The sequence below is a fragment of the Populus nigra genome, chromosome 17 (genome assembly GCF_951802175.1).
Source record: "Populus nigra chromosome 17, ddPopNigr1.1, whole genome shotgun sequence".
NCBI classification, from domain to species: Eukaryota; Viridiplantae; Streptophyta; class Magnoliopsida; order Malpighiales; family Salicaceae; genus Populus; species Populus nigra.
The window spans coordinates 13230574-13294518 of NC_084868.1; the positions used below are offsets into that span (position 1 = coordinate 13230574).

The 63945-nt window shown below is 31.1% G+C and overlaps 9 protein-coding genes, 1 long non-coding RNA gene and 2 pseudogenes across 11 annotated transcripts; 4 read left to right on the top strand and 8 right to left on the bottom strand.

Moving 5' to 3' along the window:
- Positions 1-3451: 3451 nt before the first annotated feature.
- On the top strand, positions 3452-4643 carry LOC133677074 (VQ motif-containing protein 22-like). The gene has a single exon (XM_062098912.1). The coding sequence runs from the start codon at positions 3566-3568 to the stop codon at positions 4304-4306; it is 741 nt and encodes a 246-aa protein (XP_061954896.1). The 5' UTR covers positions 3452-3565; the 3' UTR covers positions 4307-4643.
- Positions 4644-8222: 3579 nt separating this feature from the next.
- On the bottom strand, positions 8223-10307 carry LOC133677059 (uncharacterized). The gene is made up of 2 exons (XR_009835684.1): positions 10069-10307; positions 8223-9431 (listed from the first exon to the last, which is right to left on the bottom strand). It is a non-coding gene; the product is annotated as an uncharacterized LOC133677059 (long non-coding RNA).
- A 1182-nt stretch (positions 10308-11489) lies between these two features.
- On the top strand, positions 11490-13968 carry LOC133677686 (probable pectinesterase 8). Of its 2 annotated transcripts, none has more exons than XM_062099808.1 (5): positions 11490-11919; positions 12161-12332; positions 12414-12620; positions 13414-13673; positions 13785-13968. In XM_062099808.1, exons 1-5 carry the CDS (start codon positions 11522-11524, stop codon positions 13942-13944), a joined length of 1197 nt encoding a protein of 398 aa, XP_061955792.1. In that variant the 5' UTR covers positions 11490-11521; the 3' UTR covers positions 13945-13968. The 2 variants fall into 2 exon arrangements, with proteins under 2 accessions (XP_061955792.1, XP_061955793.1); XM_062099809.1 differs by having other exon boundaries at positions 13414-13567.
- A 1816-nt stretch (positions 13969-15784) lies between these two features.
- On the top strand, positions 15785-17026 carry LOC133676999 (heavy metal-associated isoprenylated plant protein 8). Its single transcript, XM_062098821.1, has 5 exons — positions 15785-15793; positions 15898-16093; positions 16182-16360; positions 16463-16550; positions 16752-17026. Exons 1-5 carry the CDS (start codon positions 15785-15787, stop codon positions 17024-17026), a joined length of 747 nt encoding a protein of 248 aa, XP_061954805.1.
- Positions 17027-19394: 2368 nt separating this feature from the next.
- Positions 19395-22679, top strand: LOC133677665 (choline-phosphate cytidylyltransferase 1-like). Its single transcript, XM_062099781.1, has 8 exons — positions 19395-19667; positions 20231-20344; positions 20519-20614; positions 20915-20957; positions 21042-21197; positions 21330-21410; positions 21999-22097; positions 22266-22679. The coding sequence occupies exons 1-8, from the start codon at positions 19480-19482 to the stop codon at positions 22482-22484; spliced, it is 996 nt and encodes a 331-aa protein (XP_061955765.1). The 5' UTR covers positions 19395-19479; the 3' UTR covers positions 22485-22679.
- A 1740-nt stretch (positions 22680-24419) lies between these two features.
- Positions 24420-25994, bottom strand: LOC133676442 (anthocyanidin 3-O-glucosyltransferase 6-like). The gene has a single exon (XM_062098084.1). The coding sequence runs from the start codon at positions 25962-25964 to the stop codon at positions 24528-24530; it is 1437 nt and encodes a 478-aa protein (XP_061954068.1). The 5' UTR covers positions 25965-25994; the 3' UTR covers positions 24420-24527.
- Positions 25995-30852: 4858 nt separating this feature from the next.
- On the bottom strand, positions 30853-32454 carry LOC133676960 (anthocyanidin 3-O-glucosyltransferase 2-like). Its single transcript, XM_062098783.1, has one exon. The coding sequence runs from the start codon at positions 32348-32350 to the stop codon at positions 30905-30907; it is 1446 nt and encodes a 481-aa protein (XP_061954767.1). The 5' UTR covers positions 32351-32454; the 3' UTR covers positions 30853-30904.
- Positions 32455-36415: 3961 nt separating this feature from the next.
- On the bottom strand, positions 36416-38082 carry LOC133677170 (anthocyanidin 3-O-glucosyltransferase 2-like; annotated as a pseudogene).
- Positions 38083-40282: 2200 nt separating this feature from the next.
- On the bottom strand, positions 40283-41912 carry LOC133676719 (anthocyanidin 3-O-glucosyltransferase 2-like). The gene has a single exon (XM_062098444.1). It carries the CDS (start codon positions 41778-41780, stop codon positions 40335-40337), a length of 1446 nt encoding a protein of 481 aa, XP_061954428.1. The 5' UTR covers positions 41781-41912; the 3' UTR covers positions 40283-40334.
- Positions 41913-51228: 9316 nt separating this feature from the next.
- Positions 51229-52898, bottom strand: LOC133676708 (anthocyanidin 3-O-glucosyltransferase 2-like; annotated as a pseudogene).
- A 4988-nt stretch (positions 52899-57886) lies between these two features.
- LOC133676705 (anthocyanidin 3-O-glucosyltransferase 6-like) lies at positions 57887-59629 on the bottom strand. Its single transcript, XM_062098428.1, has one exon. It carries the CDS (start codon positions 59540-59542, stop codon positions 58052-58054), a length of 1491 nt encoding a protein of 496 aa, XP_061954412.1. The 5' UTR covers positions 59543-59629; the 3' UTR covers positions 57887-58051.
- Positions 59630-61477: 1848 nt separating this feature from the next.
- LOC133676538 (anthocyanidin 3-O-glucosyltransferase 2-like) lies at positions 61478-63260 on the bottom strand. Its single transcript, XM_062098217.1, has one exon. It carries the CDS (start codon positions 63080-63082, stop codon positions 61661-61663), a length of 1422 nt encoding a protein of 473 aa, XP_061954201.1. The 5' UTR covers positions 63083-63260; the 3' UTR covers positions 61478-61660.
- Between the last annotated feature and the right edge of the window lie 685 nt (positions 63261-63945).

Genomic DNA, 63945 nt, shown 5'->3' on the forward strand with positions numbered 1-63945 from the left:
CCCTCCCAATGATAAAATTAATATATTTATGAGAAATGTATTAAATGACTTAAGATAATAAATTATTTAAAAAAAGCTGTAAATTCAAAGAACAAATATGCTTGTTCTTGAGTTTTAAGTTAGTTTTTTCTCTAAAATCTATGTATATTTATTTTAAGAGATGAAAAAGTTATGAACCTTTAATCTGGATAATTCACGAAGTATTTGTATCCTATGAACCTAAACAAAAATGTTCGTCAGACCCATGTTACCCTAAACTTGATTGATTATCAAGCCCAAGTTTCTTGGACCTGACATATTTGTCAGACTCATGTTATCTTAGACTTGGTTGACGAAAGCCCATGTTCTTTGGGTTTGGCATGCTCATCAAACCCGCGTTACCTGGGGCTTAGGTGACTGTCAAGCCAAGTACTTTGGATTTGACATGTTTACTAGATTTACGTTATCTTAAACTTGAGTGACTGCCAAATTCAAATTCTTTAGGTCTGACATGTTCATACGTCAGACCTACCTTACTTTAAGCTTGTCTGACTGCTAAGTTCAAGTTTTTAGGGTTTGATATATTTGTTGAACTCGTGTTATCTTGAGTTTGATTAACTATCAAATCCAAATACTTTGGATCTAGTATGTTTACCAAACTTATTTTATTTTTTAAAAAATTATTTATAGAAATCTTAACCAAAAGCGAATTTATCATATATCATTTGAATAGTTCTGTTAATATATTCATATATGAAAGGGATGAGTATTAGACAAACAATTAGTTCAAACTAAAGTGTATTTAGAAGTGTGGTTGCGGTTACTTTTCAAAATATTTTTCACTCGAAAATATATCAAAATAATATACTTTTTTATTGTTTAAAAATTATTTTTGACACCAGCATATCAAAATGATCTAAAAATACCAAAAAAAATATTAATTTAAAGTAAAGGAAAAAAATAAAAAAATTTAATTTTTTTTAAAAACGCTTTTAAAATACAAAAATAAACAAGCTCTAAATAAACTAATTGAACCGAATCAAATAAAAAACAAAATCAAGCAATTTGATTTGGTTTGGTGTGGTGTTATATTTTATTAAAACTGAATAAGTACAAATGGGCAAAAAAAAGTTGGACTATTTTTATCATAACTATGGTTTTTGTAGATAAAAAAAATAGGTTGTTTGATTTGATTTGGTTATATATAGTTTTGGTTTTTTGTTTTGATTTTTCAATTTGGTTTTTTTAGTTTTTTAAATATAAAATAGAACAAATTATTTTAAAAAAAATTAACTATTTTTTCAGTTTGTTTTTTTTTGTTGGTTTTTCCAGTTAAATTTAGATATTTGTTTTTACGAATATCCTGTATAATTTAATTATTTTACTCATCCTTAATAGATAGCAGCCACTAGCCTAGTTAAATTATCATTTCCAATAAACTTGTTGACATGACACGATAATTTAATGTTTCTCGTGAATATTAATACTTGTATTGTGGCAACATTAAAGATCATCTAATGTTTTATTGGCTTGTTTGATTTTATATTTTAAAAATTAATTTTTATATTTTTTTAATTTAAATTAATTTTCTTTAATTTTTTTAGATTATTTGGATGTACTGATGTCAAAAATATTTTAAAAAAAATAAAAAAATATTATTTTAATACATTTTCAAATAAAAAATATTTTAAAAACTAACCATTATCATATTTTTAAAAACACATTAAAAAAACAGAGAAGTAAATAAATAAATAATCTCTCTCTCTCTCTCTCTCTCTCTCTCTCTCTCTCTCACACACACACACACACACACACACACACACACACACACACACACTAAAAAGAAATTCCTGCCATCTGCTCCTCTTCTGTGATAGGGCCGCTGTCTCTCGTAAACCCTTCTTGACTTGTAAAACATGTGCATCCAATGGGCAATATTTCCAAAGGGGTAGATAGAGATGTGGTAGACCCGTTAGCCCCTTTATAAAGTTCAAAGATAAAAAGTCTAATCTATCAATTTTAGGATGAAAAAATTGGAATAAGTGTTCAAAATAAGCATTATTATTCACACTTCATTTAATTAATTAATTAATTAATTTGTGATTTGGAATAAGTTTTTGTTGTGAGATATGAGACACAATACAAGTTACCAAGTGTAAAACTTGCTTGTGGCACCACAACACTATAATTTTCCAATACACGTGAAGGTTGAAAATTGAGACCTCGTGGAAAGAAAACTAAGAGTGAGTTAGTTTTTTTTTTTGGTAATGTAAGGAAACTTGTTGAAATTACATTTTACTTTATTTATATTCTTAAAGGTGTATGGTTAATTAACACACCATGGTTTTACATGGGTTTCATTAAAAATTAAATGTTTTTTACTGAGTTGGTTTTTTTTTTCTAATATGCAGCAGGGCAGGGCTTGTGAACTAGTTAATTAACCAAAAAACTGAAAATATTTAAGTTCAGTCATTGTTTATATGAACAGTAAATATTCTGTTTAATTTTTAGTTTTATTTTCAATTTTTTTCCTTTAAGTTTCAAATTAAAAAACCGAGAAGAGAAAATGCATGGCTCACCTCAAATTTACAATAATTTTTTATTTAAAAGTTTATTTATTTATTTTTTAGTATCTCAGTAAGAGAAAAAACAGTAAAAGAGAAAGAAATAACTAGTTGTAGCGATACTAACAATAAAAATAATCAAATTTGGTATTAATAGGTTCTATTCTACGAGTAGAGTTTGATGATGGTGATTTTTTAAGGCACTGATATACTGATTCACTCAAGGCCACATGTTTGGCTTTACTTGTTTTCTTTTTTAAAATAAAAAAAAACCTTAGCATTTGATTTTTAATGAATTTGTTTTTAATTTTATCTTTTAATACATGGTTGGTTGATTTTTAATGAATTTTTTTTTAATTTTATCTTTTAATACATTGTTGGTTGATTTTGAAGTCAAACCCCTCATTAAATAATTAAATAATTTATAAACATTTAAATTTTTTATTCAATAAATATGAAATAGAATATGAAATCAAGAAATCGAATCGACGGATACCATGGCATCTCGAGTCATGATTATGAAGGCGGACTAGTTAAAAGCAAAAACTTGGGAGAAGGTACATGGCTATTTCCCATAAACGAATTGCATCTTCGAAGACTCCAACTCACCCAATGCCACCTACCACGCAAAAAGTCTTCAGCTGACGTGGCCACCTTGAAGAGATGATCTCATCTTGATAGAGCCCTATGAATGTTGCTTCAAGGAACCATGCAACCTCAAAAATATCAGCCATCCATGCCCTCACGAAGGAAGTACATAGACTTTCCAGAAACCACATTACATGACAGCACCCACGTGCCATCTCACGTGACAAATTAGCTTGGGAGTGTCCTTTAAGCAAGGATCAATGGCCAGGATCTCTCCTGTATTGTTTCTTTGACCATGTTGAACCTCAATAAATACCATAGGCCTAAATTCATTTCCTCCCTTCAAACTTGCCGAAGAAAAATCACGCACATAGACATAGCGGCGCCCTAGATACATGCTATAGTTTGTGTTTTTTTCTCTTATAATTGAGGTCATGAGCAAAATCATGTCCGATAATCCTCCCGATTGGTCTCAATTCTATCAACAAAATCTCTCGAACCAAGGTTTACCTCCTATTCGACCCATGTTCAACGATCGTGGTGTCGCTGATGTGAATATCATCACCAGCACCACCATGGACACGGCTAGCATATCGAACCCAATGGGTTCGGGCAATCCTAGCTCAAGTGGTCATTTGAGCCCTGAAGGTCGAGTTGCCAAGCCTATTCGTAGAAGGTCTAGGGCTTCAAGAAGAACCCCGACAACATTACTCAATACAGACACCACGAATTTCCGAGCCATGGTGCAACAATTCACTGGGGGTCCTAGTGCACCATTTGCAACAGGATCACAAATTAATGCCACAAATTTTGGTTATGCAGTAGGTGTTCATCGTCAAGGCCATCATGGTAATCACCCCAGTCCAGTTATGATGCCCCCGGGGTATCATTTGCAATATCAGCAGCAGCAGCAATTTCAGCAGCAAAGCCAGCCACCGCCATCATACATGTTCTCACTGAGAAACAGTAATATGGGTACTAATACTAGTACTACCACTGCTCCCGGTGATGTGTTTTTTCAAAGACTTGGAAACCCTAGAGCCTCTACAACCATGGAAGTCTCTGATCATGGGTACTCAACTGAAGGAGCTGTAATTTCCTCCCTGGTGGCTCCTCCTTCTAGGCCTCCATCTTCCAGCTCCAATGAGAACAGAAGTAATACTTTCTTATTCTGAGAGGGACATAAAGACGAAAGTTAGGCACTGACTTGTCCTATGAGACAACCATTGACCAACGTAAATATTATGCTACTCGTGACACTTGATAGCATTTTTTTTTCTTTTTTTTCATTGGTTTTCTTTCTTCTTTTTGCTTGGCTCTAAAATGTGGCAAGTACTTTTCTATTTAAGTCTGCCACATGCTTTGTTTCTTAGCTCTTTTTTTTTTTAATTTGTTGCTTTCGATCATTAGAAATATATTGTTAATTATAATTTTCAAGGCATTTGGTTTGCTTTCAAAAACCATGGGCCAAGTATGATTCAAGGAAATAAGTATGCTAGCTCGTTTCATTCACTTTATATATTTAATTACACATATGCAAGCTTCCAAGGAGAATTAATCTTTTAACGACTGCCGAATTGCTAATTCAAACACTTAGATTGAATCGAAAAAATAAATGAAGAATATTAGACATATTTTATTTGTTAATTTTTTGATTGGCCACTTGTTGTGATCTACAACTAATATTAGAAAGTGATTCAAATAAACACCTACTACTAATACTATTAAGAGTTGTTTGTATTAAGAGTTGTTTGTAGTGCGTGGTGCGGTGCTATTTGTTAGTACGGTACACTACAGTGTATCGTATTAATAAACAGATTTTAATTAAAAAAAAACTAATTATTTTATTTGAAAATTTTCCTCTTTTAATTACTTTTTTTATGACTTTGATTCAATTTTATTAATGCTAATCTTATCTAAAATTAGTATTATTTTTTAAAGAAATACTAAGTTGAAATCAGTGATTTTTAAGAAAACTGCTGACTTCGTGAAACATTTTCTAGCATTAATTTCTAAGAAATGCTAAGTTGAGAAAGAAAAATCCAGGTGTATATTCTTTGTACAACTACCTTTATCTAACTTTATGTCACAATTAATGACGAGAAATACTCTTCCAAATTTAGAGAAAAATAATAAAAACTTTTCGTGAATTGTAGGGAATTTAAGACCTGAAATTTCCCAGAAAGAGATTGATTTGAGTGAGAGATGGGAAGAGGGGGTGAATGTGGGTGTATCATGGGCCTCAATGACATGGAAAGGAAAAGGTCCACTTTAATTACAAAGTCAAATATACACCCTAATCTTTGCTATTTTGAATTAATATGGGTGCCTTTTGATTCCCTAAGATTACATCAATCCCTAATTGGCTAATTGAACATTATTATCTAAGCCACCATAATTTTCAACCTAATTACAGTAATTAGGTTATGTCAATCACGTGGATAAATATTGAATTTGAAGGCAATGAAATAATTGGCTTTGTCTTTTATATATTTTTTTGTGGAATGTAATTGATATTAGAGGGAAATGAAATACTTAATTTTGGGATGTTCATAATGGAATGTTATTGAGTAAAATAGAATATAAACTAGCTTTCAAGTCTATTTTAAAATTTATCGTTGTTTATTTTAATTAATTTTTTATATAATACGCATGATATCATCTGATGTCATCTCGGTCGTCATTGATATTAATAAATAAATAAAGTTAAATATGTTTTATAATAATTCAAATATAAAACAAGTACAATGATTATGGAGGGAAGAAAAGTAATTTATTGTGGGAGCCAACCATATGAAACAAATTTCCAACAAGTTATATGCCTAAAATTGTTTTGTTTTGGTTCCACTTTACCTTCCTTACAAATCATGGTTTAAAATAGGGATGAACAAGCACTAAGACTTGGTAGTCAAAAGTGATGCCTTTCTTCCTCCCTAAGGTTTTTGAGCTCTGGTTTTTAAGTGAAATATGCATATAAATTATTTGCAAATGGCATATATCTATATATCAAATAGTAAAATAAACCACAAAAATCTCATTTTACAGGGATCACACAATTTTATATTTTATTAAACCTGAATTAGAGTATGAGCTAAGGCAATGTTTAGATCATAAATTAGGTTAAATCAATTTTTTTTTAAAAAAATCAATGGAATTAATCCAGGTTTTTAACCAGGTTATATAAAATTAATTTTCTTATTTATTATAAAACTAGTCTACATCGAGCCAAAACTAGTCTACATCGAGCTAGAGCCTGGTTTAATAACTTGTGAAATTAATTTTTAATGCACAAGGCAAAACATTCAAGTTCAATTAGTTGGTGTCACTTTTGACCCTAGGAATCTGAATACTCACAGAAAGAAGAGGATTGCTCCATATAATATAAAAGGGATTTGATCCTTTGGTACATTTCAGTATAATCACATGTGCAAAAATGCTATAAACAATAATATGGCATCAATCATCAAATGAATTTGACTAATATGATTGACCATTTGAAAATACCATGCTAGCCGTGCCAAAAATATCTCTCTTGGAGAGATAAGCTTAATAGGCTGCCTGCCTAACAAATACACAAGAGATTTAAATATTAATGTATATTGTTTTATTTTATATTTATATCTTTGAGAAATATTTAACTTCCATCCATCTAGAAACTAACTCGAGTTAAATTTTAAAAAATTATATAAAAATTAACTCAATTAGATATATAATAAACCAATCCGTCCAACTCATAACCTAATTCATATATTAAGTCGGGTTTAATAAGTTGGTATAAATGTACTTAACGTGGAAGGTGAAAGTGAACACGTTTGTCTTGAATTAGATCAAAGCAACAGAGGGATTGGATGTTTGTCTCTTCTATTTTTTCAAGGGGGGTTATAGAAAGCACTAGCAAAGTCTTGTGTCATGCTATTTCAGAGCTCCTTGAAGATTTAATCACTTAAATATTTTGTATTTATGATAAGGAAGGTATCAAACATTTGACCCAACTAATCCTCAGGTCACATGCTTACAACCTTTGCCCACAGTGCTCCAAGTTCATGTAGAACAGAACTGTTTAACTGGTCAATTATAGTGAGTCCTTGTATAATTACTGACTGTTAAGGTGAATCCCTATACTATGATTGATTTGATGCACACGGACCACCTCTAATTTCCAAGTAATAATCTCTTGTAGAAAACACTTCAGTAGATTGCGCAGGCAACTGAGTGTCAGCTTGCAAGACATGCGGGATGTTACAGCTCATGTGGCACAGATTATGGAAAGCTGTTCCATCAATCATCGCACTGGTGGATACCCTAGAAATGTACATAAACTGTAGTTAGAGAACAAAAGGCAACAAAAAACAAAAGGGCAACACAAACAATGAAGAATGTTTTGTTGTATTGAGGACAAAGTATTGCTCAACCTACGTTGAATTAAACTCCTTGAAAAGTTGATATATGTGATGTGAAGTTTAGAAATGGGGTGAAATTACCATGCTACAAAATAATTTTAGTGTGTTGAAAATCTCCTGGCTTTATCTGCATTACCGATCGAAGTGATTTGCCCGAAAAATGATTAGTGATTAAGAAGGTTATTGCTGCGGCCACATACTGGATTGAGAGAGACTTTAGTGGTGTCTGGAACAGGATGGCTCGATACAAACAGAGCACAAGAAATGGGTTCTACCTTACCAACCTGTTGCATTAAAGGAGGGATGGATGAAGGAAATATACAGCAGCATCAACCAGTGGAGAAAGGGATTGAAGCTCAGCTGTTCAGAGGTCTGACAACATGAGTTTTGTAACTGGGAAACTATTATGGATCACAATCAACTTTTCGTGTATTTGGGAAAGGACAGCAAAAATTCCAAGGAAAATCTTAAATTAAGGGGAAAGATGAACCTAATATATTCAGCATGGAAAGTTCATTAGTTAACATGAAAATAATCCTCACTTTGCAGCAGTTGAAATGCTACAGTTCCTTTACACTCGTCCCCAACAAATCAGCAATGAAAACAAAGCAACGACATAACCACAAAACCATAAACAAGTTTTTTCAACTTCCTGATCCAAAAAAAAAAAAGTGCTTTGACAGTGAAACAGTAGTGTACAATCAAGTTTATCATTAAATTTGAACTCAAAAGTAGTCCAACAAGACCATCATTGATATATAAGAGAGTTTCACCCGTGAGACCACCAACAATAAAAACTGTCATGTGTCTTTCTTCCTTCATCCACCAATATTGGCATGGTTGGTAAACTGTCCTTTCTTCAGCAAGAGTAGATTTGGCCAAACGTGCTCTCGTTAAGAACAATGTTACAATGGTGATGCTCGAATGATATTAATGAAATTCAGTTTCCAATTTACCAGCTGGTTCTTAAGACCAATTTGTATTTTGTACAATAGGTCTTATTAGCACAAGAAGCACTTTGGGAGCTCTAAACGTAACTGTCAATGTTTGCAGTTCTATTTCAACAAAAGCTTTGCATTGTAAATGACTAACAAATTAAATAAGTGCCAGAAAAACATTCCACCTCCACAGTGCACCTAAACGAATGCTGAAAGAGCCAGTTTAATTTCTGATTTAAGTCTCTTTGCTTCTCTTTGACAACCAGAACGACTAAGACTGTCAAAAACTGCATGCTTAGTAGATGGGAGTATACTCATGCCACTTCTAACACAAGAGAGCACGAGCTTGGATGCACAACGGAACCTTCCATCCTTGCAAAGATTGTGAATCAAGGAGGAGTGGCTAAAAGAATCCCTTGTATCCATTGAATCAAAGATTTTCAAAGCACAATCAATCCAGTCAGCTTTACACCACCCATCAACCATTGTGTTTAAAGCAACCAAGTTTGAATTGAAACCCACTACATTCATATACTCCATGGCCCCATAAACATCACCTTCCTCACACAACCCATTCATCAGAATCGTGTGTGTCTACTCATCACATTCTAAACCTTATCCATTTCATCAAGTATTTCACATGCCACTTCCAACTTACTACCTTCGCAGTTCAAATTAATCGGTGCATTATAAGATGTCACCATCCCCTCCATATAATGACTTGCCTCTTCAATTCTACAAGTCTTGACCAAAGCACCAACAACCGTGCAATATGCAAAACCATCAAAGGTATACCCCTTATCAATCATCTCCTAAAAAATCTCAAACCCTTGTTCAAATTTCCTAGATCTAAAGCAACATGTCATAACTGTGGTATAGTTATAACATTCGGAACAAGCCCAGATGCCCCAAGCTCCTTGAGCATTCACCTAGCTGTCTTCAATCTCCGAGCTTTACACAGCCTGTTAATAAGAATATTAGAAGTAACCAATGAAGGAACAAACCCGTGTCTCTTTAAATTCCTAAACAACATGAGTGCATTCTCGACAAAACCAATCTTGCAAAGCCCCTTAAGCATAGTATTAAACGTAGCTGGAGAAGGAGATAAACAACAAAGTATAATATCGTAAAAACCCGATTCATTTCATCAGGCTTTCCTAGCTTAAAAAAACAATGCATCAAAGTATTATAACTCCAAACATCAGCTTTTATCCGCAACTCAAGCATTTCCTCAAACAAATCCATACATTTCGACAACAAACAATGCCTCATAGCACCGGCAATCAAAGAATTACAAGTAAAAACATCAGGGTTTATACAAGCTTCTTTCATTCTATCAAGAACTGAATAAGCAGCCTCAAAACTAACAAAACGAGAGTAAGCATTAACCAGTGTATCATAAGGAACAACATCAGGCAAAACACCTAGTATTGTACCATCAATAATCACAATTTCTGCTCTTTTTAAATGCTTGGCTTTGCAAATAGATGCTATACAAATATTCAAGAATCTAGTAGATAATCTACTAACCATTACTAATATTCAACGGAACCCAATAACAAGAAGAGGCAAAAATTGCATACCAGTAACAATTCTTACCTGAAAAGTTTCAAACTTTGACGCAAATCTTGCCTGTTAAGACAAGAAAGTTTCAAACTTTGATGTAATTCTTGTTGTTCCTTTTGGACATGAAGAGTTGGCATTGAACCCAGAGGAAGTTAATGTTTTTGTCTTGGTTTTGGTTTGGTGTTGAGACAAAGGCAAGTTCAGTGGGAGATGCAAGAGCTGCCATTTGGGAGGATGTAAGGGGAGCACTATGGATTAGCCCGGCTTCAAGTTGTGAGGATTTTAGGACTGAGCTTTAGCTCAATGATTTGAGAGTTGGGCTTTAATGCTTTGGTCCATCACACCATTTTTTTTTTCTTTCTTAACTTAAATCCTATAGATAATAAATAATAAGCTTTGTAGCTTAACTAAGATTTATGTATTAAAAATAAAAATAAAAATATTTATGTCCCATTTTACTTCAAAATTTCAGAAAATAATTAAGTGCAAAACTTTCACATATCCTCGAGAACATAATAAAGGACTAACTTTTATATATTAAAATTAAGTTTATATCTCCGATCAAATTAACAAAATAAATAATCCAGATCTTTTTTGGTTTTAGGTTAACTTGTTGTTTATTTTTTTATTTTGGTGTTAATTTTTTTCTTAATAATAGTGTTATTCCATACATATTCTGAGGACAAGGTTTGATGGTCCAGTTGTTTTTCAAAGATGAAGCCATCAATTCTTCACCAATGCCATTCATTTATGTACTATGATGCTTCTGATAGAGAAAATAGGATATGTTTGTGACGATGTTTGGGGGGAGTCGTTGCACTGTATCTTTTCAAATTTTTTATTTTTTTAAAAAGTTTTAAATTATTATTTTTTTAATATTTTTTAATCATTTAATATACTAATCTTAAAAATAAAAAATACTTTAAAAACACATTAACATTTTTTTTTTTTTACGTTTCAAAAGCGTTTTTAAAAATATTTAAAATTTTTTATTTTTTCTTTACTTTAAATTAATATTTTTAGTGTTTTTAAATTATTTTAATGCGTTAATATTAAAAATAATTTTTAAAAAATAAAAAAATATTTTTTTAATATTTTTTTAAATAAAAAATATTTTAAAAAATAACCGAATATTATATCCTATAATATGTATAATATATAGAGTAAACATGCGTGCAAAACTGCGTTAGAAATAAAAAGGCGTAAAATGATGGGGTTTTTTTGGCATGAAATGCAACAAACCGAATAGATAAACGGGCACCGAGTAGCTTGCTTTCCCTGTGCCATAATTCAAGCCTCATCCACAAGAAGTTTTGGATAGCTTGGAAATTGTCCTAAGAATCGACAGGAGACAGGGTGATTTGCAAGACATGTTATCAATTCTTTCACTTCAAGTGCATACATATTTATATAGTACTAACTATTGCAAGAAATATTATCAACCAATCCTCTTCGCCCAATCCCTCTTCCGAATAAAGAAAAAAAAATGAGTCTCAGAAACATTTCTTTCACTCTCCTGGTTTCCCTTTTGGCAATTATGGCATCAGCTGTTTTTATCAGTCCAAACCTTTCTCTTTTGCACCAACTCATTGAACTTGGTTTGGCCACTTTTTCATCGCCTATTATTGCAACTTTCATTCCATATAGCATTGGAGGTCGCCGTCATCACCACCACCATAATAAACACCCTAGTGATGGAAAAATAGTCAACATTTGTGAAGATTTCCCTCCTGACTTCCCCCCTCCAGACACCAACACAACCTCAACCATTTGTGTCGATCGAAACGGATGCTGTAATTTCACGACAGTTCAATCAGCTGTTGATTCGGTCATGAATTTTAGTCAGAAAAGAACCATAATTTGGATCAATTCTGGCATTTACTAGTAAGTTAATTAGTTCTTTATTTATTTTATTTTAAGTAGTTGATAGTCAGGTGGTATTCGGGGACCAACTTGCTCTCATCGAGACTAAATTCATCTTTTCGATCTGATCGAAGGATGGTGTAAGAGAATTCAAGAGAAAATACGTTGTTGTGGATTATAAGCAGAACATTGGGTTTGCTTTCCTGTTTTTCTCTTTGAAGTTACTAAACTTTATCACTATGATTTTGTTGGCCTGTTTTAGTGAGAAAGTCACCGTTCTAAAGTACAAACAGAACATTACATTCCAAGGACAGGGCTATACATCAACTGCAATTGTATGGAATGACACTGCAAAATCTTCTAATGGGACATTTTATAGCGGTTCTGTTCAAGTTTTCTCGAACAACTTCATTGCTAAGAACATAAGTTTCATGGTAAGATATGTTAGCTCAACAGCATTAAACCACATCGTGTCGTGAGAAGACAAGTAGTAACATATTACCTTTTCATGCTAGAATGTGGCTCCAATTCCAAGCCCCGGTGATATTGGAGCCCAAGCAGTGGCGTTTAGAATATCTGGAGACCAAGCTTTCTTTCTGGGCTGTGGATTCTTTGGAGCACAAGACACCCTTCATGATGATAGAGGTCGCCATTACTTTAAGGATTGTTATATCCAAGGCTCTATTGATTTCATCTTTGGCAATGCAAGGTCACTCTATGAGGTGACTTAATTTTTATCTGAAGCAAGCCTTCCTGCTATCTAATTCTTCGTTTTAATTACTATTATAAATTCTTATGCATGCATGCTATGAAACTAAGTTGAAAAATTACACCTTCTGATATAATTATGAGAGATCAATCACCATGCTCAAAGTCAAAGAATGATAAAGGGTGCAAGCAAGGAACTCTATTAATTATGATCTCAAGTACTAATTAAGGCCATGTCAAAGGACATTGGCTCCATGGCCAAGTAACTTGACATTTTTTAGAGGGCCGGGTGTTCTTGCAATGAAATCATGGCAAAACATGACTCTGCTTGACAAAGAGTCCAAGAAATATGCAGCTTGATTATAGTCTTGTGTATAGAAAATTCTTTATGTATCAGGCATGAATTGGTAAGCTCATCAGTCATCCCCCTTGTATTAAGAGATTGTTTTGTCATATATTAACTAGAAATTATTTGGCAAGCTCATACCCCCCTGTATTAAGAGATTGTTCTGTCAATATTAACTAAAAATTATAGAAAAAATAAAAGAATTAGTACTGATTTGAGACAGGGAGCACCAAACCATTGGAGGCATGGTTTTTATTATTATTATTATTATTATTATTTACCATTAAACCTCTATAAATTAGTATCTTGAGACTATGCAAATTTATTTATTTATTAATCGATTTATTATTTAAACTTCAAATTTAAATCGGTACGGAATAAAAATATATATTACTTAATCAGATTATACTGTATTTAATTAACACCATGTATAAGCTCTTAATACTGGACATTTTCTACAGAATTGCCAGTTGATTTCTATGGCTAACCCAGTAGCTCCAGGAGCAAAAGGCATAAATGGAGCAGTAACAGCACACGGTAGAATTTCCAAGGATGAAAACACAGGTTTTGCCTTTGTAAATTGCACCTTAGGAGGTACAGGAAGAATATGGCTAGGTAGAGCTTGGAGGCCATATTCCTCAGTCATTTTTTCATACACTAGCATGACTGATATCGTTGCGCCTGAGGGCTGGAATGACTTCAATGATCCCACCAGAGACCAGTATGAACCATAGAATCAATATTTACTCAGATTTCCCACATGATTAAAGTAATTAATTAACTTGATTACATGATAATTGGTAATTAATATATATCATAACATATTTTGCAGGACTGTTTTCTATGGAGAATACAATTGTTTGGGTGCTGGAGCCAATATGACTATGAGGGCACCTTATGTTCAAAAACTTAATGATACACAAGCTTCTCCTTTCCTCAACGTGTCATTTATTGATGGAGATCAATGGTTACAATCATTTATTAATTCTTAAATATAAAATATATTTATCTCTTCAGTTGTCCAGTTTCTAGTTCATATCAACCATTATTATTTTGAAGAAAGATATTCATACAACATGTAAACACATATATTTTTTAATGAATAAAACACTTATAGTGGATTATTCAGTCAAATTTCTTATAATTACCTGATTTAATATTTTTATTTTTCAAACTTGAAGGTCAGATAACAAGATGATGAACACTTAACCCTCTTAATTACTTATCCTGTAGATGTTTTCATTGGAATGGATGCTCCTCTGGGTCCTTCCATAACTCCACTTAGAATATGTTTGGTATTGTGGTAACTGTTGTGGTTATGATTTAAAAAAAAATGTTTTATAAAAAGTACTTTTAATTGAGATTGGTTTGAAAAAATAGATGTTTGGTTAAAATTGTGATTGAAATTGAGGTTGAAAAAAAGTAGTTTAATGTGTTTGGTTAATAATGCTTTTAAAATTGAAGTTATAAAATAATTTTAAAAAATATATATTAATATTAATAGTTTTTAATTTAAATATTGTAGATTTAACTTTTATTATTACATCATGAAATAAATAATACTTTATATAAAATATTTTTTACTGTTCCATTAAAATATCTACAATTCCATCACGTATGAAATACATCCGACAAGGACTATAATTTTTTTGGTTTTTTAAGCACGCAATAACATCAGGTAAAATATAATCAAAAACGAAATTGGGATTGCGATCAAATTCTGCAAATGCTACTTTATCAAGCGATCTCTGTCTAATTTATTTAGTGTCATTAAATAATGTTAAACACTAGTTTTTTTTAATAAAAAACAATTAAAAAATTAAAAATAATTTTTATTTTACTGGGTTGGACCTGGTTCAATATATTTTAAGCTTTGAACAAAAACCAGTTTGGCCGGAACTGGTCCGACCAGAACTGTATGCATGTTACACTGTGCATGCTAATTAATTAGCATGTACAGTGCGTAAATATGTGTTTCTCATTGTTTACTATTGAAACAAAAGCAGCCTTCTGCTGATTCGTGATTATTGAGTTTGCAACGCAGTAAAAGATGGGATTCATTAACAGTTAATAATATTTTTTTCTGTAACCAAATCTATATTTGTTGTGTTTTATTTCAGCCGTAGCCGCGTAGACAAACAGACCCTACTCATAGGATTAATTAAAAACATTAATTTTTTTAATTGCTCAATAAAGCTCGAACTCTTAAAGTAGCAATACATTTAATTTGCCGTTTATTTGCAGTTTATCAAGACAAATATAACAATAATTAGTTGTAGATGATAAAAAAGAAAAGAAAAGGATTAACTATTATGGAAAACATTAAAAGATAAAATCAATTATTTAATGAACAATCTTGAATATGATTACTCATAATTAAATATTTTATAGCAAATTTATCATCTTATCATCAAATTTACAATAAGTCACTTGTAATCTATGACAACAGCCTAAATTATTAGCCATGTTAGAAATAGGTTATGGAAGTCCAAAGGTACGAGGTGGTTAAATGTTTTCAAAAATGGTCATTACTTTTTAAGTAGTATACAAAAAAGTATAAGATGTTTCTAAAATAAGCAATATCCTCTTTCACTGATCATTGAAGAGCTTTTTGCTCCATTTGTTTATGTAATTTATAGTGTTGTAACGTATGCAATGTGCTATACATGCATGTATCCACACAAACACACACACATGGAATCCTGCCCTTCTACCTATAAGATAAAGAAAAAAAAACTCGGAAGGATAGGGTTTATATTCAATTTGCAGTCATTGCCATATTCCCCCACCATCAGTGTTTTTATTTGACCTACAAGAGATAATCATTAAGCAATGGGAAAGGTATTGAGTACCCTCTTCCTCTTCTTTTTGTTAATTTGTTCATCAGATAATAGTTTTTCATGTTTTGAATATATGGATTATTTTTATGGAACCATACCTTTTAGGGGGGGAAAGAAGGTAATGCAGCACAAAATGGAGCTCGCTGCCAGCAAAGGAATGGAGAGGCAGTCGTGACGCCACATGAGGAGCACAAAGAAGAAAACAAAGTAGAAAACAAGGGAAAAGAAATTGTGTTGAAAGCTTACATGCATTGCCAAGGATGTGCTGATAAAATCTTACATATCCTGAAAGGATTTGAAGGTAACTGATTAAAATCTTATAACTTTGTGTGTTTCTTTTCATCTTTGTCGCTCCATTTTGACTTGGTGGGCAAATCTTTAATGGTCAGGTGTGGAAGAAGTTAAGATGGATAGCAAACAGAACAAGGTAATGGTGAAGGGACCGAAGGCTGATCCATCGAAAGTTTTGGAGAGACTTCAAGGAAAATACAGTAGAAATGTTGAACTCATATCTCCAAAACTAAAACCCAGTGCTCAAGATAAAAAAGAGCCAGAAAAAAAACAAGTGGTAAGATGCAGCACGCACGCATTTAATAATTTATACTGAATTTAATATTTAATAATTTTATATTTTCGACTTGTTATTAACTTGGATATATGGATCATGTAGCCTCAAGTAAAGATAGCGGTGCTGAAAATGAATATGCATTGTGAAGGTTGTGCTCATGGCATCAAGAAAAACGTATTGAGAATGGAAGGTAAGTATACTTTCCATCTACCATATGTATTTTCATTAAAGATGATCTTCTTTGCTAGTTCTTCGATTCCTCCATGATTATTTAATAAAATAGAAACATATTTATTAAATTGTTGAGGAGTCAATTGAATCTTAAGCTATGGTTAATCTTTTCTCTAGATTTCTTTGTATAATAATCTTGTATATGATCTTTTTATGTCAGGAGTTTCGAGTGTGGAGCCAGATATGAAGAATTCTCAAGTGACTGTCAGGGGAGCTTTCGATCCACCAAAACTTGCCCAGAAAATTATGGAAAAGCTGGGGATTCATGTTGAGATACTAAAGCAACAGAACCAGGCAGCACCGAAGGATAAAAATAACAATAACAGCAACAATAATAGGAATATGTTTCACTATCCTCCTCAAAATTCCCAAGAATATGTTTATCCTTGTCCAATATTCAGTGATGAAAATGTTTTTTCATGTTCAATGATGTAAAAAGAATTTCATAGTTCTGCTATAATTGGTGATTTGAAAAAAAAAAAAAATCTTCATATTAGTTGTGAAATTGAATTGAAACGCATGTTATTGTTCCATAAATGTTGCTCACATTTATATAGTTTGTCATCGAAATATATATCTTCTTTGGCAAACCATAAACATGCTCCCCATCTATTGATTATGTTTCAAATCAGTCCTTTTCTTTACCTATAATTGCACCAAGATTACCTTTTTATTATATCCTTATTCAATTCTCCATTAACTTGAGAAATTTAATTAGCACACTAAACTTATATGTTTTACTTTACTTGCCTCCATCGGTAACTACAAAATTCTTTAAATTCTTTTAGTATCTATTTGGGAGTGTAGTTACAGTTGATTTTTAAAGTGTTTTTCATGCCGAAATGCATCAAAATGGTATTTTTTTTATTTTTTAAAAATTATTTTTGAGATTGACACATCAAAACGATTCAAAACATACAAAAAATTAATTTTTAGCAAAAAAAATAAACTTTTAATGTTGTGTGATGATAAAACATGAATTCATGTATCTTTTTTGTCACTAAAATGAACTAAAACATCTATTTTGTATTGATTGTAATGAAGAAAGGTTAATGTATATGACAATTCAAGAGGGAACTAACAGAATAGACAGATTGCAATATTTGAAACTAATGAAGGGTAATGATGGTGAAATTAGGAAGAAAGGGACCAAATCAAAACATGCACAGAAAATGAAGGGTATACTTTATAGTTTGCTCTTCTTTGAATGCTCATGCGTCCTATGTTTAAGGTATTGCCTAGCTATTGAACGTCCTCTGCACAATTTAGGATTTGCTTTGATTTTTTTTTAGTTGGACTAGATTATTCTTGTAATAATTTCGTACAACATCCTAAATGTTATGTGTATGGTATAAGATATTTTTTAATTAAAAATATATTAAAATAATTTTTTTAGGTTTTTTATTTTTAATATTAGTATCTTAAAATTATAAAAAAAATATTTAAAAAATTAATATGAAATTTTTTTCAAATAAAAACAATTTTAAAAATATTTTAAAATAGATTATAGCACAATAACAAATATTTATCAGGCTATTTTTTTTATAAACTTTTAGAGTAATTATGCTATTTTTTTATTTTTTTTTACAAGGTGTAAGGAAGTTGTTGTAATGTTACTGTATTTATAATTTCTCACTTATCACATTAAGAACACTTGAGAATTGATGCAATATCATGTATCGAATTTGAATCTAATTGAAGATTGAAAGAAATAATTTCTCATATTTATTTTTTTTATTTTAACAATAACAGTAACTTTAAATTGACTTTCACCCATCAAAATTAGTTTTTTTTTTATATAACCCGAGGTGTCCGGGGATAAGGCACCACGAGGGTGATAGGCGTATACATAGAGGATCGAACTCGGGACGTTGGGCAAGGCAAGCCTCACCTATTGACCACTAAGATAGACCCTCAAGTGCAAATTATGAATTAGACTATCCATCTATATATATATATATATATATATATATAAAAAGTATACATTTTCATATAAAATTATGAATTAGATTTGAATCTAATTAATAAATTTGCTTTTAAATGTTGAGAAGAAGTTCATTCTTGATCGATTTTGAGAAAATCAGCTACTTTATGAATAATTTATTCATACAAAATTATTTTTATTACAACCTTTTTTAAGATTAAAAAAATATAGAGAATATATCTATTTACCAATCTTACATGAATAACTTGTATAAAGTTTTATGACATCATTTATTTTTATGTCTATAACTGTATTTGGATGTATTTAATTTTAAAAAAAATATTAAATTAATATTTTTTAATTTTGAAAATCCCAACCGACTAATATCATATAACATTAATGACAACTAATTTTAAAATCTGCTTGCATCATGTGTCTCCACAAAAACAGCTATCTTTATCAATCGACTTAACTTTTCACTTTTCATTTTCATCAATCAAGAGAGTTAAAAATCTAATTAATATTTTTTATATGAAGAATTCAACTCGATTAATTAACTTAAGATTTGATTAATATGTTTTCTATATCACATCTGAAAATATTAATTTGAAATTTATTCGATTAGCTCGGTTACTCTTAGCTCATTCAATTAGATAAAAAACTCATTAATTTTTTTTTAAAATGAAAACAATATATTTTAATATTTTTAATTAATCCAAATTAATGATCTAAATCAGATTATGTTTAATAATTATATCTTAATATTTAATTATTACTAATATGTAAATTAAGTAAATTAAAATTAAGGAGTACTATCATTTTTTATTTTCCTTTCGGCCTATTAAAATTAAAAATAAAGGAAGGATAAGAACCGTGTTTTCATCTAAACACGCAAAAACAGGATTATTGAAGCTCCAAAAATAAATAGAAACAGAGACAGTGTTAAAATTCCATTCCAATTCGAATGGCAGAGACAGAACAGCAAGAGAAGAAGATGATGAATGGAAATGGCTGCAAAGTCTCTTGTCATTCGAATTCTGATCCTTCAACACTACCACCACCGTCTGATCGTCCTGTTCGTGTTTATGCTGATGGGATCTATGATCTCTTCCATTTTGGCCACGCTCGCTCCCTTGAACAAGCCAAAAAATCGTATGTTTTCGGTTTTTGTTTGTGTTATTGTGCTAAAGTCTTTGGCTTTTTAGGTTTCTTTTGTGTTTTGATCTGTTTGCTTTCTGGGTTTTTCTTGTTTTTTTTTGTGTGATTTTTGTGGGAGTTTGATTGGATACTGAATTTTTCGAGTTTTTGGAAATTTTATGGGATTTGCTTTTCTGGGTTTGTTTTGCTTTTACTGGTTTTGTGTTGTTGTGCTGTAAATCATGTGAAAGTCTGAAGCTTTTTTTATTATTATTGGATTTTGTTTTTACAATTTTATTGCTTTTTTAAAATGGATTTCACACTTGAAGCATTTTTATTATTGATTTAGATTGTTTTAACGTTTTTATTTTTTTTTTGCTTTTTGATGTAAACTTGTGCTGTTAGATTGTTGAAATTTACAGTACATGGTTTGTTTTTTGAATTTCTGTGTATTCGTATACATATGAATTTAAGCTGTCTTGCTCTGTTTTTCTTGTAATTAGCTCACTTTTAGTTGATACTTTTGCTCTAAAACTCATTCTTTCTTAGTTGTTTATATGATCACTTTGTGAATTTAGGTTTCCAAACACGTACTTGCTCGTAGGATGTTGCAATGATGATACCACACACAAGTACAAGGGCAAAACCGTTATGACAGAGGATGAACGTTATGAATCTCTTCGCCATTGCAAGTATGATTTTTTTGTTGATTATCGAACTTTTGAACAACTTTTATTTTCCAGCAATGAAGTTTTCTTTCGTAAAACATACCTTTTAAACGGTATTTGTTTCATCAAGAGACATGATTACTTGGAATTGGCAATTTAGGTGTCTTTGATAGCAAAAGGCCTCGTTTTATTTTTCAGGTGGGTAGACGAAGTCATTCCTGATGCTCCTTGGGTTATCGATCAAGAATTTCTTGACAAGCACAATATTGACTATGTTGCTCATGATTCTCTACCGTAAGAAATCCTATCTAAAATGCACATCTTATTGTCCAATTACGTGTTGATATTAAGTAGTTTTAGTACAGTGATGAAACTGTACTTCTCATACCATAAGTTTAGATCTAATTTGTTCATCCAATTACTGAGTAATAGTTTATAGTTATACAAAGGTAAGGTGCTAAAGATTTATTTCTATCTATTTTGATTCTATAATATTTCATCTCATGTCATCTTTCAAGCGATGTTCATTTGATTGAGTGAAGTTACAAAAAATATTAGTAATCTCTTCAATTTGGCCTTGCACTTCATTTATAGGTATGCCGATGCCAGTGGAGCTGGAAAGGATGTCTATGAATTTGTAAGTTTGAGCAACAGTCATTGCTTATGTTTTCATTTATCCTTTTGGTAGTGTATTGTTATATTAAGCAAGCTTTTATATCAGGTAAAAAAAGTTGGGAGATTCAAGGAAACGAAAAGAACTGATGGCATTTCTACATCGGACATTATAATGAGGATTGTTAAAGACTACAACCAGTATGTGCTGCGTAACTTGGATCGAGGATATTCAAGAAAAGAGCTTGGTGTTAGCTACGTAAAGGCATGTTCTTACATTGTATTTGGTTTTGATTTGATGATGCTGCACAGAAGTTTGTTTTTGTGTAAGCTTCATTATGCATTCCTTCCCAACAAGGGAACTTATCTTCTTCTGGTTGCGTTTAATGTCAAATAGGAAAAGCGACTGAGGGTGAACATGAGATTGAAAAAACTACAAGAGAAAGTGAAGGAACAACAAGAAAAAGTTGGAGAAAAGGTATCTTTTATCTTATGCCTAAGCATTGGAGTGTTTCACCAACATCTTTTTTCCCTTGGTTTGCTTACAAGTAGAGTATCGTCTAACTTTTATGGTTAACATTAGGATGCAATAAAGCTCTTCACTTCTTCTGGAAACACATCATTACTTCTAGTTATATTTACTTTTTTCTTGTTCAAACTTTAATATTTTCTGTTGATTATGTGAAGCATATAATTTATCTTAACTTGATTCTGTAGTTGTAACCTTGAAATATACCCGCCAAATAGCTGATTATAGTAATATTACTGTCACTATCTACTGTAGTTTGTGTTATTCGATGTATTCAGAACTGAGTAACAACGTCAACTTCAAAAATTTCAGATGTATGTCTTTTCTTCACCCACTAATAGGCTAGCACCAAAATCATGGAGATTTAGTGTTGTCATACATTTGCTAGTGCGATGTTTCTTTTGTGAGTTTCTTTTCATGCCATTCTGATGACTGGATGTGGACCAGTCAATGTTTCATAACTCACATGTTTGCTTTGTTTTTGTTGCCTGTCGAATTCCTATGGTTATTACATTTTTTATACTCTTACATTTATAGATTCAAATTGTCACAATGCACCGTAATGAATGGGTGGAAAATGCTGATCGCTGGGTTGCTGGATTTCTTGAGATGTTTGAAGAAGGTTGCCATAAAATGGTAAGTTCTATTGTGTAAGTTTAAAAAAAAGGGTGTTTCGACCCGCAACACTCTCACACAATGATCACTCACCATTGTGTGGATATGGGGGTTTTCCAGTTATACTATATACATATATGAAAATCACATTTCAACAGTCGTTTTACCATCAATTTGTATATCATTCAGGGCACTGCCATTAGGGATCGAATTCAAGAGCGATTGAGAGGGCAGCAATCAAGCAGGCTGCTGGAAAATGGCAAGGAGAACAGTGAAGATGAAGAGGAAGAATATTATGATGACGATGACGACGACGACGACGATGATTATGACGATGAAGAAGAATATTTTGACGATGAAGAATACTATGCTGAGACATATAACAAAGATGCAAAAATTAAGAATTAGATTGCCTTTTCCATGCTTTACAGGTAATAGGTTCGATCAGAAATGTGCCTGGATGATTTCTTGTTTTGGGTGCTTCTGTAAAGTTCTGTATAATGGTTGTGGCCAGTAACTTTTTTCGCTTGAATTTGCGTCCAAACTTACATGTTATTGTAATTCTATGCCTTTTGTATCAAGGGAGCTTTGTTTCAGTCGAAACTTTCATGTAGATCATAAACTTGTAGCCTTACAGGCTATAACACTGGTATACGTGAAAATGCCGTTGTATGAGGCTGCCCTAATCAAAATGGGCCTGCCTTGATCTTGTTGTGTACACGAGGGTAGCTGTTGATTTGGACTAGCAAATTCTAGTGCATGTTTGGAAACCAATCAACAAGCATAGTTATTTGTATTGTTTTTTAATATAAATAATGATAGATCTATACCCATAAAAAAATCTTAAACCAACATTTATATAATTTCTATACCATTTTATTTCTTTTTTCAACATGGTATTAATGTTAATTTTTTTATTAATTAAAACTGAATTTAGAAATTTGTCCTTCTATCAAGGTAATCAAAATTTTAAAAATATCATGATTCAAACATAAAATGTGGTTGAGATGCATTTGATGAATAAAATCTTTTTTTTTCTCCTTTCTTTATAGATTGGATACATTTCAATATTATTAAAACAAAATGAACTTCGATTAATTTATATATATTGTTTCTTTTTTCTTTATACAATGAATACATTTCAATATTACTTTAAAAAAACTTTGAAATGAAATCTCTTGAAAGTGAAAAGCATAAAACGTTGATTGAATTGCAAACTTAATGATGAAATATTATTTATTCATTCGTTTATGATAGACACAATTGCTTGAATGCTATTATCTATCGTGACGTCTTCCATTAGACGATTGAATGGTAAATAAGATCATCCTTCATCCATCAAAGCTTTTTTACTTGTTTTCCTGGCTCTTTCATCTTTTTTTTTTTTTTTTCATATCACAATAAGATCATACTAGTTTCAGTTTCATGATTCTTTACGGTTTTACTTAATAAAAAATATTCAGGTTACAAAAAAACTGTTTAATAATATTATTAAATTTGACTTAATGAGTTAGTCTTAAAATCTCTCGATTCAACTTTTTATTTAACCTAAATTTAAAATTAAATCATCTAGGAATTGGTTCAGTATGATCCAATTGACTTGACAAATCCAAAGACATCTCGGTCAACCAGTAACAAAAAAAAAATACAAGGATTAAATTAAGAAAAAAAAGATGAAATTGACAAAAAAAAAACCTCACAACCCAACTTCTTGTCTAACTTGAGTTTAAAATTAAACTATATTAGAGTTTTCCTGATATGACCCGGTTGATTTGGTCAGTTCAAAAATAAACCGGCTGTCTAGCAAAAAAATTATGATAAGAAAATTAAGAAAACAAATATGAATTTTATATAAAAAAATTATCTCAACACAACTTTTTATTTAACCCAAATTTAAAATTAAATCATATAAGAGTTGTTTTGACATGATCCACTTGACTTGATCAATCCTAAAATAACCTAGATTGTTGGTAATAGATTTGAATTTTTTTTTTTAAAAAAAAAGAAGTTTCATTGTTAATATCAACACTAAACTACATTTAAGTTTTTAAAATATTTTTAAGTATATATGCTTGATGTTCCCTGCTTTATTTATATAACCAAAAATCACAATCTTATTAGCCTAATAAAATCCTTTTGATATAAAATACTTAAAAACAAGAACTACCAACCATGTCCCCACAGTGACCAAAGAGTCTACTATATATATATTCTAAGTTTGCCGACGGCAACACTTTTTCAGCTTTTTCTTTTTTTCAAAAATCTTAGATGTAATAGTCAAGATCTGTTATTGTTTTTTTTTATTGTTATTAATTTATATTCCGGCCCGGACAAAGACATTAATTAAAGAAAGACAAAATATAGTTCAACAGAGAGAAATTACAATACAGAAACAAACATGGTAAAGGAATTGTCGATTCCTAGATGATGCAAAGAGAAATTACATTTTGTTCATGGAATGTTGTCCACCATTTCATGAATCAATTGCCCTAGCCAAGTGTATGAAGATCCACCTTCCATCAAAGCCTTCCTACTCTTTGCACTCATTTCCTTCAACCTCTCCACCTTCTCCTTGCCAAGCTCCATCAAACACCTTATTCCTCTCTCTATTTCCCCAGCACTAATAATATTTTCATTATCATCATAGAAAAATTCTCTTCTATAATCCATTTTAATCTCCACTCCGAACCCGAACTCCACAATTATTTGAAAAGCATTAAGTTGTTGCTCTGCCTGTAATGGCCACGCGGCAATTGGAACGCCAAACCATATGCTTTCCAATATAGAGTTCCATCCACAGTGTGACACGAACCCTCCTACAGATGGATGGGATAAAATATCGATCTGGGGGCTCCATCCAATTATTTTTCCAATCTTAGCCGTCCTATCCAAAAACCCTTCGGGCAAGACATCTTGAGGATTAGTGTAATCGCTCGGAATTTCCATCTTACCCTTCGGTTGTGGTTTACGTAGAGACCACAAGAATCGATGCCCACTCTGCTCTAGCCCACATGCAATTTCCTTCACCTGATCCACTCCGAAACTCCCCATGCTCCCGAAGCATAGATACACTACTGAGGAGAGGGGCTGATCATCAAGCCATTGCTTGATATCTTTGCGTTTATCAGACTCCACATCATGATCGCCATCTCTATTAAGGTTCAAAATGGGACCCACTGGATACACGGGAGGGGTATTACCATTAGAAAACGAGTTGATCGCATGAGATTCCAGCTCTTCAAATGTGTTTACTATAATACCCTTAGTTTCCCTAAACCTTCTTGCTTGATCAAGGAAAGCAGGCAGCCACTCTTTGTTGAGTACAGCAGAAGGCAGGGCCTTAGCAGGAAGCGGGTACGCCAAACAAGGCGTGACCAACTCAGCATTGGAGTCCTTGAACTGAGTAGCGTCAACTCTCTGCTCATCATGAAGAGCCTGAATATAAAACTGCAGGCCAAGATAAGCTGCACCTGTCGTCAAGAAAATATAGGAGGGAACACCAAATTCAATGGCCACGTCTATCATTGATGTACAAAAAAAATCAAGAACAAACCCAGCAAGTGTAGGCGAGTCAGGGCTTAACTTGGACTGAATCACAAGCTTAGAGACTTCTTCTTTGACATGGCGTTTCTGGGTTCCAATCAAAGAAAAGAGAAACGTGTTGGGTTCAGGCTCATCTTCAGGCAACTTAATGAACCGGATACGATTGCAGGTTGCACTCAATGAATCAATATAGCAAGCAGTCTTTGAGTCATAACTTAGGCTTATGATGAGGAAGGTGATTGAAAGCCTCTCATCACGGTCTAGAAGCAGCTTTGCTACCTCTACTGTGGACATAAGGTGGCTTATACCAGGTGCTGGTATGAAGACTAGCTCAGCTTTCTTCATTTCTGCAACTGAGGTCTCTCTGTTTTTTTGTTTTTTCCTTGGCTTACAACGAGTAGCTAGAGAGTTCAAGGAGGAATGCAAAAGACTGATCTTCGTATCCTTTTTATGTGCGCACTCCAAGGGGCTATAATGAAGCGGACTTGACTATTCTTTGTCAAAAATACGGTGAATTCATGTTTTGAATTGTTTTGATTTATTAATAATAAAAATAATTTTTTAAAAATAAAAATATTATTTTGATATATTTAATATAAAAAAATATTTTAAAAAATAATTGTAAATATACTTTTAAAAACAGTAAAGAGTGAGGTCATGGCTTTCCTGTCGGCGTGGAAAAACTATCTAGGCTTTTAGGACTTTGTCTGGTTATGGAATTTAAAGCAGAAAGAAAATAAAGTTTGGTTGATTTTGATATTGTTTCGGTGTTCGTGATTTAAAAAAAGTTTTTTTATAAAAGGTATTTTTGAGGTTATGGAATTTATAGTTGTTTGGAATTATTTACTTGGGAGACGCGAGAAGAAGCAGGTGAATTGTTCACCTAGAAGACGCAAGAAGAAGCAGCTCTTAGAGTGTGTTTGCTATATTGTGGTAGCTATTTTAGTTGTTATTTTATAAAAAATAGTTTTAGTTAAAGTTGGTTTGAAAAAATAGATATTTGGTTAAAATTGTGTTTGAAATTGAGGTTTAAGAAAAAATAGTTTAATGTGTTTGGTTAAGAATGTTTTTAAAATTGAGGTTATAAAATAATTTTTAAAAAAATATATTAATATTGATGGTTTTAAATTTAAATATTGTAAAATTAATTACTCTTATTACATCATGAAAAAAATAATACTTTATATAAAATATTTTTTATTATTCCATTAAACTATTTATAATTCCATTACGTTCAAAATTCATCCGATAAGAACTACAGTTTTCATAACTTTTTGAGCGTGTAATAAAATTAGATAAAATATTATCAGATATAAAATTGATATTACTGTGCGCGTAAATTTAATTCACTTTATACTATTTTTTCAAGAAAAAAATATTGTTCACATCGCGAATGAATTTAATTTTCTAAACTAGTTTTTTTAAAAAAAATTAATACAATTAACACACTTAAAAAAAAACCGCAAACAGTGCAAGTGAATTGCACTGTTCACGTGAACAGTGCAATTCACTCGTGAACAACAGTGAATTGCACTGTCCACAGGTTTCTACAGTGCATGCAAAGCAGGTTTTCGTTGCTTTTTCTTTCCAGCGTTTTAAACGCAAAAAACATGTGGACTCCATGCACAGTAAAGAACGGTCAATCATTTACCAAACGGTTGTGGACTGCGTTTTAAATAAAACGCAGCCGCAGCCGCGTAGACAAACAGCCTCTCAGTTACTTTGTGGAATCGGCGGTTTCAACTCCAAAACATGGGTCCCACACAAACAATTAAGTGTTTTTCTTTTACTAAACATGATGTTTATACGGTTGGTTTTAAAAACTAAAACTATTGCGTAAACAAACATCTTTAAAGTTTCTCCATTGTATATTATGGGTTGAATTTTCCATTTTTTTTATTATTTTATTTTCATGTTATCAGGTTTCATTACATGTACTGGGCGTGTTTAGAAGTATGGTTGCGGTTTTTTTAAAAAAGTGTTTTTCACTCAGAAAACTTCAAAATAATATTTTTTTTATTTTTTTAAATTATTTTTGATATTGACACACCAAAATGATATAAAAACATCAAAAAAATATTAATTTAAAGTAAAATAAAATAAAAAAATTATTTTTTTTTTAAAATATTTTTAAAACATGAAAACAAAGAGTACCTTTCACTATCAAAGAGCTGTAATCGACAGGGACATTTTAGTTCTTTTTTTTTTAATTTACAATAATTCCAAATTAATATAATATCTGTCCTAAATCTGCTATCTCTACGCTAATTGTCCCATTTATCCGTTAGAAATTTAGATAGATCTCTTTTAAAATGTTGTCTGGTTAAAGAATTTGAAGGGAAAAAACATTGTTTCCTCGTAATATATTACTAGAAAATTAATAAATATAAATATAAATATTGATAGAATATTTTTGTCAATAAATTACAGTAAATTTTATCAATAAAAATATTCCTTCGATATATACTAAGAGAATTACAGTGAAAAAAATTTAAAATAAAACCAAAAAGTACGGTGACGTGTCATTTATACCAACAGAATTACCGACTGTATTAATATCATCGGTAAAATCCATTCGTAAACTCGTTAGTAAACTATTCACTTCTTCATGACATTGTTCATCATGTTATTTACCGACAGAAAATTCCGTTGGTAATTTCCAGAGAATTCTGGAACTATTCACTTCTCAATTGCACTGTTAATTACTATTCTTTACAGACAAAATCACTAACGAATTGAAAAGTCGTCGGTGATATTTGATGGTTTCTAAAATATTTTGATTAAATTAAAAATTAAAAATAAATATTACAGACTGAATCACCGATAAAATGATTCAAAATATTAATATTTAATTATTTGTAGGTTAAACCGTCGATAAAATATCTCAATAAAAATATTAGAATCCATCATTTCACAACAGACGAGCCTCTTCTTCTTCTTCTCCTGTTTATGTTAAAAACATCAATATCCCTTTTTTCTCTCTGCTCTTCTCCTCCACCCTCAGGTATATCTTCTTCTCTTTTCTTTTATCGGTTTTCTTAATTAACAAACTTTATGAATTTGTTTTTTTTTCTCTTCTCAGCTTCACTCGTAACTATATTAAGGTAAGATTTTTTTGTGTGTTTTTTTCATTATATTTTTAATTTTTTTTATCTTAATAATTGTATGAATGTTATTGTAGGATTTTTTTATATGAGAATAATTTTTAGTTGATTTATTTATAGAATTTTAAAATAAATTTGAATTATTTTCTAATTTTGTTAAATAATTTTTTAAAAAATATTTTTAAATAAACACGAACAGAATTGCATACATTATTTTTTATCAGTTACACAACAAGTTTCCTGAGAAAAATACTGATAGAATAAAATGGTTCAGCGTGCTTTTCCTATCAATAAATCATTCAGTAATAATGTATATGTGTTATGGTCTGAATTTTCAATGCTTCAGCACATATTTTGGATTTGTTTACACCTCAATTGTGATTTTGTAATGATCTTAATGAAAAAACGTGTCCCCGAAATTATCTTTTAGGATCGAGATAAGCAAGTACCTTTGGTGATGGTTTAGAAAATGATAAAACATTAGTCTTTCTATAAAAATAGTGGATCCAGAGATTCACTTGATAGCCTCTTGGGTTTTTCATATAAATTCCCAGGAAGATCAGACAGCTATAATTATAACAAAAAAGACAACATAGCAACTAAAAGACATTGCATTAAATAATACAAAGAGAGTACAATTTAATCATGGCAGTTGATCCACCGTCTCTTGAATGAAACGACCTAACCAAGTGAACGAGGATCCACCGTTCTCCAAACCCTTCCTGCCCTTTCCACTCGTCTCCTTCAACCTCTCCCTCTTCTCATCGCAAAGCTCCATTGAACACCTTACTCCTCTCTCGATCTCCCCGGAACTAATGACATTTTCATTACCATCCGCGTTCAGTTCTTTTCTATAATCCATTTTAATCCCCACTCCCAACCCTAACTCCACAATTATTTGAAAAGCATTAAGTTGTTGCTCTGCATATAATGGCCACGCGGCCAATTATCTCATTAACAATCTTGTCGGTCAATTATTTTTATATAATAATGTTAAAAGAAATTATCTAGACCCAACACGTGTTTTCCAAGTATATTGAGCCTAAGGAATTTTTTGCCATCACACCTCAAGCATGACCGGGCACTTCATGCTTTCCTAGGCCTAAGACGTGGCAAACTCTCCTACACCCATGCATAAAGATAACATTAAGTAATGCACCAAAGGGCGTGGGTGATTTATTGTTCATCCACGGGTATATTACAACAGTATTTTATAGTGTATTTTTTATTTTATTTTTACTTTTATGTTTTTTTATTTTTTATCCAACTTTCCTTCTTCTTTTTTTGTTTATTTTTTTTCCAAAATTACTTTTCTTTTTTTCTATTTTTTATTTATTTTTTATGTTTTTAATTATTATTGTCGATTTTACTTTTTAATATTCAGCTAGTTAAAAAATTTAGTTTGTAATTTTTTCCCTTTAAAATACCATGGATTACTACTGTGTTTTCCCACATAGTTTTTCTATTTTATTTTTTTATTTTTCAAAATTATTTTTGTTGATTTTATTTTTTTAATATTGAGCTGATTGAGAATTTAGTTTTGTAATTTTTTTAAAACATTGTTGGCTGCTACAGTGATTGAGAATTATAATTACAATAAAGCTAAATTATATGGGAAAGCGTTGTAACTTTTCTCACAAAACACTGTTAATTGTTACAGTATTTGTCTAAATGATTTTATTTATAATTTTTTCTAAAATTATCTTTGTCGATTTTATTGGAGAAAGCAGTGTAGTTTTCCTCACAAAACATTGTCAATTACTATAACATTTTTTCTCATGGGTTTTTTTCATTTCAAAATTATTTTTGTTGGTTTTTTTTTAATATTAAGTTGGTAGATAATTTAGATTTGTAATTTTTTTTGTTTTTTATTAACAAAAAAGTTAAATCATATGGTAAAAATACTGTATATTTCCTCATAAAAAACTATGGATTGCTACAAATCATTTTGTTCGGTCTCTAAGTTTTTTATTACCAACATAATTTTTTTTATCATGAAATATTAGCTCTATTATACCTTTAATTTTTATTAATTATCTAATTATAATTATAACATTACTAAATATATTTATTTTATAAAATTATTGCAGCGTGTGAGCATCTCATATATATTAAAGAAAGATAACATGTAAACAAAAAGACATTGTATTAAATAATACGAATTAAGAGAATACAATTTAATCATGGTAGGTGGTCCACCGAATCTTCAATGAAACGACCTAACCAAGTGAACGAGGATCCACCGTTCTCCAAAGCCTTCCTGCCCTTTCCACTCATCTCCTTCAACTTCTCCCTCTTCTCATCGCAAAGCTCCATTAAACACCTTACTCCTCTCTCGATCTCCCCGGCACTAATGACATTTTCATTACCATCCGAGTACAAGTCCTTTCTATAATCCATTTTAATCTCCACTCCCAATCCGAGCTCGACAATTATTTGAAAGGCATTCAGTTGTTGCTCTGCATATAATGGCCACGCGGCAATTGGAACGCCAAACCATATGCTTTCCAATATAGAGTTCCATCCACAGTGGGAGACAAAACCTCGTACGGATGGATGGGCCAAAATATCTGTCTGTGGGGCCCAACCAATTATTTTTCCAATGTTAGCCGTCCGATCCAAAAATCCTTCAGGTAAGACCTCCCGAGGATTAGTGTAATCGCTTGGAGGTTCTATCTTGCCTTTCGGTGGTGGCTGACGTAGAGACCACAAGAATCGGTGGCCGCTCTGCTCTAGCCCCCATGCGATTTCCTTCACCTGATCCACATCGAAACTCCCCATGCTGCCGAAGCATAGATAGACTACTGAGGACACGGGCTGATCATCAAGCCATTGCTTGATGTCTTTGCGGTTATCAGACTCTTCATCACGATCACCATGTCTATTAAGGTTTAAAATGGGACCCACTGGATATACCGGAGGGGTATTACCATTAGAAAAGGAGTTGATCGCATGAGATTCCAGCTCTTCAAATGTGTTTATTATAATACCCTTAGTTTCTCTCAACCTTCTAGCTCGACTGATGATATTTGGCAGCGACTCTTTGTTAAGCATAACAGAAGGCAAGACCTTAGCTGGAAGAGGATTTGCCAAACACGGCATGACCAACTCAACATCCGAGCCCTTGTACTCAGTAGGGTCAACTTTCCGGTCATCGTGAAGAGCCTGAACATAAAATTGAAGGCCAAGAAAAGCTGCACCTGACGTAAGGAAAATATATGATGGAACACCAAATTCATTGGCCACATCTATCATAGATGTACAAAACATATCAAGAACAAACCCAGCAAGAGGAGGCGAGTCAGGGCTTGACTCCGACTGACTCACAAGCTTACAGACTTCTTCTGTGACATGGGATTTCTGGGCTTCAATCAAAGAAAAGAGAAACTTCCTGGGTTGGTTTGGATCAGGCTCATCTTTAGGCAAGTCAATGAACCGGATACGATTACAGGCTGTACTCACTGAATTTATAAACCTATCAATCTTGGGGTCAGAACGTAGTTTCATGATGAGGAAGGTGATTGAAAGCCTCTCATCACGGTCTACAAGAAGCTTCGCTACCTCCACTGTGGATACAAGGTGGCTTATAACTGGTGTTGGTATGAAGACCAGCTCAGCTTTCTTCATTCTGCTACTGAGCTCCTTTTTTTTAATTTATTTGCTAGAGGATTTCAAGGTGGGATTGCATGTAAAAGACTGATTTTCATATCTTTTTTAAAGGCACTGTTTGTGGCTGTAATTAAGTGGACTTGAGATTGGCAATATAATGTTAAAAAATATATACGTGCAGGACAAGAATAAGAGTGAGGTCATGGCTTTGCTGTGATTGTGGACTGCTTTTACAATTCGTCAAGAAGACCCAAAAAAATTGGATGCCGTCCCTGTCAGAAATTTAAATTGAGTTCTCTTTTATGAAATTCAAAGTAGAAGACGACAGCGTTTTTTACTACATATTATGGGCAGAGTTTTCTATGCTTTATATATATATATATAGATTGATGTTAATAAAGATTAAATTTAGGTTTTGAATAACTTTAAAAACACATCATCTATCTTTATATCAGTTCGGTGTATTGTTTTTAAAAAATAAACACTAATCTTGAAATTTAAATGAAGAAAAAAATCAAATATCATAATATTATAATGATTAAACTTGATTTGACTTCATATGATTTGATAAATTAATTTGAAAAAGTAGTGATTTTAATTTTTTTTCGAAAACTTAGTTAATAACTCACCTAGAAACATCAACACTAAGAATTTTTTTTTTAAAAAAAAAGCTTAGAACCAAATAATACTGATATTTTAATAAAAATAATTGACATGGAAGCTAGTAACATACAAATTAATCTGATAACTAAGTGATTCAAATTTTTTTTTAATATTTTACTAAACCGAGTCTAACAACTATATTTTATATTATCTAGATTTATGTTTTGGTTTAAATCATTGATACATTGAGTCAATTGTTTTTTGCTAGAAGAAGCATTACCAATGCTTAAATATTTTTTTACATTAAACAAAATTTAACCTGACCGTTGTGTAGTGTCTGTCAATAATATTGGAGAAATTAAATTTTGTTAACAAAAAAAATTAAAACAGAATCAACTTTAATTGTAGTTTTCATTGCTAATATATATATAAAAAAAAATTCTTAGTCTTTGTTGCAAGGCACCAGGCTTATTCTATGTGGGCTTGATGTTTTGCCAATTACAATTTTTTTCTTCCTGACGGGTGTGTTTCGTAGATGGATATCTCATTAGGAAATGGTGGGTTTCTTACAACTACAATTACTTTGTCTCTCCCCCCCCTGTCCACAGCTTGTTTGTTTTATCTTATTCTCTCCTCTCTGTTGCCGAGAGAGAGCATTGCTTGATTTTCTTTCACTTTTTTTCCCCTCTCCACATAGCAGCAATGATGTTTGCGTTTGGGATTTGTTTTCGGAAGATGACGTTTTTTTTTGTTAAGTTTGTGCGATTCTCTCATCCCAAAAAAAATAATAATCAAATGTTTAAATTGATGGGGTTTTTTTTGCAGGTTTTTGCAGGTCAAGGGTTGCAGGAGAAAGTGCCTTTATCATGGTTGCATGCACGGCGAGAAAGAGAAGAGCGATTCTTTGAGATATAGAAGAGGAAATCTGTGGCAAAAAAGTGGATTAAGTCTTAATCTAATTTTATTTAAGGCATGGTGTGATGATCCCTTTCTTACAGGGTTCATTTTTTAAATCAAGGCTAAGTAAGGAATTAATAAAGTTAAAGAAAATTTATTGAATGTGTATTATCCATCATGTCTGCAATTAGACGTACGATTGAATGACGAATATGAAGATCCTTCATTATTCAAAGCTTTTCGACTTGTTTTGCTCGTCTCTTTCATCTACTTGCTTTATTTTGTTCTGGGTGCGTGTTTGACTGGATGGTTTAATTTTTTTTTTGGTAAAAATTATTTTTTAATCCCAGTTAAATCATTATTTTTTTAATAATATTATATATTTATTAAAATATAAAATTACTCCTAAATCAACTTGATTATCATTAAAAAAAATTAATGAAATTAAAACAAAAATCCGGAAAGAAGTTTAGTAATTTTTGTTTTCAAAAATACCAAAATCATTTTACTATGTTGAAAAAAATAAAATAAAAAACTAAAACATTACTATATTAAGTTTAATATTTTTTTTTTATTTTTAAGAATAATTATGTAATTTTACTATGAAAAAAGAGAGGCCTTTCGTCTCTAATATTGAAAAAGACTTTTATATCTTTAAAATGAATTGCATTGAGTTTTTCCTGACAAAGCTAAAGTGATAATTTCAATGTACAAATCAAATGTGAGCGTGCATAGTAAAACACTAATTTCAATTTGTTTATACTAGTTACATAATCCACGCGATGTTGTAGATTATTTTTTTTGCATAAAAAATATCAAAAAAAACTAAAATTTAAAAGTTCTGAGTTTTTCTACAAAACTATACCCAAGAGTCTTAAGTTTGACTGCAACGCCTGACCTAAGAGTAATATTTATAATATTAATAATAACATTAAACTTGCATGACTCAAGTTTAAGTGAGCCTGTCTGCAACACCGGATCCAAGAATATTGATGTGGGTTTGGTTATAAGGTCGTGTCATAAAAGTATGATAATTAAATAGATTAATTAAAAATAAAAAATAAAAAAAACCAATAGGAAGAAAAAGAAAAAAATATCTAAATTAATTGGATTAACCCTTCAAACCAGGTTAGCCCGTAAAACATGAGATTCACGTCATGAAAGTTTGATAACTAAATAGAAAAAAAAATTTGACGGGTTTACCCATAATTAACTGGGTTAACCCATCAAATCAAGTTAACCCGTCAAGCCCAGGATACGTGTCATGAAAGTCTGATAATTAAATAGAAAAAAATTTAACATTAACAAACTAAACTAAATGAAAAAAATTAATTAAAAAGAAAAAAAATCCGGGTTAACTCGTCAAATCAGGTTGACCCATCAAATCCGGGATCCGTATCATGAAAATTTGATAACTAAATAAAAAATTTTAATATTAACAAACTAAATCAAACAAAAAAAATTTCATTAAAAAAATAATAAAAAAAGAAAACGACAGTTCTATAATAATAATAATAATAATAATAATAATAATAATAATAATAATATATTAATAAGTGAAAGGCGTGGGAAGCTACAGTGCTTTCCCCACGTTTTTTAGAGTATTCCTGACCTAATAGTAATATTTATAATATTAATAATAATATTAAACTTGCATGATCCAAGTTTAAGTGAGTCTGACTGCAATACCAGACCCAAGAATATTGGATGTGGGTCTGGCTATAAAGTCGTGTCATAAAATTATGATAATTAAATAGGTTAATTAAAAAGAAAAAAACAAATAAAAAAAACCAACAGGAAGAAAAAAAAACTAATGAAGAAAAGGAAAAAAATATCTGAATTAATTGGATTAACCCTTCAAACCAGGTTAACCCGTAAAACCTGATATTCGCGTAATGAAAGCTTGATAACTAAATAGAAAAAAAAAATTGACGGGTTTACCCAGAATTAACTGGGTTAACCCATCAAACCAAGTTAACATGTCAAGCCCAAGATACGTGTCATGAAAATCTGATAATTAAATAGAAAAAAAAATTTAACATTAACAAACTAAATTAAACGAAAAAAATTAATTAAAAAGAAAAAAAATCCGGGTTAACTCGTCAAATCAGATTAACCCATTAAATCCGGGATCTGTATTATGAAAATTTGATAACTAAATAAAAAAAATTTAATATTAACAAACTAAATCAAACAAAAAAATTTTCATTAAAAAAAACAACAAAAAAAATTCACAATTCTATAATATAATATAATAATAATAATAATATATTAATAAGTGAAAGGGGCATTGCTTTCCATGCCTTAATATATATATATATATAAAAAATTTCATTCATACCGTTGTGATGCAACTCTCTCTCTCTCTCTCTCTCAATGTTTTCTAGGTTTGCCGAAATCTATGACAATACTTCTTCAACTGTTTTTTTTAATTACAATAATTTCATACACACACATATGTTTGGTAGTCTGATAGAAGTTTATCAGATTGGCCTTTAGAAATTCGACATTTAAAGTTTTTAGTTAAATCACTTAAAATATTAAATCAATCAAATCTGTTCGACTCTCGTCAAATCAATAAAAGAAAAAATACTGTTTTAATAAAAATAATTATTATAGAATCAACTGATGTTTTCAAATCAATCACGAGAACTGATAATAAAAAAGAAATACATATATATTATAAAAAGACAACATATCAACTGAAAGACTTTGTCTTAAACAAGACGAAGAGAGTAAAATTTAATCATGGCAGTTGATCCACCGTATCTTGAATGAAACGATCTAACCAAGTGAACGAGGATCCACCGTTCTCCAAACCCTTCTTGCCCTTTCCACTCATCTCCTTCAACCTCTCCCTCTTCTCATCGCAAAGCTCCATTAAACACCTCACTCCTCTCTCGATCTCCCCGGCACTAATGACATTTTCATTACCATCCGAGTACAAGTCCTTTCTATAATCCATTTTAATCTCCACTCCCAACCCTAACTCCACAATTATTTGAAAAGCATTAAGTTGTTGCTCTGCATATAATGGCCACGCGGCAATTGGAACGCCAAACCATATGCTTTCCAATATAGAGTTCCATCCACAGTGCGATACAAACCCTCCTACAGATGGATGGGCCAAAATATCTGTCTGTGGGGCCCATCCAATTACTTTTCCACTGTTAGCCGTCCGATCAAAAAATCCTTCAGGTAAGACCTCCCGAGGATTAGTGTAATCGCTCGGAGGTTCCATCTTACCTTTCGGTGGTGGTTTACGTGGAGACCACAAGAATCGATGGCCGCTCCGCTCTAGCCCACATGCGATTTCCTTCACCTGATCCACACCGAAACTCCCCATGCTGCCGAAGCATAGATACACTACTGAGGACAGGGGCTGATCATCAAGCCATTGCTTGATGTCTTTGCGTTTATCAGACTCCTCATCACAATCACCATCGCTATTAAGGTTTAAAATGGGACCCACTGGATATACCGGAGGGGTATTACCTTTAGAAAAGGAGTTGATCGCATGAGATTCCAGCTCTTCAAATGTGTTTATTATAATACCCTTACTTTCCCCGAACCTTCTAGCTTGACTGAGCATATTTGGCAGCTACTCTTTGTTAAGCATAAAAGAAGGCAAGACCTTAGCTGGAAGAGGATTTGCCAAACACGGCATGACCAACTCAACATCCGAGCCCTTGTACTCAGTAGGGTCAACTTTCCGGTCATCGTGAAGAGCCTGAACATAAAATTAAAGGCCAAGAAAGCTGCACCTGACGTAAGGAAAATATATGATGGAACACCAAATTCATTGGCCACATCTATCAGAGATGTACAAAACATATCAAGAACAAACCCAGCAAGTGTAGGCCAGTCAGGGCTTGACTCGGACTGACTCACTAGCTTAGAGAGTTCTTCTTTGACGTGGGGCTTCTGGGCTTCAATCAAGGAAAAGAAAGCGTTGTTGGGTTGGTTTGGATCAGGCTCATCTCGAGGCAAGTCAATGAACCTGATACGATTGCTGGCTGTCCTCATTGAATCTATGAAGCTATCAATCTTGGAGTAAGAGCGCAGTTTCATAATGAGGAAGGTGATTGAAAGCCTCTCATCGCGGTCTGCAAGAAGCTTCGCTACCTCCGCTGTGGATACAAGGTGGCTTATAACTGGTGTCGGTATGAAAACTAGCTCAGCTTTCTTCATTCTGCCAGTGAGCTTTTTTTTTTTTGTTTGGGTTAACAACGAGTAGATAATTCAACTTGGGATTGAATGCAAGAGTCTGACTTTCATATCCTTTTTATGTGCAATTTTTGTGGCTATATAATTAAGTGGATTTGAGAGATTTAAAATATTTTATTAAGCAGTGATAGGAGAGTAAGGTCATGACCTTGCTGTCAAGGTGGACAGCTATTAAAAAGTTCAACAGCGGTAGAGATCGAAGTAGTGATTGACATTGCTATATTTTTTGAAGAATTATTTGTTCTTAGTTTTATTTTTATTTTATTTTTAAATTATTTTTATATAGTGATGTTAAAAGAAATTTAAAAAATAAAAATATTATTTTAATATATTTTTAAATAAAAAACTTTAAAAAATAACCTCAACAATAATATACTCCTAAACATGCATTTATTTTAGAATATTTTCTAGTTGTGGAATTTAATGCAGAAAAGAACAATGTTTCTTCACTGTATGTTATGGGCTAAATTTTCGAACCATACTTATTTATTTATTTTGATGTTGCGAGATTTATTTCCATGTTAATTAACATTAACAAAACATTAAAAAAAAGTTGTTTTCACATTGCATCACCTCACAAAGTAATTATTATTTTAATGGTGATTTTATTTTATTTTTTTAATTTAATTTTATCATTCAATTTATTAAAGATTAGATTTTATGATTTATTTCGATTGAGGTCATTCTATCTTCATAACTCGAGTCACGGGTTTAACATGTTAATCCGGTTGACTTTATTATTTTTATTTCAATTTTTTTATTAATTTTTTTTATTCAATTTCATCCTAAAATATTTTATTCATGAGAAATTATGCTTTTATAATTTGTTTTGGTTTAGTTTCTATAAGGTTATTATTATCTCAGAACTTAAGTCACGAGCTTGATAAATTAACTCAAATTAACTAGAGTTGTTTTTTTTATTTTCCTTTTTAACTTGATTATTTTTAATTTTTTTTAAACATTGAGGTGAATGAAAATTGTGCTTCATTTTTTTTCTATAAGATTATCCAAACCTTATGACCAAGTGGTTTTTGTTTTTGTTCATATGAGGTTTCGTGATCTCATGATCCATGTCATAGGTATAGTGTGTTAACCTAGATTGATTCAAGTTATTTTTTGTATCCTTTTTATTTGAGTATTTTCTTTTTAGATTTCATCCTTCAACATTGGATTGATTAAAATTGATTTTTATAACTTGTTTTAATTTGTTTTCTATGAGATTATTGTGGTCTCATGACCGAGTCACTAGTTTGACAAGTTAACCCGGGTTGAATCATGTTATTTTTATATTTTTTTAATTGATTTTTTTAATTTCATCATTTAAAATTGAGTTAATTGAAAATTATGTTTTATTATTATGGTCTTATAACCACAGTTGCAAAATTAGTAGGTTAATGTAGTTTGACTTGGATCAAGTCAATATATTGTCATATTGATTGTTTTTAGTCAAATCATATTTTAGATTGTCTTTGTATCCTCCAAGTTGAACAGGTAACATCAAGTTAATTTTATTTTTTTATTAAAAATAATATTAACAATGCTTAAATATTTTTTTACATTAAATAAAATTTAATCTCACTTGCTAGAAAGTATGAGCTAATGATCATGTGGAAATTAAATCTTATCAACAAAATAATTAAAACAAAATTAACTTTAAATGTAGTTTTGATTGCAGAAATATCATTTTTATGAATTTTTTATATATAATTCTTAGTCTTTGTGGCAAGACACCAAGCCTATTCTATGTGGGTTTCTGGATCACCTGATAATCGTCTAATCAAAGAGATGTCATGACGGACTTGTGGACTAAAGCAGAGAAAGAGATGTCCTTGTCAGGGGACCAAGCCACTCGAACCAAAGCGTGTGGGTGATTTATTATTCACCCACACAAAGTGGATTATAACATTAATTCATAATGTATTTTTTTATTTTTATTTTTTATATTTTTATTTTTATTATTATTTTTCAACTTTCTCTTTTTTTGTTTATTTTTTATTTTTTTAAATTACTTTTCTTTTTTCTTATTTTTTCTTATTTTTTTATTTTTTTTAATTATCATTACCGATTTTACTTTTTAATATTCAACTAATTTTTATTAATTATTTAATACTGGTTTATAATTATAATACTATCAAATATATTTATTTTATAAAATTATGACAGCATAAAATCATGGCACCGAACGAGCAAGCCATCTCGTATTCATTGAAGAAAGATAACAAGTAAACAAAAAGACATTGTATTAAATAATACGAATTAAGAGAATACAATTTAATCATGGTAGGTCGTCCACCGAATCTTGAATGAAACGCCCTAACCAAGTGAACGAGGATCCACCGTTCTCCAAAGCCTTCCTGCCCTTTCCACTCATCTCCTTCAACTTCTCCCTCTTCTCATCGCAAAGCTCCATTAAACACCTTACTCCTCTCTCGATCTCCCCGGCACTAACGACATTTTCATTACCATCCGAGATAAACTCTCTTCTATAATCCATTTTAATCTCCACTCCCAATCCGAGCTCAACAATTATTTGAAAGGCATTCAGTTGTTGCTCTGCATATAATGGCCACGCGGCAATTGGAACGCCAAACCATATGCTTTCCAATATAGAGTTCCATCCACAGTGGGAGACAAAACCTCGTACGGATGGATGGGCCAAAATATCTGTCTGTGGGGCCCAACCAATTATTTTTCCAATGTTAGCCGTCCGATCCAAAAATCCTTCAGGTAAGACCTCCCGAGGATTAGTGTAATCGCTTGGAGGTTCTATCTTGCCTTTCGGTGGTGGCTGACGTAGAGACCACAAGAATCGGTGGCCGCTCTGCTCTAGCCCACATGCGATTTCCTTCACCTGATCCACATCGAAACTCCCCATGCTGCCGAAGCATAGATACACTACTGAGGACACGGGCTGATCATCAAGCCATTGCTTGATGTCTTTGCGTTTATCAGACTCCTCATCACGATCACCATCTCTATTAAGGTTTAAAATGGGACCCACTGGATATACCGGAGGGGTATTACCTTTAGAAAAGGAGTTGATCGCATGAGATTCCAGCTCTTCAAATGTGTTTATTATAATACCCTTAGTTTCTCTAAACCTTCTAGCTTGACTGAGCATATTTGGCAGCCACTCTTTGTTAAGCATAACAGAAGGCAAGACCTTAGCTGGAAGAGGATTTGCCAAACACGGCATGACCAACTCAACATCCGAGCCCTTGTACTCAGTAGGGTCAACTTTCTGCTCATCGTGAAGAGCCTGAACATAAAATTGAAGGCCAAGAAAAGCTGCACCTGACGTAAGGAAAATATATGATGGAACACCAAATTCATTGGCCACATCTATCATAGATGTACAAAACATATCAAGAACAAACCCAGCAAGAGGAGGCGAGTCAGGGCTTGACTCCGACTGACTCACAAGCTTACAGACTTCTTCTGTGACATGGGATTTCTGGGCTTCAATCAAAGAAAAGAGAAACTTCCTGGGTTGGTTTGGATCAGGCTCATCTTTAGGCAAGTCAATGAACCGGATACGATTACAGGATGTACTCACTGAATTTATAAACCTATCAATCTTGGGGTCAGAACGTAGTTTCATAATGAGGAAGGTGATTGAAAGCCTCTCATCACGGTCTACAAGAAGCTTTGCTACCTCCACTGTGGATACGAGGTGGCTTATACCTGGTGTTGGTATGAAGACCAGCTCAGCTTTCTTCATTCTGCTACTGAGCTCTTTTTTTTCTTTTCTTTTTTCTTGATTTCAAGGTGGGATTGCATGTAAAAGACTGATTTTCATATCCTTTTTAAAGGCACTGTTTGTGGCTGTAATTAAGTGGACTTGAGATTGGCAATACAATGTTCAAAAATATATACGTGCAGGACAAGAATAAGAGTGAGGTCATGGCTTTGCTGTGATTGTGGACTGCTTTTACAATTCGTCAAGAAGACCCAAAAAAATGGGATGCCGTCCCCGTCAGAAATTTAAATTTAGATCTCTTTTATGAAATTCAAAGTAGAAGACAACGTTTTTCACTACATATTTTGGGCTGAATTTTCTATATATATATATATATATATATATATATATATATATTGATGTTTTAGGATTTATGTTAATAGAGATTAAATTTAGGTTATGAATAACTTTAAAAACACATCATCTTGTATCAGTTAGGTGTATTTTTTTAAAAAAATAAACACTAATCTTGAACTTTAAATCAAGAAAAAAACCAAATGTCATAATGATTAAACTTAATTTAACTTGATAAATTAATTTAAAAAGCAAGGATTTTAAATTTGATCTGGGCTAAGTTCAAGTTATATTATATACACTCAAAACAACTTAGTTAATAACCCTATTAACTAGGTCACACCTAGACACATCAACTCTAATAATTTTTTTGAAAAAAAATTAATCTAGAACCAAATAACACCTATATTTTAATAAAAATAAATAAATAAATGCCCTTAGGGAAAAGGGACAGTTCTTGAAAGAAAGATGATATTTTTAGAAATAATGCAAAGTAATAATACGATTAGTCCGATTTACATATATAATGTAATTTCAAATTTCTAATAATCAAATAAGCATTGGTTCGGCCTAAGACGAAATATGGGCTTAACCGATCCAACATTCTCCTGATCGTATCCACATGCGATGTGCTCCAAGTTCGTACGAGGAAAGCCCGGCCCATCTCCACTTTCTTTATTTACTAAAAGTTCTTTTGCGTAGAAAGTTTCACTTTACCTGACAAATAAAAGGCATTGCAGAAATTATGATTTTTAAAATTTTGAATTTTGTTTTGTTTTAAATTATTTTTTTATTTTTTTTAGAATGTTTTGATGTGTTGATATCAAAAATAATATTTTAAAAATAAATAAAATATTTATTTTAATATAAAATAACTTAGGAAGGAATGGTTTTCTCCTTTCTAATGGAGATACATCCTGATTTTGTAAATTAAAATAATACATGATCTTCAATAAAAACTAGTTATTCAGAGATAATATTTTCTTGATTTGTAAATGCAGGATGAGTTTTTTTTTTTTAATTTGCAAGGACAGTATCTTCTTCAAGACAAAGAAATATATAAAATTTGTTTTTAAACATACTTGAAAATAAAACGAAAAGGAGAAAATTGTATGGAGAAAACAACTATGAAGTATTTCGATTTAGGGGTACGTGTTTTTCATTAATTGGTTTATATACTTTTCTGTACAAAAATACAATTGATGCCCTTTTGGTTATGCGTATAAAGGAAGTCCTGTATAGGGTATAATACAGCTCGAACGATCCAATAGAAATGGAGACAAGCAGAGTCGCTCTGATAGCTACTTCCTCAAGTCATTCCTTGGGGAATTCAGTTTCCAAACAAAGATCAAATAAAATTATATGGTGAGGAAAGAGGACCAAATTGATCATCTTTTGAGAAGAGTTATGCTTCTATATTTAGATGATGGTCAAATTTATTAAGAGAAAATGTCTTCTATTAAAATCTTCATTTTCCAAGGATAAAATTCAAATTTTCTAAAAGAAAGGTACCAAATATGCGAGATTATTAACTTGGAGGGGCCAGAGTTCTTAAATTTAGGGGGCAAATGGCAACCTCCCGATTTGTCCTTAGTGGGCTGGCTGCTTTCATTGATTGTGGTTTTTGGACACTTGTGTTCGTGATTGGTATTTTAGTATTTTTTTTAAATATATTAAAATAATATTTTTTTAAGAAAATTTAAATTTATTTTTAATAGTAATACATTAAACCCATTAAAAAATATTAAAAATTAATTTTAAATTTTTACCGAACAATATTTTAACCACATTCCTAAATATTACAAAAGTCATTTTATAGAGTACAAAACCCTTGAAACCACTAGATGATAAAAAAATTAATAAAGAGATAACGCCATGTTATTTTTACATTTTAAAAGTATATTTTAAAAGAATTGAAAGAGGTTTGAAAACGCACTATTAAAGGTGGTCGAAGGCTCGTAGGTGCACTTAAAAAGAGCCTTTGTTAAAAAACGCACGACTCAAGATGGTTGAGGGCTCGAAGACGCACTCGAAGGGAAAAATATAGATTTGTAAAGCGCAAAACCTAATATGGTGGAGAGCTCGAAAGCATGCTCAAATTGAAAGAGATAGAGCTGCAAAGTGCAAAACCTAAGTGGTGGAGGGCTCGAAGGCATACTCAAAAGGAAAAAAAGGTAGGGCTGTAAAGTGTAGTGGTTGAATTATGAGGGCCTAATAGCGTACTCAAAAGGAGGTGATGGTGAGACACTGATCTGTCTAATGATGGAAGCAATGCATCATGATTGAAATGCATGTATACTTACCTAAGAAATATATGTCTCCTTTTCTTATGGAGTTTTTCTTTTCTCAAAAGTTTGAGTCTTTAATAGTAGGCTTTGATGACTCTTTGCTTTTGCTTACTAGAGTCACATCTTATGTTCTTGACCTCTAGGAAGGGTATCACATCAGCATATTTCTTTACCCACAAACCTTTATATAAAGGGTTGCCAGCTCTGCCCAGCATTTCTATTTTCTTAGAAAAAGAAATCAAAGAGTTAACCATATTATGTGTTTGTCGGATTGCCCCTCAGCTTGATCATGTTCTCAAGTGTTCATGTTTTTTTAGGGACAAGGCTGTGTGAAAGATAAGTTGTTTTCACAATGAACTGTTGGAATTTCAAAGCTATTCAAAAAATCATTTTGATGTTTGTTTTAAACAAACTTATCATGAAAATTTAGTCGATTCTCATGAATAGGTTTGCATCGGGGTTAAAAAATTTTGTTTTGCTTTCTAGTGAAGTGAAATGTTGTTTTATTGGTTAAAATATCCAATCTGAGGTTTCAAATAACCCTCTTGAATTTGTTTTTTAAAATAAAAGCTTTCAGAAAAATTATAATTCGGTATAATTTTTTAGTTCACATAATATACTTTATATTTTTGTATTATATAAGATCCAACAGATAGTTGCATTTACTGTCTGCTGGGCTCTTTCAAAACACGTGGGAGTGGACACAAACGCATTGAATTGTAGATGATATTATAGGCATAGACTGCTTTCACTATGGACAATATTACAGCGCCTTAAAAGACGTTCCTCAACTGTGTTTTTGGTCAAAAATTATGGCTGAGGGCGTTGTCTTCTTTGCAAAAAGTTGTTGGGTCTGGCTTGGTAGCTGGACCCAACACTATTGGGCTGGGTTGACAAGTCAGATTTAAAACACTTCTAAAAAGTGCCAAAAAAAGGGTTAGGTCTAGCTTGGGTTTGCCAGGTCAGCTGAACCCAATATTTTTTTTTTATATTCTAAAAATATTAGGTGATGATAAAGTTTTTTTTAGTTTTAGGTTGGATTGAATTTTCTTATTAAACCATGTTTGTTTTCGTTTTTTTACAATGCTTTGAAAAAAAATTGATAATTTTTTATTTTTTTCTTTACTTCAAATTATTATTTTTCCTTAATTCATATTAAGATGTTTTTGTATTAATTTGATATGATTATATAAAAAATATTTTTTAACAAATAAAAAATATTATATTCCAATTTTATTTTTTTCCTCTTGAATTTTCTTTTCTTTTCTCTTATTGATTTGTTTTCATACTGTAAAGAGAAAATAAATTAATGTGATTTTGTTTTACATTATACAAACTTTAGGTGATGATAATTGTTTTTTTATTTTAGGTTAGGTTGAATTTTCTTATTAAAACATGTTTGGTTTAGTGTCAAAAATTCTTTGAAAAAATTTTGAATTTTTTTTATTGTTTTCTTTATTTAAATTAATATTTTTGATTTTTTTGTATTTTTTAATATACATTGAGATTTGATCTGGCTGGATTGCCAGACCCAAACAGAATATATAAAGTTAGGTCGTGCTCTAGAAAGACCCAAAATAGCTATGGGTTCTGCTACAGCTGGACCCTTCAACCTTGGCTCCGCTTCGAGTAGGACTCATCAGAATGGGTCATGTCCCTAACAAGACCCCTCAGCATTGGATCCTGCCCTTAGCACGACCCAATGCTTTTAATTTTTTTTCTTTGCTCTCATATGATTTTTTTTCTCTACATCAAAGAGAAAATAAATTGATGATAGTCGTTTTATATTGTTTATAAGTTTGGTGATCATAATTGTTTTTCATTTGAGGTTGTGTTGAATTTTCTTATTAAAACATCTTTGTTTTTGTCTTTTGAAAATGCTTTGAAAAAAGTTTAATTTTTTTTATTGTTTGCTTTACTTCAAATTAATACTTTTAATATTTTTGCATTTTTTTTAAAAAGAATATATTTAGATTGGGTCTGGCTAGGTTACCAGACTCAAAGAGAATATATTAAGTTGGGTTCTGCCTAGCAGGACCCATTCGAGTTGGGTCCTGCCCAGAACCACCCAAAATAGCTTTAGGTCCTGATACAGCTTGACCCATCAGCTTTGGCTCATATTACGAGTAGGACCCATCAGTGTAGATCTTGTCCCTAACAAGACCCGTCAGCGTTGGGTAGCAGGACCCAATGCTTTTAAATTTTTTTCTTTGCTCTCATGTAATTTTTTCCCTATATTAAATAGAAAATAAATTAATGGGAATTTTTTTATATTGTTTAAAAGTTCAATGATTATATATTTTTTTTAATTTGAGGTTGTGTTGAATTTTCTTATTAAAACATATTTGTTTTTGCGTTTCAAAAATTCTTTGAAAAAAATTTGATAATTTTTTATTTTTTTCTCTAATATTATCATATTAAAGTTGATAAAGCTATCAATAAATTTTTTTATTCATATCATATAATTTATAAATTCTTATTATATCAGAAAATTTTTGAACAATAAAATCCATTAAAAAATAATTTATAAATATTATAATATAATATTATTTTGGGTAATATAATATATTTTAATTTTATAATATTAGTGTATAATATTCAAAGTTTTATCAATGTTTTATTGTTTTTAGATTTTTTATTTAGAAGTTTTGAATTATATGTATTATTAAATACATAAATAAATTATGTGTTAGGTCATGCTCCAAACAGGACCCATGAGAGTTGGGTCCTATTAGATCAGGACTAAAAATAGTTCTAGGTTCGGCTGCTCAACAAGACCTCATAAGTTTGGGTACTCAAAAGCATTTTGTCCTAAACCAATTCTCTTGTGTCCTGTTTCGGATCTAATTCTCATGGTTACTTTGCCAGGATTCAATTTTCTTGGGTTGTGCTTCTATACCCAAGGGTGATGGGTTATGCATCAAGACCCAAGATTAATGGGTGTTGCGTCAGGATCAATTTCACTTGGGTACTTTCATCAAGATTCAAGGGTGATGGGTCGTGTGTCAGGACCCAATGCGTTTGGGTCAAGCGCTGAGACCCAAGGTTGTTGGGTCATGCATCCGGACCCAAGGTTAATAGGTCTTGCGTCAAGACCCATTTCGCTTGGGTCCTACCTCCGGATTCAAGTCTCTTGGGTACTCCTTTAGGACTAAAAGTTCTTAGGTCTTAAGTTGCTAAATATTAGTATTTGTGTTATGAATATTGTTATTTTTCTTATTATTAATATTATAAATATTATTATTTCTATTGTAATTAATATTATTGAAAAAAAAATTATTATCAATATTGTAAAACAACCTTAGATTTGATTCTAAGGGTAAAATTAAAAATTATTATTATTCTTGTAGTTATTATCATTAATAAATTTTTGTAAAAATATTATTAATACTATTGAAGAAAAACTAAAATTTCTTTTAAAAGATTAAAAAATATACGAATTTGGACAAACAAGTTAAATATTATTATTTATATTATAAATATTATTGTTGGGTCTGGTGTTGCAACTAAACTAGAAGCTCTGGGGTCCGGACCCAGTAGGATCCAATACTTTAAAAAACATTTTCTTTTTTAATTTTTTTCTCATACAATAAATAGGAAATAAATTTATAGGAGTTTTTTTATGTTGTACAAAAGTTGGGTGATGATAATTTTTTTTTTATGATAATTTTCTTTCATTTCAGGTTGGGTTGAATTTCATTATTAAAGCATGTTTTTTTTTGCGTTTCAAAAATATTTTTTAAAAAAATTGAATTTTTTTTTTATTTTTTTCTTTATTTCAAATTAATATTTTTATTTTTCTCCCTCTTGAATTTGTTTCCTCTTCTCTTATGTAATATTTTTGAATAAATTGATTAGACTTTTTTTTATATTGTATAAAAGTTGGGTGATGATAATATTTTTTCATTTGAGATTGCGTTGAATTTTCTTATTAAAACATGTTTGTTTTTGTACATTAATAATGATGATGAATGTAGTATATTCATAATCTATTTCAATAAAAAAAATAATAAGAAAAAAATGTTTTCTCACCTATTGAAGGATAATGTTATCTTTAATGGATATAAAAGGGGAATTCATTTAGTAATATTAATTTTAAAAACAATCTTGGTAATTACAATGTGTTATCTTTGATTGAATTTGATTAGACTAAATGATTTATATATTTTAACAAACTTTATTAATATTTTAAAAACAGTTTAACAGCGGCACAAAATTTTTATATGTGTATATTCTTGATATATATCTTATATATAATGAACTCTTTAAAAAAAAAACTTTCAAAAAAATTATAATCCTAATATTATCATATTAAAGTTTATGGAGCTCTAAATAAATTTTTATTCATATCATATACTTTATATATTTGTATTATATAAGAGAATTTTTGAACAAACAAATCCATTACAAAATAATTCATAAATATTATAATATAATATTATTTTAGATAATACTATAAGGATATTGGTCAGATAATATTATAAAATTTTGTCAACGTTTAATTTTTTAAGATTTTTTTATTCAATAGTTTTTGAATTATATATATTATTCAATAAATAAATAAATAACATGTTTAGTCGTGTCTGCTACCTAGCATGACAAATAATTTTGGATCCGGCTATTCAATATGACCTAATAGCTTTGGAATTTGGCTATAATTAGATCCATCAGCGTTGGGTTCGACTCCCCAACAGGACCTAACAATATTGAATTCAAACCAAACTTAAAATACTTCAAAAATTCTTTATACTTTTTATCTTTTTAAAAATTTTTTAAAATATTATTATTAACTCCACATGTATCATGGAACAATAGCAAAATATGCTATTTAATCAATACTTTTAAGGACATGGGAAAACTACTCTAATTTTTTCCATATGTTTTTTTATTTTTTATTTTTTGCTTTTCTTTTGTTTTACATGTTTTTTTTTTGTTTTTCTCCCCAAAATTGACTTCTTATTCTTTTTTTAAAAATATTTTTTGTTTTTATTTTTTTTTAAATTATCTTTACCAAATTTTTTAAATATTGAACTAGTTGAGAATTTAGCTATGTAATATTTATCTTTAAAACATTGTGGATTATTACAATATTTTCATATATGGTTTTTTTTCTTTCTTTTTCTTTCTTTTTTTCTTTTTTTTCAAAACGATCACTGTTGATTTTATTTTTTTCATATTGAACTGGTTGATAATTTAGCTTCGTAGTTTTTTTTAAAAAAAAATATTGTGGATTGCTACAGTGTTTCCCCCACATGATTTTTGTTTTGCTGCAATGTTTTCTCACTTGTTTTTTTTTTTAAATTATCTTTGTCGAATTTATTTTTTCAATATTGAGCTGGTTGAAAATTTAACTTTAACTTTCCCCACATGTTTTCTGTTTCCATTTTTTTTTTCCAAAAATTGTCTTTTTTTTGTTTGTTTTTTCATAATTTTTTTTGTTGATTTTTTTTTTCAATATTGAGCTGGTTGACAATTTAGTTTTTTTTTTAATTTTTTCTTTAAAACACTGTAATTGCTACAGTGTTTCTCCACATAGTTTTTTTTAATGATTTTTTTTTCAGAATTATCTTTGTCGATTTTATTTCATATTGAGCTGATTAAGAATTTAGCTTTGTAGTTTTTTAAAATACTGTGGATTACTATAATGTTTCTCCATACAATTTTTGCCTTGCTACAGTATTTATCATATGTTTTTTTTAATCGATTTTTTTTATATTGTGTTTATTGAATTTATTTTTTTCATGCTGATATGGCTGAAAATTTAGCTTTGCAATTTTTTTTTTCTTAAAACATTGTTGATTGCTACAATATTTTCCCACATGATTGTTTTTCTTATGATTTTTTCTAAAATTATCTTTATCGATTTTATTGTTTTTAATATTGAGCTGGTTGAAAATTACAACTATAGATTTTCTCATGAAACACTATAGATTGCTATAGTTTTTCCTTGCATGGTGTGTTTTCCTTTTGTTTTTTTGTGATATTTTCCTAAATTTTCTTTGTTAATTTTATTTTGTTAATATTGAGCTGGTTGAAAATTACAATTATATATTTCCTCACAAAACACTATATATTGCTATAGTGTTTTCCTAAATGATTTTAATATTGAGCTTTTGAGAATTTAGCTTTAACTTTCCCCGTATGTTTTTTTTCTATTTTTTTAATTTTTTTTCCGAAATTATCTTCTTCTTCTTTTCATTTTTTGTGTTGTTTTTTTTTAAGAATTGTTTTTGTTGATTTTTTTTAATATTAAGCTGATTTGGAATTTAGTTTTGTAGTTTTTTTCTTTAAAACACAGTGGATTACTACAATGTTTCCCCTATGATTTTTTTTAAAATTATCTTTATTGATTTTATTATTTTTAATTTTGAGTTGGTTGAGAATTACAACTTTAGATTTTCTCATGAAATACTATAGATTGTTATAGTGTTTCCCTACTTGGTTTTTTTTCTTTTTTTTATGATTTTTTTCAAAATTATCTTTCTTGATTTTATTTTTTTTAGTATTAAACTTATTAAGAATCTTTGTAGTATTTTCCTTAAAAACATTATAAATTACAACAATTTTTCTTTAATTTTTTTTTATAAATCGATGACAATACACAAAACATGTCACAAGTCCACGACGATGCGCGTGCATAGCATCTAAGTATCAACTAAGAGAAAATTTGGAAGCGTTGTCAAAAAATTTTAATATTTTTTGTAAATTTTATTTTTATATTTTAAATTATTTTGTTGTATTGATCTTAAAAATAATTTTTTAAAAAAATAAAAAAATTAAAATTCTCAAATAATTATTTTTTAAAAACTAACTACTACTTTAACCATCCTCATGCCTCATGCCCAACAGGATCTAAAAGGCGTTTTATTTAAATAACACGAAGAGAGTACAGTTTAATCATGGCAGGTGGTTCTAAAAGGCGTTTTATTAAATAACACGAAGAGAGTAAAGTTTAATCATGGCAGGTGGTCTACCGAATCTTGAATGAAACGACCTAACCAAGTGAACGAGGATCCACCGTTCTCCAAAGCCTTCCTGCTCTTTCCACTCATCTCCTTCAACTTCTCCCTCTTCTCATCGCAAAGCTCCATTAAACACCTTACTTCTCTCGATCTCCCCGGCACTAACGACATTTTCACTACCATCCCAGTTAAATTCTCTTCTATAATCCATTTTAATTTCCACTCCCAATCCGAGCTCAACAATTAACATAAAAGCATTAAGTTGTTGCTCTGCATATAATGGCCATGCTGCAATTGGAACGCCAAACCATATGCTTTCCATTATAGAGTTCCATCCACAGTGCGATACAAACCCTCCTACAGATGGATGGGCCAAAATATCTGTTTGTGGGGCCCATCCAATTATTTTTCCTGTGTTAGCCGTTCGATCCAAAAACCCTTCAGGTAAGACATCCCGAGGATTAGTGCAATCGCTTGGAAGAAGTTCCATCTCTCCTTTCTGTGGTGGTTTACGTAGAGACCACAAGAATCGATGCCCACTCTGCTCTAGCCCGCAAGCAATTTCCTTCACTTGATCCGCACCGAAACTCCCCATGCTTCCGAAGCATAGATACACTACCGAGGATAGAGGCTGCTCATCGAGCCATTGCTTGATGTCTTTGTATTTATCAGACTCCTCGTCAGAATCATCATCTCTATTAAGGTTTAAAATGGGACCCACTGGATATACCGGAGGGGTATTACCCTTGGCCTTAGAAAAGGAGTTGATCGCATGAGATTCCAGCTCTTCAAATGTGTTTATTATAATACCCTTGCTTTCTCTAAACCTTCTAGCTAGACCGAGGAAAAGTGGCAGCCACTCTTTGTCAAGCGTAAAAAAAGGCAAGACCTTAGCTGGAAGAGGATTTGCCAAACACGGCATGACCAACTCAGCATCCGAGCCCTTGAACTCAGTAGGGTCAACTTTCTGCTCATCGTGAAGAGCCTGAACATAAAATTGAAGGCCAAGAGAAGCTGCACCTGACGCTAGAAAAATATATGAGGGAACACCAAATTCATTGGCCACGTCTATCATTGGTGTACAAAACATATCAAGAACAAACCCAGACAGTGTAGGCGAGTCAGGGCTTGACTTGGACTGACACACAAGCTTAGAGACTTCATCTTTGACATGGGGTTTCTGGGCTTCAATCAAAGAAAAGAAGATCATTTTGGGCTCGTTTGAATCAGGCTCATCTTTAGGCAAGTCAATGAAGCGGATACGATTACAGGCTTTACTCACTGAATTTGTAAACCTATCAATCTTGGGGTCAGAACGTAGTTTCATGATGAGGAAGGTGATTGAAAGCCTCTCATCACGGTCTACAAGAAGCTTTGCTACCTCTACTGAGGATAGGAGGTGGCTTATACCTGTTGTTGGTATGAAGACCAGCTCAGCTTTCTTCATTCTGCTACAGAGCTCTCTCTTTTTTCTTTATTTGCTAGAGGATTTCAAGGTGGGATTGCATGTAAAAGACTGATTTTCATATCCTTTTTAAAGGCATTGTTTGTGGCTATAATTAAGTGGACTTGAGATTGGCAATATATGTTCCAAAATATAAACGTGCTGGACAAGAATGAGAGTGAGGTCATGGTTTTGCTGTGATTGTGGACTGCTTTTACAATTCGTCAAGAAGACCCAAAAAAATGCGATGCCGTCCCTGTCAGAAATTTAAATTGAGATCTCTTTTATGAAATTCAACTATACTTCTCTGTACAAAAATACAATTGATTCCCTTTTGGTTATGCGTACAGAGGAAGTCGTGTATAGGATATAATACAGCTCGAACGATCCAGTAGAAATGGAGACAAGCAGAGTCTGATAGCTACTTCCTCAAGTCATTCGGGCACACACACAATTCCTTAGGGAATTCATTTTCCCAACAAAGATCGACTAAGATTATATGGTGAGGAAAGAGGACCAAATTGATAATCTTTTGAGAAGAGTTAATCTTCTATATTTCGATGGTAAAATTTATTAAGAGAAATAGTCTTCTATTAAAATCTTCATTTTCCAAGGATAAAATTCAAATTTTCTAAAAGAAAGGTACCAAATATGCGAGATTATTAACTTGGAGGGGCCAGAGTTCTTAAATTTAGGGGGCAAATGGCAACCTCCCCGAGTTGTCCTTCATGGGCTGCTTCCATTGATTGTGGTTTTTGGACACTTGTGTTTGTGATTGGTATTTTAGTATTTTTCTTTTTTTTTTTTGTAAATATATTAAAATAATATATTTTTAATAGTAATATATTAAAACAGTTAAAAAATATAAAAAGTTAATTTTAAATTTTTACCGAACAGTATTTTAACCACATTCATAAACACTACATGCGGTTGAAGTCGCTGCACTCTGCGCGAGGAAGTGATGGCAGAACATGTCCCTAAGATTCAATGAAGATATCAACAATCATTTTCATTTTCACTACTTCGGCATCATATGACAACTCCTCGACATTTGATAAAGGTCACTGCTACTGCATATAATAGTTCCAAAGTCGACTGTCTAACCATCCTTTTCATCTGCAAGGATTGGGAAAGATGACAAGTATTATTTGCCTCGATTTTCAATGCTGCTCAGTTGTCATGGCCCCTGGAAAAAACCAAAATGAAAGCAAGGTCTCGTGGTTTTGTTTCTCTCTCTCTTCCATGTTTTTAAAATTTATTATTTTTTTACTCATGTTTTTTTACAGAACCGGTGATTGTAGTTGTGATTAGAATGTGATTTTAAAAACCATTAATCTGCTTTGTAATTCAATGATATCTTTTTGTAAATCTAATAGCTAAGTCATTCTTTGCATGGTTTAATTCATAAATAGAGGGCTCTTCTTTTCTTTTGAATAATTTTGGAATTAAGAAGGAAATAGGGAAAGGAAGGGCTGATTAAGAAATAGCTGCCTATCTTATTGAACTCTTTAAGGCTATATATACAGGTAGGGAAAATAACAACAACACTAAAGAATAAGAAAAAAAAAAAAAAAAGAAATGCTGAAAAACAGAACAGAAACGTACTGACTCAACATGCAATGACCAAATAAACAAATTAGACTCAGTCTTCCACCTTGCCACTACCCGTCGTGGTCTGGAGCCACTACACAGCATGGTCTGATGGTGTGCCTCTACCCTTCGTGGTTTGATGCCCTGGTTTTCCTTTTCATCTACAAGGATCGGAAAACTTGACACGTATTATTTGCCTCGATTTGCAATGCCTGCTTAGTTGTCATGTCATGGCCCCTTGAAAAAAACAAAATGAAAGCAACGTCTCATCTACAAGGATACGGAGCAGGAATTTCTCCTCGCTCGGCTGTGTTATTGAATAAATATATAATGTTTTTTAAAAATAAATTATAAATTTATGTACAAAAATTTATAAAATCAATAGTAAAGTTTTAACTCAAATATACTATTTAAAATATTAAAAAATAAATTTAAAAATATATAAAATAAAAATAAAAATAAAGTTACTCTTAAAGTTACCTCCTTCAATGTTTTGTAGAATATAATTTATTTATAATTGAATCTGAATCGATATTGTAACAACCTCTCAACCAAAATAAAATAACAATCTCAAGTCAACTGAAAAACAAAGTAATTAAATTTTTTTCTTCTCTCAATTCCTCCTTCCTTCACTTGATTCTTCCTTAGATTAGTATTTTATAAGTTGGACTTTGTAAATTTACAAAGTTATTCTCTTATTTTTTTTTCCTTTGATTTTTTTTATATTTTTCCTTTACTTTTTTCTCTTTCTTTCTCGCCTTTTCTTTACTTTCTTTTCTATTTTGCTTCTGCCTATTCGGCAACATATAAAATAAAAAAAGAATTGATTTGTTTTGTTTTTTAAATGCAAATAATCATTTTACCCTTAATGAGTCGTTTTGCTTTTATTTGATGTTTTTTTTGTTAGCATTATCATATTCTGTTCATTCTAAAATTTTAACCAGATTTTATTCAATATATTTTAAGATCCCTCGTAAAATTTCAGCTCAATTTGATGGTCGAATTGAAAATTACACCCAATAACGTAAAACTAGTCAAATTATGATTTTTTATCAAATTTCCGAATTTCTTCAAAAATTCTAAAATTTTAACCAAAGCTAAAGCATCATATTAGAAGTCTCTATGTAATTTTTCAGGATTTTTTAATATCTCAATTGAGAATTATAAATTTTCTTTATATAAAATTAATAAAAAAAATTGATAAAATCTTCGTATAGGCTATAACCCACCCTATCCCATGCATGCCTCCGCCCTTGCTCATATATATATATATATATATATATATATATATATATATATAATCTCTCGTCCAGTTTTTTATAATTTGTTTTTGGCAAAGTTGGTGTTTGGAGCAGTGGTTACACTGTGTTTTTTAAAAGGTTTAATTTTTTATATATATATTTTAAATTTTTTTTGATATATAATAAAATAAAAATAATTAAAAATATTATTTTGATTGATTTTTAAATAAAACATACTCTGAAAAATATTGTCCACTAGAAAACAAAAACTTTCTTATAGAAATTGGATATTTTTTATATCCACGTCACGTCCCGGGTTTAGTGATATGATTGGACGTAACTATGAGTTGACAAGTTTTTTAATTTTTTTAAAAAATCAGTAGTAAATTTAAGAGAAGTTTAAAATGCATAAAAATTAATGCAAAGATAAATGTACATACGAAGAAAAAAATTAGAGTCTATGGCATAAGCCTGTAATAACATGTCTGGTATTGGCTGGCTTTTATAGCTTGGAATGGCAATGAACAATGTTATTAATATAAAAAATAATACTATCCTTGCATAAAAAACTTGTTTGTATGAAAAAAATATATTTGCGGTTGCAAGAAACTTAAAAAAATAAATAAAAAAATATGTAAAGATGAAATTAAATATATCAAGTTAATATCAAATATGGAGCTGAAATTCCAACCATGGGGGTTGGGATTTTGAGCTGAAAGCTCAAATAGCTAGAAAAATACCAATTGTTCGGGCATGACACAGATGGTTGGAAGGCTAACCATACAGAGGGTGATTGATAGTGTGGTAGTTGTTATTTTTTAAATAATTTTTTGTGCTGAAATACATGTCAATAATATTTTTTATTTTTAAAAAATTATTTTTAACATCGCATATCAAAACGATCCAAAACGTATAAATCATATTAAATTTTAACAAAAAAAAATTTAATTTTTTGGGAACGTGGTTTGCACCGCGTTCCCAAACATGTTCTTAAACTTGGCCACATAGCTAGAAAATTATTGTTATTATTATTGTTTTAAATATGTGTTTGATTTAAAAAAATATTAATTTAATATTATTTTAGTATTTTTTTTATAATTTTAATTTGTTAATATAAAAATTATTTTGATATATTTTTAATCAAAAATACTTTTAAAAATCATCTTCCGTCAAAGTTAGAACACAAACTTAGAGTGTGTTTGATATTGTAGTAGCTTTTTGTGATTGTGGTTTGAAAAAAGTTATTTTATAAAAAGTACTTTTAGTTGAAGTTTGTTTGATATTTATATATGTTTGGTTAAAACTGTAGTTAAAATTGAGGTTGAACAAAAAATAGTTTAATGTGTTTGGTTAAGAATACTTTTTAAATTGAGGTTACAAAATAACTAATATATATATATATATATATATATATATATATATATTAATGGTTTTAAATTTAAATATTGTAGATTTAACTACTCCTATTACATCATGAAATACATAATACTTTATATAAAATATTTTTTATTGTTCCATTAAAATATCTATAATTCCATTACGTGCAAAATTCATTCGACAAGAACTATAATTTCCATGATTTTTTGAGCGTGCAATAAAATTAGATAAAATATTATTAGCAATAAAATTAAAATTACAGTGCGAGTGAATTTAATTTACTCTACACTAGTTTTTCAAAAAAAATTATTATTTATGTGAACGTAAATAGTGCAAGGGAATTTATAATTTACTGCACTGGTTTTTCAAGAACAAAAAAAATTATTCATGTGAATACTACAAAGTAGAAGAAGAAAAGCAATCAAGAGCTGATTTGATTTTACCTGCGTTTCAAACATGAAATATACTGGATTTTATCATGAATAAATTGCGTTTTTAATTTTATTTAACAATTATTTAGCTATAATTATTTTAAACACAAAAAGAACCACACAAACAAACAGAAACAGGGAAACAGAGGGCCTTTCTTTTATTTAGCTATACTGGGTTTTGTGTTTTATTTTAAACACAAAATTATTCATGTTGACATCTCTCTTTCTTTTATCATTGAGCTAACAAAATCTTCTCGTGTTTTGCATTATAATGTTCTTCGAGTTTTCACTTCTTTCTTTCCAATTTACTTGGATGGTTGGGTGAGGAAAAAAAAAGCAACGTTATTTTCTCCTCAGTTTACCTCCACAGAGACACACAAGTCGATGAAAAGGCATTGCATAATTTGCCTTGAATAAAGCTTTGGATCCTTATTTGCTTTGAATAAATCATAATCAACATCTTCTTATAACTCTGTTTTATTTAATATTTAAGTAGAATTTCTATCAAAATAAACTTGATCTTAAAACTTAATTATCTCTCATGGTGGCATGAGATAACCATTGAGCCAGCTACCTGCTCATTGGTTAAGTAAATTCACAATGCGACATCGTTTGTAAATCTATTTTCATGACAGCAAAGAGCAATCGTGGCATGCTATGTTGTCCATCACATCTTCAATTAGACGAGTCAATGCAGAGTATGAAGACCCATCTTCCATCAAAGCTTTCCTGCTTAGTTGACTCATCTCTTTCACCTTTTTTCTAATCTCACTTCCGTTCTCCATCAGTAACTTTAATCCTCTTTTTATATCATCAGAACTCACAATTTCTCCGATAGCACCTTCGATAATATCAATTCCAGAATCTATTTTAATCTCCACTCCTAACCCTAACTCAATCACTATTTCGAAAGCATTAAATTGTTGCTCTCCATACAATGGCCATGTGGCAATTGGGACACCAGACAAAGTACTTTCTAAGGTAGAATTCCATCCACAATGTGATACAAATCCTCCAATAGCTTTGTGCCCCAAGATTTCCACTTGCGGAGCCCATTTAATCACCTTTCCTATCTTAACTGATCTATCTAAAAACCCTTCAGGCAAGATTTCTTGAAAATTTACATAATCACTTGGTGATTCAATCTTACCCTTGCATGGACGTTCACGCAGACACCACAAGAATCGATGTCCACATTGCTCCAATGCATATGCAATCTCTTTCACTTGATCAACGCTGAAACTTCCCCAACTCCCGAAGCACAAAAACACTACTGAGCATGGAGGCTGATCATCAAGCCATTGCATTATGTCCTTGTAGTCGTTGATTTGACTTGATCCCATATCATAGCTGTTTCCTTTACATCTCACAATTGGTCCCAACGGGTATACAGGAGGGATTTCACCCTTAGAAAGAGAGTTTATTGCATGCGATTCTAACTCTTTGAATGTATTTATCAAAATGCCCCTTGCGTGCTTCAACCTTCTTGCAGCACCAAGAAAAATAGGGAGAGATTCTCTGTTAAACACCAAAGAAGGCAGGAGCTTAGCAGGAAGCCTGTTCACCAAGCTTGGAATTTCCAACTCAGCATCCGAGTCTTTGTACTCAGGGAGATCCGCTTTCTGCTCATCATGAAGGGCCTGAAGATACAACATCAAGCCGATAAAAGCTGCACCTGAAGCCGAGAAAACATACCAGGGAACACCAAATTCTCCAGCCAAATCATTCATTCCCAAAACAAAAGTATCCAAAACAAACCCAGCAAGTCGAGGAGAGTCATTTGGGCTCAACTCTGACTGAGCCTTGATCTTGGAAACAAATTCTTTGACATGGTTTTTTTGAGCTTCAGCCAGAGAAGCCATCCAGCTAGCACCAGTGTTATGGACAGCGGTGTGCTCAAGACAGGGCAAGTCAACGACTCGCATGCGATTGGGTAGAGTTGATGGAGTGAGTGACTCAGTGTATTTGGTGGTAGTGGAGTCAAGAGTTGGCCTCATTATGAGGACACTTGTGGAAATTCGATCATCACGTTCAACAATAAGCTTGGCAATCTCTACTGCTGCTATAATATGGCCCATGGCAGGTAAAGGGATGAACACTAACTCTGCTTTCTTCATAGCGAAAATTTGGTGTTGCTGAGCTAGTGTTCATGCTTTGTTTGAATGATTCCCGGACATTTAATTATAGCCAACTGTTCTAAAAGAAAATGAAAGTACTGAATTATTGATTGATAGCATATATGGATGGCTGATCTTGTTTCAAATATCATCTTCGAGGCTGTGAAGTTTCAACAAATGGGACAGGAATAGCCATTTAAGCCGCGCTTTGCCACATGTTATGATTTTGTTTTTGTAAAAAATATTCGCTATGTAGATGTTTTTTAACATAAAAAAATTTAAAATTTAAAATTTAAATAAATTAATATTTATTTATATAAATAAATGAAAAATCATTAAAAATAACAAAAAAAAATTGATAAAATTAAAAAATAAATGTAAATCAAGATATTTAACCACACAAAATAAGACATTCACATGATTGTGTTTAATACACCTGTTTATTAAAATTAATAAAAGATAAATCCACAACCTAAAAAACTTATGACTTAAAAAATAAACATAAATAAAAGTGATTAAATAAACTTATACTCTAAAAAAATATTATACAAGGCCAAAATACATCAACAAATATTATTTAAAAATAAATATTTTTTATTTTAAAAAATAAACCTCATTTGTATAAAACCCCAAAAACATTCTAGATGAATTAGGATAACATCTTGAAAAATCAAACACAAACCAAACAACTCTATACAAAACTTATATTAAAAAATAGCATGCAAAACCCATTACCTGAATTATGAGAATAAAATAAATTTATAGAAAAGAAATTGAAGATAATTACAAAACTAATATTAAAAAAAATAAAATGCAGAGTGATAAGATCATATGAAGTAGAATTTCCAACAAATCAAATATTAAAAAATAAAATCAAGAATAAAAATTAGTTACACAAAATGATCTAAAAAAACAAAGATGAAAAAAGAATTAATTATAGGGCAACTAAAAATTTGATTTGATTTGTGCTCCGTAGCGGGTCATAATATGTTTTCTCAAAAAATAAAAAAACTTGAATATACAAACTATTTTGATATATTTTTTCTTACATAACAAAAATTATAAGTGTAAATCAAAAAAATTATCCAAATATCTAATGATCATCTATGTAAATAAATAAAGAATTTGTTAATAATAACTAAAATAAAAACTAGAAAAATTAAGAAATACACGTATATTAAGATATTTGATATTGTAAAATGAGACATTTATCCATTTGTGTCCACTAAATTTGTTCATTAATTATGCATAGCTGAACATATTAAAAATATTATTACAAAATAACTATTTTTTCTGTACAAAACAAAACCTACTTGTATAAAGTAAAATAAAAAATCAGCAAAAATTAAACACAAAATAAAATAATTTTTTTTTCAAAAAACCTTTATTCAAAAACAACTTTGCAAAACCCGTGGCTTATGTATTGATACCGAGACAGACAGATAGAAAAGAATATGAAAGTAACCACAAAACAATATTTTTTAAACAATGTAGAATTATAAAATCATAAAATAAAATGAGGTAAAAAAATTACTAATTGTATTAACTCTTAAAAGTTGTGATTCCAGTCATTAAATTAGAAGCATGATAAATAAAAAAACTATGAAGCTTAATTAATCCAAATAAGTCAACCATCGAAGATGGAAATAAAAATAAAAAATAAATTTGGGGGCATTTAAAAAATTAAATTGGAGGGCTAAATCAAAAAAAAATTAGTAATCAAAAAAATAAATGAAAAGAATAAGAGCTAAACTGAAAAAAAACAATATAAACTTTGATTGAATGATGAATTTTAAAAAAAAGTATTTATAATATAAATTGAATAATTAAATTATTTATTAACTAAATATGTGATTCTTTTTTCTTACTATATAATTATTGTTATGAATATAATTACAATTATATATCCACTTAATATAGAAGTGGAAGGGAAACTAATTATAAAGTTGTGAGCCAACATCTTAATTGTAAAATGTTTCATGACTCCACTACATCTGTCAAACTTAATAATTTAAGTTTACAATAATGCAGAATTGAAAAACCTCCTTATGCAGAAGGCTCCTCAATTAATTAAGCTGCTCTAAATAAAAGCTTAAACCTCCAGGAAAATCAATTACTTCATGGAATGTTGCTCATAACATCTGCAATTAGACGACCCAGTGAAGAGTGTGAAGATCCACCAGCAGTCAAGGCTTGCTTGCTTACTTGACTCATATTTTTCACCCGTTTTCTTATTTCACTATCGTCCTCCATTATACCCTCTATTCCTTTCTTTATACTGTCAGCACTCACAATTTCATAGCCATCACTGTTAGAACCCTCTATGTAATCTATCTTAATCTCTCCTCCTAATCCCAATTCAATCACTAATTGAAAAGCATTAAATTGCTGTTCTGCGTATATCGGCCACGCAGCAATTGGAACACCAAAGTATATACTTTCTAGTATAGAATTCCATCCGCAGTGCGAAACAAACCCTCCGATAGCTCGGTGGGCTAATATTTCTGCCTGCGGAGCCCAACCAATCACCTTTCCGAGCTCAGTTGTTCGATCTAAAAATCCTTCGGGTAAAGTTTCTTGAAAATCACTTGCGGATTCCATCTTACCTTTTGAAGGTTTTTGTAGAACCCATAAAAATCTTTTCCCACGGTGTTCGAGAGCATATGCAATCTCTTTCACCTGATCCACACAAAAACTTCCCAGGCTTCCAAAGCACAAGAACACTACTGATGATGGAGGTTGATCATCAAGCCATTCCATAATTTCTCTATTGTCATTGCTTTTATCTGACCCCACATTCACAATGGGTCCCACTGGATACAATGGTGGGATGCCAATTTTAGAAAGGAAGTTAACTGCATAGGATTCCAACTCTATAAATGTATTTACAACAATACCACTAGCTTCCCTTAACCTTCTAGCAACGCCGACCAAAACAAGGACCGAATCTTTCCTAAACGTCATAGATGGCAGAAGCCTAGCAGCCATTGGGTTCACAAAACTCGGAATTTCTAACATCGCATCTGAGTTCTTGAACTCAGTTATGTCCATGTTCTGCTCATCATGAAGAACCTGTAAATATGACAAGCAACCAAGAAAAGCTGCTCCTGAGGAAGAGAAAACGTACCAGGGAACACCAAATTCACCGGCCAAATCTTTCATTCCCGTGCAAAACGCATCAAAAACAAATCCAGCAAGTCGAGGCGAGTCAGGGCTCAGATCGGACTTTGAAACGATCTTCGAAACAAATTCTCTGACATGGGGTTTTTGACCCTCTATCAAAGAATCTAGCCAAATACCTTTTCTTGATCTGAGTTCATCAAGAGAAGGCAATTCAATGAATCGCATACGGTCAGGCAAAGTTGATGCAGCAAGTGACTCGGTATACTTGATGGTACTCGAGTCAATAGCTGGTTTCATTAGAAGAACAGTGGTGGAAACTCGATTGTCAAATTCAACAAGAAGTTTAGCTGTTTCCACTGCTGGTACCACATGGCCCATGGCTGGAAATGGGATGAACACCAGCTCCGCTATCTTCATTTTGGTTGCAATTTGCAAAGATTTTGCAATTACTTTGTACTACACAGACAGATCAAATATGGAATGGAGTAGGCATAAAATTGGAAGAGATAATTCTTTAGGTGTTTTTTTGTCTGGACCATATAATCTTGGAACTGATCTTGTTGGAAAGTGAACAATTGCGTGGCTTTGCTGGCATTGACTGGCTTTGTGGGTGTGGCACAAAATCTGCCACAATTAACCGTATTAATGACGTAGAATCTAGAAATTCTCATTCCTATAAGGTTATTTTTTTTTTAGCCATATGAAGTAGTTATGTTGGAAATTTATCTTAATTAAAATAATTTAAATAAATTATGAGGCAATAAAAAATTAATTTTTAAAAATCTTTGGTTTTCTTACTAAAAAAACACTTTAATTTTATTTATAATGACTAAGCAAATATTAATAATGGTAAAAATTAATTTTTCAACCTCTTAACTTCTAAAATTCACTGTAAAAATAAAGAGTTTTAAACTTGAAATTTTTAGATTTTTACATATTTTTCTTAACCTTATATTTTAGTATTTTCTTTTTCTTTTAAGTTTTGATTTTTTTCTTAAATCTAAAGTTTAAATTCATAGATAATTGAGTTTCATGTTCTAATATATTCACAAACATTGAATCTACAAATTAAGGCCTCCAAAATATACTACTGGGATTGATCATAATTTTCTAGTTAATTTAGGATTTTATTTGCATTATTTAAGAGGAGAGTTGTAATATAGATTTTTTATTATTATTGAGGATAAAATTTATGGTATTTTCTTTTTATTACGAGGATTGAGTATCATTGGGTTTTCTCGGTCGTTTCTCAGGTTCTGTTTTAGAGGTGTTAGTATAGG

Bases quoted from the DNA above. Each gene is read 5' to 3' on its own strand.
- LOC133677074 (XM_062098912.1), top strand. From the start codon at position 3,566: ATGAGCAAAATCATGTCCGATAATCCTCCCGATTGGTCTCAATTCTAT.
- LOC133677686 (XM_062099808.1), top strand. From the start codon at position 11,522: ATGAGTCTCAGAAACATTTCTTTCACTCTCCTGGTTTCCCTTTTGGCA. The intron at 12,333-12,413 runs GTAAGATATGTT...TTTTCATGCTAG, and splicing joins CTAAGAACATAAGTTTCATG to AATGTGGCTCCAATTCCAAG. The intron at 12,621-13,413 runs GTGACTTAATTT...CATTTTCTACAG, and splicing joins ATGCAAGGTCACTCTATGAG to AATTGCCAGTTGATTTCTAT.
- LOC133676999 (XM_062098821.1), top strand. The intron at 16,094-16,181 runs GTAACTGATTAA...TTTAATGGTCAG, and splicing joins TATCCTGAAAGGATTTGAAG to GTGTGGAAGAAGTTAAGATG. The intron at 16,361-16,462 runs GTAAGATGCAGC...TGGATCATGTAG, and splicing joins AGCCAGAAAAAAAACAAGTG to CCTCAAGTAAAGATAGCGGT.
- LOC133677665 (XM_062099781.1), top strand. From the start codon at position 19,480: ATGGCAGAGACAGAACAGCAAGAGAAGAAGATGATGAATGGAAATGGC. The intron at 20,958-21,041 runs GTAAGTTTGAGC...CTTTTATATCAG, and splicing joins GAAAGGATGTCTATGAATTT to GTAAAAAAAGTTGGGAGATT. The intron at 21,411-21,998 runs GTATCTTTTATC...TTACATTTATAG, and splicing joins AAGAAAAAGTTGGAGAAAAG to ATTCAAATTGTCACAATGCA.
- LOC133676442 (XM_062098084.1), bottom strand. From the start codon at position 25,964: ATGAAGAAAGCTGAGCTAGTCTTCATACCAGCACCTGGTATAAGCCAC.
- LOC133676960 (XM_062098783.1), bottom strand. From the start codon at position 32,350: ATGAAGAAAGCTGAGCTGGTCTTCATACCAACACCAGTTATAAGCCAC.
- LOC133676719 (XM_062098444.1), bottom strand. From the start codon at position 41,780: ATGAAGAAAGCTGAGCTGGTCTTCATACCAACACCAGGTATAAGCCAC.
- LOC133676705 (XM_062098428.1), bottom strand. From the start codon at position 59,542: ATGAAGAAAGCAGAGTTAGTGTTCATCCCTTTACCTGCCATGGGCCAT.
- LOC133676538 (XM_062098217.1), bottom strand. From the start codon at position 63,082: ATGAAGATAGCGGAGCTGGTGTTCATCCCATTTCCAGCCATGGGCCAT.